The sequence below is a fragment of the Lytechinus pictus genome, unplaced genomic scaffold (genome assembly GCF_037042905.1).
Source record: "Lytechinus pictus isolate F3 Inbred unplaced genomic scaffold, Lp3.0 scaffold_26, whole genome shotgun sequence".
Lineage (NCBI taxonomy): Eukaryota > Metazoa > Echinodermata > Echinoidea > Temnopleuroida > Toxopneustidae > Lytechinus > Lytechinus pictus.
The window spans coordinates 658432-730520 of record NW_026974146.1 but is presented as its reverse complement, the minus strand read 5'-3'; the positions used below and the strand labels follow the sequence as shown (position 1 = coordinate 730520).

The 72089-nt window shown below is 35.9% G+C and overlaps 1 protein-coding gene and 1 long non-coding RNA gene across 4 annotated transcripts; both read left to right on the top strand.

The window, feature by feature from the left end:
* The first annotated feature begins 15712 nt into the window (after positions 1 to 15712).
* Positions 15713 to 22968, top strand: LOC135158037 (uncharacterized). Its single transcript, XR_010296865.1, has 4 exons — positions 15713 to 15830; positions 16939 to 17057; positions 19189 to 19352; positions 20363 to 22968. It is a non-coding gene; the product is annotated as an uncharacterized LOC135158037 (long non-coding RNA).
* Positions 22969 to 31360: 8392 nt separating this feature from the next.
* LOC135158051 (uncharacterized) lies at positions 31361 to 63395 on the top strand. 3 transcript variants are annotated; one of them, XM_064115319.1, is made up of 7 exons: positions 31361 to 32256; positions 40313 to 40614; positions 43750 to 43825; positions 44464 to 44741; positions 50169 to 51916; positions 56212 to 56379; positions 61418 to 63395. In XM_064115319.1, the coding sequence occupies exons 2-7, from the start codon at positions 40332 to 40334 to the stop codon at positions 61427 to 61429; spliced, it is 2565 nt and encodes an 854-aa protein (XP_063971389.1). In that variant the 5' UTR covers positions 31361 to 32256; positions 40313 to 40331; the 3' UTR covers positions 61430 to 63395. The 3 variants fall into 3 exon arrangements, with proteins under 3 accessions (XP_063971389.1, XP_063971390.1, XP_063971388.1); XM_064115320.1 differs by lacking the exon at positions 61418 to 63395 and adding an exon at positions 59003 to 59058; XM_064115318.1 differs by lacking the exon at positions 61418 to 63395 and having other exon boundaries at positions 56212 to 58141.
* Positions 63396 to 72089: the final 8694 nt, after the last annotated feature.

Below are 72089 nucleotides of genomic sequence, written 5' to 3'. Positions count from 1 at the left end.
CATAAAGAAGAAAGGAACTCCTTCAATTCTAGTATGTTTATCACAAAGGAGAAAGTCACTCCTTTAATTCTTTAATGTTTAACATAAAGGAAAAAGTCGCTCTTTGAAATTGAGGGAATGATATTTAGTCTTCTTATCTAGTTTTAACAAATCTTGCCCATTCTTTCAAAATTAAAAGTGAAGCCTTCCTTTATGTTATTTTCATGAAATTGTATATGTTGTAATGATCATACATGTATATTTTCATGTTGAAACTGAATGAGGAATATTTGGGTTATGATTAATCACGGTTTTCAAACCACTTTTTTTTTGTTTCATGTTATCAATTTTAGAGACATGAAATCAATTTAATATGAACTTTGAAACCAAGTTGCACTCTTTCAGAATGAAAGGAAATTCTTTTCACACAAACATGTGACCTACCAATATATTATTTGATTCTCTTCATGATAATATGCACATTCAATGACAACATACAATAGATTACTTGTTTTCTGATGCGCACATACACTGAGTTACTCATCCATTCTCAATTCAATGTTTATATCTAACTTGTAATAATGATAAAGCAAAATGAAAAGATACCATTTGATTATGATAAAGGTAATAATTCTTCACCTTTTAGAAGTGATCCAAATCAAACTGCTTTTTTTTTTTTCAATTTTAGAAGAACAGAGGGGCGGGGCAATTTCAAAATCATACAAAATTGATTATACAATATAGATACACAAGCTCACAATAGATTACATTGAGTATGATTACCCCTTGGATGAAAATAATCTTGTTGATTTTCATCTGTAGCCATGGTATCAGAATGATTTATCTTTAAAAAAGAGACCAATAATCAGCTTCAAGTGTTTCATTATATTTCATCTTGTTCTTTCCATTGTAAGAAAAAGCAATGTGGAATTATTTTAAGCTACAAGTACATGTCCACAGTGTATGTGAAGTCTTTCAATTTTAACAATGTATAGAGTCATAAATAATACATGTTTATATATAATGTAAATTAGTAGTGTAAAGTTTAGAAGACAGTTTTGTCTATAATAAACCAATGGCAGCTGAAATTTGGTTAACTTCAGGAATTTTCATGGGTACATTGTTAACTGTTTATATCTAACTATTTTTCCATTCCTGTATGTCATTTGCTTTAAAAGTTAAATGCCTTTTAATGTTCATTTATTATCACATCTCCCATGAATTACTCATCCTTCAGATGTAAGATGTTTGATAATTTATTGTATCCATCCATCCTGTATAGGCCAATTTGGTTTAGGTGGATTTTAATGGTAATTTGAAATGTTGTGTATCAAAATGACTAGGTATTGACTTTTATCAAATTTGTGAATCAGAAAATTCCCAATATGTTACATCTTGAATATGAATCAAAATTTAAACTGTTTTGTCTTAGGATAATTGAGTAAAAGGATGGCTCCTGTCAGAATATTGTGAAGTGGTACACCTGTATTTTGGACACAGTGGTATTACTAATTATGTGTTGTTAATACATGTAGTAGAATTTGTGTATCAAATTAGTAGTAGTGTCAAATTGGTGTATCAAAAATGCCCAAATCCCATTTAATTGAGAAGTTGATTAATGAGTAGAAAGGATTGCTTCTGTCAGATTATTGTGAAGTGGTACACCTGTATTTTGGACACAGTGGTATTACTAATTATGTGTTGTTAATACATAAAGTAGAATTTGTGTATCACATTAGTAGTTATTGACTTTTGTCAAAGTGGTGTATCAAAAATGCCAAAATCGCATTTAATTGAGAAGTTGATTAATGAGTAGAAAGGATTACTTCTGTCAGATTATTGTGAAGTGGTACGTAATGGCGCTCTATGAAGGTATTTGGGCAAGGAAACAAGCTAAAAATGTAAAAGATATCTCCAAATCAATCTTCCTAGCTAAAGTCTGTGTGTTTTTCAAGATTGAAGTCTACGTTTTATTCATATAACTATTTCCAAATCTGTGCAAATCATTTTTCACCAATTTTTCAAAAGTGAGTGGTGCTCACTCAAGCAGAACAATTGTTTGACAGTTATATCGTCATTGGCTTAAAGAGATCTGTACCAATGTTTAAATGTGGAAAAAGCCTCAGAATATTACAAATTTTACAGCATTATTTCTAAGTGTAAACTTGTTTTGATTTGCACTGTAGAAGTTGATTAATAGTAAAAAGGATTATTGTGAAGTTGTGCACCATAGGTGGTATTCTGAGATCCATTTTATCTCAGATAAAATAAAATATTTTATCTCCGTTAAAATCAGTGAGATAAAATACCCTTAAAATCTCTCCGAATTGGTATTCTGAGAACAATTTTATCTTCATTTTATCTCTGTAAGACACACCTATTTTTTAATCATTATTCAATTAGAAACGCCCTTTTATAGCTCTCTCATGTCACTCAACCAATTGAAATCCTTTTCGCCAGCTGAGGAGGTGTGGCAAAGGGGTGAGATTGCGTCAATTTTTTCACTTCAAATACGCTTGCACTATGCGCTTGCACGTCTTTCAGAGATTTATTTTTAACAAAAATGGCAATACTCATCTTTTTTTCGAGGTCTATTTCGCATCTTTTCAAGCATCATTTCAAAGACAATATTAGTCAAAAAAAGTCTTATGAAATACTTCCTAATTGTACAGGAATAACTTTAAGGTGTTGTTCTCAATGAATATATCATTTTTCTTAATTTTCATGTCAACATTTGGAGTTAATTCACCTATAAATATTGACAAAATCAATGTCGCGGAGATAAAATAGCCCCTACCCTCTTTTAAGTTTATTTTATTTTTTCTTCAAAGTACCTTGGCGCAAGCACATCACCCGCATTGCAATGTCCAGATACGCGATGGGTATGTCTACGCAGGTACTGTTGCGTATCATCATAGGTACGCAAGATAAAATTTATACGCAAGATAGAATTTTTAATTTTATCTGAGAGATAAAATGTCATCTCAGAATACCAATTTCATTTTAAGAGATAAAATAAAATATTTTAACGATAAAATGACCTCTGCAAACCGCCCCTGTACTTTTGACACGATGGTGTTACTTATAGTGCATTCTAATTGCAAATAGAAGAGTTAATGGTTTTAATTGCATGAATCATTAAAATGTTAAAACATGTAATACATGTATGTCATTCATATTGCTAAAGATATTATACAGATATTGCCTACCTATAGTTTGAATATAACATTTCCTCTCCCCGACGGAGTTATATTTTTTCCCCAAGGGATTATATTTTGCCCGCAGCGCTGAGGGAAAATATTCTCCCGAGGGAAAAATATAGCTTCGGAGGGGAGTTGAAATGTTATTCAATAAAACGATAGACCAGGCAATATCTGTTATATTACATCAGAGATTGCCTTCATTATCTGGCTCCAACACGAAATTCTTGCTGCAGCCCTGATCCGTCTACACCATAAGAGAAAAAAAATTGGAAAATACATCAAGCGCTCTATACATAAAATCGAGGCGTTAACACTAGCGCGTACATCAAATAAACTGCCCGATTACGCTATTGACAATACAAAGTAGTTATATTCACTGAGGTGACGTCAAAACATAGAATGTCACAATGCGATCCTCGCAGCTATGATCACGTGATGGCGTATTGACCTATCACTGATTCAAATCTACATAAGATTTGTAATATTATAAATCAATATTATACACACTATCGTGGTACAGTAAAACCTGTATGAGAAGCAGTCTTTGTAATAGGATAGTCTTTATGAGCATGGTCTGGTAATGCATGTTTCAATGATATACAAGGATACACACTTATTATCAGGGATGGTGCCTCAAAGGGTAGATCCACCATATTTTTTCAAGCACTAGTTAACCAAGATAGAGAAAAGGATGGAGTAAAGAGAATAAAAGAAACAAGTGTATCACCAGCAGAGGTTTCAGCGGTGTAGCTCAATAATAAACCCTAAAATACAAATGATTAAAATATGCCATCTTTCAGTTTTTATGTCCATATTGTTACTTTTGGTGTAAATTTTTTACACGTATTGATTTGATATTTATTATGGATTCAGTTTATAAAAGCAATTGTGCTCAATTTGACCCCTCCACAAGTATAATCCCTATTTAATGTAAATTATTTTGTATATTTATATATTTTTAAATTGTAGTAATGAAGTTGAATTTGAATTTCAATCATCTTCTTCTAGAGTCAATAAGATGTAGACAGATGGTCTCTAAAGCAGCTTTGACTGTAAATACAAATGTTCCAATAATAATGACTTGTGAATACTGAATGCAATTGTTGTGGAACTTTTATACACATGGGAATGAATTTTAGAATAAATATTACTCTATTTTTTCATGTATATTGTGTCTGCTCTGAGTTTGTCATGGGATAAGTTTGTGTGGGCACGTCATGGTTTAGTGGTTCTGACTCGCCTTTCAAACAGAGGGTCGTGGGTTCGAATCCTAGCCATGGCATGTTTTCCTTCAGCAAGAAATTTCTCCACACTGTGCTGCACTCAACCCAGGTGAGATAAATGGGTACCGGCAGGAAGTAATTCCTCAAAAAGCTGTGCACACCAGAATCGGTAGACTTGCTTAGCCGGGGTAATATAGGAGTACCTTGAGCACCTAGCAAGGTGTATACGTGCGCTATACAAATCCTATATTATTATTATAACATTGAATACATCTGATTAACAGTCTTGACTACCTTGTTTTGACAAATTGCAAGAATCATAGTGTGGTAAGAAATAAAAAGATATGAAGATGTGGAATGAAGGAGAGGTATGAGGGTGGGGTATGTAATAAGATAGAGATGAAGATGTGGAATGAAGGTGAGGGTGGGGTATGTAATAAGATAGAGATGAAGATGTGGAATGAAGGTGAGGGTGGGGTATGTAATAAGATAGATATGAAGATGTGGAATGGAGAGAGAGGTATGAGGGTGGGGTATGTAGTAAGATAGAGATGAAGATGTGGAATGAAGGGAGAGGTGTGAGGGTGGGGTATGTAATAAGATAGAGATGAAGATGTGGAATGGAGGAGAGGTATGAGGGTGGGGTATGTAATAAGATAGAGATGAAGATGTGGAATGAAGGGAGAGGTATGAGGGTGGTATGTAATAAGATAGAGATGAAGATGTGGAATGGAGGAGAGGTATGAGGGTGGGGTATGTAATAAGATAGAGATGAAGATGTGGAATGAAGGAGAGGTATGAGGGTGGGGTATGTAATAAGATAGAGATGAAGATGTGGAATGAAGGAGAGGTATGAGGGTGGGGTATGTAATAAGATAGAGATGAAGATGTGGAATGAAGGAGAGGTATGAGGGTGGGGTATGTAATAAGATAGAGATGAAGATGTGGAATGAAGGAGAGGTATGAGGGTGGGGGTATGTAGTAAGATAGAGATGAAGATGTGGAATGGAGGAGAGGTATGAGGGTGGGGTATGTAGTAAGATAGAGATGAAGATGTGGAATGGAGGAGAGGTATGAGGGTGGGGTATGTAATAAGATAGAGATGAAGATGTGGAATGGAGGGAGAGGTATGAGGGTGGGGTATGTAATAAGATAGAGATGAAGATGTGATATGAAGGAGAGGTGTGAGGGTGGGGTATGTAATAAGATAGAGATGAAGATGTGGAATGAAGGGAGAGGTATGAGGGTGGGGTATGTAATAAGATAGAGATGAAGATGTGGAATGAAGGAGAGGTATGAGGGTGGGGTATGTAATAAGATAGAGATGAAGATGTGGAAAGAAGGAGAGGTATGAGGGTGGGGTATGTAATAAGATAGAGATGAAGATGTGGAATGAAGGAGAGGTATGAGGGTGGGGTATGTAATAAGATAGAGATGAAAATGTGGAATGAAGGGAGAGGTATGAGGGTGGGGTATGTAATAAGATAGAGATGAAGATGTGGAATGAAGGAGAGGTATGAGGGTGGGGTATGTAATAAGATAGAGATGAAGATGTGAAATGAAGGAGAGGTATGAGGGTGGGGTATGTAATAAGATAGAGATGAAGATGTGGAATGAAGGGAGAGGTATGAGGGTGGGGTATGTAATAAGATAGAGATGAAAATGTGGAATGAAGGGAGAGGTATGAGGGTGGGGTATGTAATAAGATAGAGATGAAGATGTGGAATGAAGGAGAGGTATGAGGGTGGGGTATGGAATAAGATAGAGATGAAGATGTGGAATGGAGGAGAGGTATGAGGGTGGGGTATGTAATAAGATAGAGATGAAGATGTGGAATGAAGGGAGAGGTATGAGGGTGGTATGTAATAAGATAGAGATGAAGATGTGGAATGGAGGAGAGGTATGAGGGTGGGGTATGTAATAAGATAGAGATGAAGATGTGGAATGAAGGAGAGGTATGAGGGTGGGGTATGTAATAAGATAGAGATGAAGATGTGGAATGAAGGGAGAGGTATGAGGGTGGGGTATGTAGTAAGATAGAGATGAAGATGTGGAATGAAGGAGAGGTATGAGGGTGGGGTATGTAATAAGATAGAGATGAAGATGTGGAATGAAGGAGAGGTATGAGGGTGGGGTATGGAATAAGATAGAGATGAAGATGTGGAATGGAGGAGAGGTATGAGGGTGGGGTATGTAATAAGATAGAGATGAAGATGTGGAATGAAGGGAGAGGTATGAGGGTGGTATGTAATAAGATAGAGATGAAGATGTGGAATGGAGGAGAGGTATGAGGGTGGGGTATGTAATAAGATAGAGATGAAGATGTGGAATGAAGGGAGAGGTATGAGGGTGGTATGTAATAAGATAGAGATGAAGATGTGGAATGAAGGAGAGGTATGAGGGTGGGGTATGTAATAAGATAGAGATGAAGATGTGGAATGAAGGAGAGGTATGAGGGTGGGGTATGTAATAAGATAGAGATGAAGATGTGAAATGAAGGAGAGGTATGAGGGTGGGGTATGTAATAAGATAGAGATGAAGATGTGGAATGAAGGGAGAGGTATGAGGGTGGGGTATGTAATAAGATAGAGATGAAAATGTGGAATGAAGGGAGAGGTATGAGGGTGGGGTATGTAATAAGATAGAGATGAAGATGTGGAATGAAGGGAGAGGTATGAGGGTGGGGTATGTAATAAGATAGAGATGAAAATGTGGAATGAAGGGAGAGGTATGAGGGTGGGGTATGTAATAAGATAGAGATGAAGATGTGGAATGAAGGAGAGGTATGAGGGTGGGGTATGGAATAAGATAGAGATGAAGATGTGGAATGGAGGAGAGGTATGAGGGTGGGGTATGTAATAAGATAGAGATGAAGATGTGGAATGAAGGGAGAGGTATGAGGGTGGGGTATGTAATAAGATAGAGATGAAGATGTGGAATGAAGGAGAGGTATGAGGGTGGGGTATGTAATAAGATAGAGATGAAGATGTGGAATGAAGGGAGAGGTATGAGGGTGGGGTATGTAGTAAGATAGAGATGAAGATGTGGAATGGAGGAGAGGTATGAGGGTGGGGTATGTAATAAGATAGAGATGAAGATGTGGAATGGAGGGAGAGGTATGAGGGTGGGGTATGTAATAAGATAGAGATGAAGATGTGGAATGAAGGGAGAGGTATGAGGGTGGGGTATGTAGTAAGATAGAGATGAAGATGTGGAATGGAGGAGAGGTATGAGGGTGGGGTATGTAATAAGATAGAGATGAAGATGTGGAATGGAGGAGAGGTATGAGGGTGGGGTATGTAATAAGATAGAGATGAAGATGTGGAATGAAGGAGAGGTATGAGGGTGGGGTATGTAATAAGATAGAGATGAAGATGTGGAATGGAGGGAGAGGTGTGAGGGTTGGGTATGTAATAAGATAGAGATTTTTTTTCAATGATGTGGAATGGTTAGGGTAAGGGTCAGGGTAGGATTAGTGCCGGGTTAGTGTTAGGGCTAGGGTTAGGTTAGAGTTAGGGGGTAGTAGTCCAGGATAGAAGAGGCATAACCTTGTTTTTTATATATACAATATTTTTTTATGGTTTCCTGTCAATTCGAGGGTGCTGATTACGAATCTGGATGATGCCACTCGTGTAACCTTGAGCATTTTCCGCAAATTTGCAAAATCCAATATCCAATATTCAAATTACTCATGAAAGTCATAAAATTGTCCGTACATTGGCTATGAAATGCATGAAATTGTGTGGCAGGAGTGAAATACTCTCTGAAAAAGTAATTTTTGACAAAATATTTATTTTCCTGATATTCAAAATGGCCGCAATAGGCCCTTGTATATACTCTAATATGTACAATATGAATAGGGAAAACTAATTTTCACAAAAATGAGCACTAAACTGTAAAAAATCGCGATGTATGAATGAAGAAATATTTGCAAATCATCATTACTAACGAGATATATCGTTTATTATGTCATATATGGGAACATTTCTGTATTTTGATATCTAAAATAGCCGCCACTGGCCCAAACAGTATTGCGTACAATAGCAATGGGGGCCAAAAAAAATCCCAAGAGTGATCACTGAAATGCATATTATTAAGATTAAACGAGTGGACTACTGACTAAAAACATAATTGTTAACGAAATATATTAGTAATATGCCATGTGTGTGATGAATGTTGTATTTTGATATTCAAAATGGCTGCCAAAGGCACTATAAGAATTATGCACAATGAGAAAGAGGAGGAAAGAAATCACAAGAGTGAGCACTAAAATGCATATATATATGTGATAAATTAATGGGATACTGTCTAAAAACCTATTTTCTAACGAAATATATCATGCAGGTTTCAAGTTTGTGTTAAATACTGTATTTTTTGACTTTCAAAATGGCCGCCATAGACATTAACAGTATTGTGTACAATGCAAAGTGGGAAACCAATATTCACAGAAGTGAGCACCATAAATGCACGTAATAGTGATCTATGAGTAAAATATTGTCTGAAAGCATAATTTCTATTAAGATCTATCATTTATTCTGCCAGTTAGGTGATAAACACTGTTATTGAAAAGTCAAAATGGCCGCTACAGGCCCTTACGGTATTAATTATGCACAATGTGAATGGGAACAAATAATTTCATCAGAATTTGGCTATGCTTGGCCAAATGGTGATGTATGAGTGAAATATTGTTTGAAAACATGATCTATAACAAAATATATCATATCTTATGTAATTTAGATGATAAATACTGTATTTCAACATTAAAAAATGCTGTCATATGCCCTTTTTGTGAACATTATTTGTCTCCTCTCAAATTGTATATTATACGATAAGGGCCTATGGTGGCCATTTTCAATTAAAAAATACAGCATTTATCAGCTTAATTACACAACATTATGATAAATCTAGTTAGAATCCAAGGTTTAGACAATATTTCACCCTTACATCACAATTCACAATTATATGCAATATTTAGAGTCAAGCAAAGCCAAATTCTGTCAAAATTATATGTCCCATGTTACAATGTACACAATACTTTTAGGACATATGGCAGCCATTTTGAATTTCAAAGTACAGCAATTATTACCTCCACGACCAATATGTGATGCATTTAGTTAGAAATCATGTTTAAGACAATATTTTTACTCGTACATCACAGTTATATGCATTTTATGATTCTCACTCTTGTGAAAATTAGTTTCTCTATTCGCATGTTACATAATTTAGTTAGGGCTTGTCGAGGTTATTTTGAATGTCAAAATACAGTATTTATCACCTATATGGCAGAAGAAATGCTAAAATTTATATTTAAAAAAAATGTTTTCATATAACATTTTACTCATACAACAGGATTATATGGATGTCATAGTCGAGCAAATCCAAATTCTTACAAAATTATATGTCTCCATTCACATTGTAGATAATATTGTTAGGACCTATAGGGACCATTTTGAATTTCATAATACAGCATTTATCTCATGCCTGACAAAAGAAATGATATGTCTTGCTATAAAACATGGTGTCAGACAATATTTTACTCGTATATCACAATGACATGCATTTTATTTTTCTTACTCGTGTGAAAATTAGTTTCTCCATTCGCATTGTACATGATAAAATATAGGGCATATGGCGGCCATTTTGAATTTCAAAATACAGCATTTATTACATAAATGGCCTATTAACAATGATGTTTTTAGTCAGTATTCCACTCGTTTATCTTAATAATATGCATTTTAGTGCTCACTCTTGTCATTTTTGCCCCCGGCCATTGCCATTGTACATAATACTCTTTGGGCCAGTGGCGGCTATTTAGATCCCATATATGACATAATAAATGATATATCTCGTTAGTAATGATGATTTGCATATACTACTTCTTTCATACATCGCGATTTTAGCGGTTTAGTGCTCATTTTTGTGAAAATTAGTTTTCCCTATTCATATTGTACATAACAGAGTATACAATGGCATATGGCGGCCATTTTGAATATCAGGAAAATAAATATTTTGTCAAAAATTGTTTTTTTAGAGAGTATTTCACTCCCGCCGCACGATTTCATGCATTTCATAGCCAATGTGCGGACAATTTTATGATTTTCATGGGTAATTTGGGGTAATTTGCATATTTTGGCGGCCATATTGGATTTTGCCAATTTGCGGAAAATGCTCAATGTTACACGAGTGGCATCATCCAGATTCTGAATCAGCACCCTCGAATTGACAAGAAACCATCAAAAAATATTGTATATATATAAAAAAAAAAAAAAAAAACAAGGTTTGGTCAAGTTTCTATGGGGCCTATCCTGGACTAAAAGCGAAGCAGTGGAATCAAATGAAACTGAATGTCAAAGAAACAGAAACATCCTGTTACTTTAATACTAGTGTATATGTATTTAATACCAGTGTAAATGTATTTATTATTGAAAGGAAATTTCCCATGCAGAGGGATTAATCACCTCCTGATTCGGGGGTTAAAACAAAAATGGTCAGGAAGAGGAATTAGCGGAGGGGGGTGTTGATTGGTAGGCTCCCTATATAATTCTTATTCCTCTGGGGAGTCCCTATACAGTGCGTATCAAAAAAAAGTATACACTTTGAAAAAGCCCTGGGAATTAAAAATATACAACATGTGGGTAATTTTTTTTTCAAATATAATCTTGGGTTTGGGTCTAATCTATCTAATGGAAGTAAAAGTTTTGACAGAATGTTACACTTGAGTGAGCACTGTCCATTTTTGTAAAGCTCGCAGAAATCTGTTTGCGCAGAAATGCTCGTTTTCACGCTATGTAAAGGAAAACGGGCGAAATCAAACTTACCCTGCGAAACATTTCTCATCCATTTCCCTTGCACTTTTAGTTAATTGAAAAAAAACCCGGATACATTCAAGCATTTTGTAACAATTTTGCCACCCAAATTAAAATTTCAATGTGCCAGCTGGATCTAAGGACATAACATTTAAAGTGGGTTTACATTTCATTTTTCATTTAATACTTGTTTCTCCACACTTTTCGCAAGCTTGACGATGATTAACAAAATGAAAATGAAGCCTAAGCCATTTCATGTAAATCACAGCTCAGTGTAAAGCAAATATTGTCACGATGACATCGGTGTGTGGGGGAGAGTGGTGGGGCGCAATGCACTCTTCGAAGTGGGTTGGGCAAGGAAACAACTTAAAACAGGTACAAGATATCATCAAATCATTTTTACTAGCTAAATTCCACGTGTTCTTCATGATTAAGGTCTACTTTTATTCGCATAACTCTTTCAAAGTCCTGCGGAAATCATTTTTCACTAACTTTTCAAAAGTAAGTGGTGCTCACTCAAGCGGAAATGTTTTTTCGACAGTTATATCGTCATTTGCTTAAATGGATCTGTACAAATGTTAAAATGTGGAAAAATCTTCAGGATATTACAAATATATAATTTTACAGGATTTTTTCTAAGTGTACACTTTTTTTTGATACGCACTGTATAATTCAAATTCAAAAGTTTATCGACAATTCTGACAATGAAGGTTCATCATCAAAACAAAGAAACATAAGGAAACAAGTGGAATGCCTCTGGCCGTCTCACCTGCATCACGCGATTCAATATAGCAGCAGTGCTGATTTTGAAAACTACTATAACTCGCACAAGATGTTCAGTGATACTTGGTTACTCTTATTTCCACGTTTTATGAACTAGACCAATACACTCATAGAGATATGATGGCAATTCAACAAATACCCCCAACGTGGCCAAAGTTCTTTGACCTTACATGACCTTTGACCTTGATCATGTGACCTGAAACTCGCACAGGATGTTCAGTGATACTTGATTACTATTATGTCCAAGTTTTATGAACTAGACCAACACACTTTCAAATTTATGGCTGTAATTCAACAAATACCCCAATTTGGCCAAAGTTCATTGACCCTAAATGACCTTTGACCTTGATCATGTGACCTGAAACTTGCACAGGATGTTCAGTAATACTTGATTACTATTATGTCCAAGTTTCATGAATCAGATCCATAAACTTTCAAAGTTATGATGGTAATTCAACAGATACCCCCAATTCGGCCAAAGTTCATTGACCCTAAATGACCTTTGACCTTGGTCATGTGACGTGAAACTCGTGCTGGATGTTCAGTGATACTTGATTAACCTTATGTATAAGTTTCATGAACTAGGTCCATATATTTTCTAAGTTATGATGACATTTCAAAAACTTGACCTTAGGTTAAGATTTTGATGTTGATTCCCCCAACATGGTCTAAGTTCATTGACCCTAAATGACCTTTGACCTTGGTCATGTGACATGAAACTCAGGCAGGATGTTCAGTAATACTTGATTAACCTTATGGCCAAGTTTCATGAACTAGGTCCATATACTTTCTAGGTTATGCTGTCATTTCAAAAACTTAACCTAAGGTTAAGATTTGGTGTTGACGCCGCCGCCGCCGTCGCACAGTGGGCCAGGAGAGAGCAAAAGTGCGCCAAAACTAATTTTTGGTCATGGAACAAATTTTGTTTTTTTCATGTTCTAAGCAAAGATAAGAACCTGTAGAATGCCTCCATACAATATTTCTCCATTAAATTGATTTTTAGTTGCCCATTTTTATTCAATATTACCGGGAAATGACTCTTTACGGCTACCGCATGTGTAAATTACACGTTTTAGATATTTCACTGTTTTAACAAAACGGATTGCTTAATTTATTTCTAATTCACGGTGCTCTTTGATGAATGATTGTTTTAAGTGCATGATCAAAGATTTTCAAGATAAAATGATAATCCCTTCAGAGGCAATTTTGGACGAAACCATTTCACAATGGGGGGTTTTAGCAACTTTTTTTTCATGAGCATTTCTTTTACAAATTGCTGCCGATTTTGCTGCGCTGTAAATACCATGACGGTCTCTGTTATAGTTTATGCTTTACACTGATACCAAATTTAGCTGCATATACGTGCATTTTCTGGAGATATAACAAATTTTTCAACCACATGTTCGCCGTATTTATCACAAAAATCGTTCCAAGTTAGTGTCCCCTTATGCGCGTGCCGAACGTTGCGGGTGACTAAACAAACTCCCCGTCGCGTGCTGGGAGAGAGAGATAGGGGGGGGGGGGTGCCTGGCTCAAGTGTCTGGCTCTTGTGACTGGTGTCTGCCTTTGAAATATTTTCGTTAAACATCCGTAAAGGCAAGCTTTCATTTCCAATTCCACTAACTGTATGATAATACATGTAACACAACTTCATTTTTATGCCAAACTGTTCCATCCCGTGTTCCATATCTGATATGCTGTCATCCTGAGAAGATTAATTCTTAAGGTAAGATTCCCGGGTAGATTATATATATTTGTTTTGTTGTTCATCAACCAAGTAGGGGCTACTCTATATCGCTATAACACACATGACTAGGGATGTGATAGGTCTCACGCAGTTTTCTGACAAAATATGAAATGTGTATAGGACAGAGAAGGGATATACGTGGGCTCTATTACATGTATAAGTTGCATTATCATTATTAGTATTTATCCCCCCAAAAAGGGTTTGTAACTTCACATACACGTATGAATTCGTTTATCTCTTGGCTCATTCTAAATTTGCTATAATCGTTAGTATCGATCAGGAAGGAAGTGTATATTATCATTTCAAGGATTGTTTGGTTTATGACTCTCATTGACTTTATATGTTTTCCACAGACTAATGGTAACAGGTGACATTGTGATTAGTAGCAAGTTTTTAAGAGTACAACAATCACAGCCTCTTCACCCTGATGTTCAAAGTATGCTAAAAGATCCTCTCACCAAATACATAATAGTTGGTGAGATAGAGAGAGAGATTCTGATTCGGAATAACTTTGTATACGCCGTTCTTGGTGAAATAGGTAGGCCTTGTAGGGCCTTGTACTAATTAACCTGCAGAGGACCCGGCCTCTATCATTTATCACTGGAATCATTATTTTAAAGATTTCACTGTCCACTTCTGGTATCAATCCATTTTAATTTATGTAGGTGTGGTTAATCACTGTACCCAGGGAATGAAAATACTCCTTTTCATTTTTTTTACAATTTCACTTTGAATTTTACAATTCCGGATTCATGGTAGGGCGCCCTCTTTAAGCGATACTCAAGTCACCAATTGAATTATTAATTTTGTACCCCGAGCACAGACTTTTCTTGTTTGTTTGCCTGTTTGTGTGTTTGCTGTTTGCTAATATTTTTAATTATTGCTGAAATTTTTCTAAAACTAGTTTCTGAAAATTTGAAACCTATTGTAGAATTAAAAACATGTAATTTCTTCTCAAATGTTAACAGCCAATCAGAAAACAGTATTTTAACGACGTCATCAATATTTGAAAGTACTTTTATTGAATTCTACGGGTGAAATTACCCCTATACGTACCAAATTTAATCGTACAAATTTGTGAATAATGGGTTTTGGCGCACTTTGGGTTCATTCTGGCCCACTGTGCGTCGCCGCCGCCGTCGCCGTCGGAAAAGCGGCGCCTATAGTCTCACTCTGCTATGCAGGTGAGACAAAAATTAATATAACATAAGCATAACATAGTACCAACGAAGGGAAAAATACCGATCTTGGATAAAGTGTTAGATGCGAGATACATATCAATGCACAAATATACACACACATACATAATATACCTATACATAATACACACATACCTATACAAATACATAAACATATATATTATATTTTTATATATATTATCTATATAATGCTAATTCCTCTTGGGGGTCATGGGCTCATATATATCATTCAAATTCCTCGGGGGAGGGGGGTGGGCTCTTATAATTCTAATTCTCGGGGGGGGGGGGCTCCCTACATAATTATAATTTCTTTGGGGAGGGGGCTCCCTGTACAATTCGAATTCCTCGGGGGGGGGTGGGCTCTTATAATTCTTATTCTCGGGGAGGGGGGCTATATAATTCTAATTTCTCGGGGGGGGGGCTCCCTATATAATTCTAATTCCTCTCGGGGGTGGTGGGCTCCCTATATAATTCTAATTTCTTGGGCGAGGGGGCTCCCTATACAATTCGAATTCCTCGGGGGGTGGGCCTTTATAATTCTAATTCTCGGGGGGGGGGGGCTATATAATTCTAATTTCTCGGGGGGGGGGGGGGCTCCCTATATAATTCTAATTCCTCTCGGGGGTGGTGGGCTGCCTATATAATTCAATTTCTCGGGGGAGGGGGCTCCCTATACAATTCGAATTCCTCTTGGGAGTGGTGGGCTCCTATATATAATTCTAATTCCTCTGACCGTCAGCCTTGTTGATTTTTCTCTTCCACGTTTTCGTCAGATTATGGTGGTGGACCCGTCTACGACATGGGTGTGTACATGGTCTATATGACCACACTGATCTTCAATGGAGAAGCACCGATATCATCTATAACAAGTGGGGTCCTCAATGATGACGGTAAACATATAAATCCATTGTTCTTCGAAAGATAAGGGACGTGTATGAGTGGATGAGTTCTTCCAACTTAGACTCTTATAGAGTTGTAAAGTTATACTACTTTGATATAACTTATAAAGAGAGTCTAAGTTGGAAGAGGTTATATTTTGAAGCATTTCACTTGAGGATATCAATAATTATATGCATTTACTATATTTATAAACCTGTATTAACGTTATTAAGACCCCATGAAAAAACAGCAGTATTTTGCTAATGCCGCTGAAATGGTAATGATTTGTACGATTTGTTAAATTCAAACATGTATATTTTATTCTTTTTTAGGAAGCTAGATAGAAAGAAATATATAAATGAACAAAAAGTGAACCAGAAGACTTTTTTATCTAAAATGTTGATGAAAAGATGATAAATCGGGTAGATTTTGCTTAAATTATATGGATATTTATTACTTTCTTTCGTCAACCATAAAGGATAACGAAACTCTTCAAACTAAATGAGTTATAAAATCAAGAAGAAACGGATCAATAAAGTTTGATAGAAAAAAAAAAGATTTTATATTTAGATTTATTTATTTCCGTTAAACAAAATAAACAAAATATAATCGAAGTAATAGTACATATTCAAAACAATATAGAACGTTCAATAAGAAAGGTATAATAATAAGAAAGGTATGAAAATGTTGGTGCTTATATCACCATTGCTATGTAGGTCATCCCTCTAGCAATTAGAAAATATATGTGATTGATATTACACGTTCCACATTACGTGCATATTTCAACGTTATTGCAAGATCAGGTTTTCAATTTTTATGAGAGGACGTGAAATATAGTTTTCATGACAGAAATAATTGTTCTATCGTTAGCATGAACAAAAGGTGATGTTTAGGTGTAGGGATTGTGTGACATTGCACATTTTCATTAACAATGTGAGGATCTCAATATTATTGTTTTTGTGTTCTCAGCATTCAAATGATCATTTATTTACTTATTGCTGGTCTAATTTTACTCAAACTTTCTTTGATCTCATTCTTTGATTTTGCTACTTTCACAACTTGTTCCAAATGTTTAATTCTCCTTTAATGATCGTTATTTATTTTCCCCTTTAAGGGTAGACGAGATGTACACAACTGTGATGACGTTTCGTAACAACACTATGGCAACGCTTTCATGTACAATCACAGCAGACTATCAAAATGAAGTCTTTATCAGCGGCACGAAAGGACATCTCAAGGTATTACTAACCAACGAACATAGAGGACAGCATCACACAGCAATACTGCTAAGGGCTCACATGAGTATACAGACCCCCATTCACTCACGTTTTATATCATAGCTCATAAAAAAACCCATTAAAATCAATCCCTCGATAGATTTTGCTTTAATTCACTGACATTAGTCACAATTAACAGTACATTAAGATTTGATATGTTAATCAGGTACTTGCCCAGCTCAATCAAAAGTTAAATGGTACTTGCCCAGTTCAATCAAAAGTTAAATGGCCTGAAATAAGACTAACCATAATTTCGGCCAGTTCATTGACAGAAAAACCAGAACTGCATTGTGGGTAATAATAATTAAAATGAAATACAAAAATGCAGTCTAGCCTCTCCAAACGCCTTAATTATGAAAGAGTATGAACATAGCATTATCTTTATCGTTTTTCTTTTGATACACAAACATTTGATCTATTTTCAATGAATTATTTTAATCAATACATATAGTCATGAGATCTTTACTTACGCCTGTCCGACATGCTTTGCGCGCAGATGAATTACTCTCATGTGCCCCTATATAAGTGTTGCTGCCTTCACAATCGTTAGTACTATAACTTGAAATCGTCAAATCCGATTTGACGATATGCCTATATTGTCACTCTGAAGATGTAATCATGATCGTTCCGAATTCGCGAACATGAATGATCAAAATATATAACAATGATCATCAACATTGGACATTGATTGATTGATTGATTCATTTATTTCCACACTTCATAAAAAGAACAATACAGAGTAAAGATGGTATTACAAAATACAGTACAATATATTCCAATGCATAAAGAAACATACAGTACACAAAACAATAAACCAAAATCTGAACAATGCTTAAATCAGACACGAAGAGAAACAGTATGCTTATACAATGTTGTAGATTGATTAAACCGAGTGAAAATGATTGGGAAGAAAATAATAAAGAAGTGGATTAATATTATGGAACACTTTCATAATCCAATCATACCTAAAAAATTGTTTCTCGAAATTCATCAAAATTTCATCAAACGTTCATATACAGATGCCTACAGGAAAATAGATGAAAAGTTTTGTTGAGATTAGTTGTCTTTGATGACCCCTCTTCTCACATCATAATGTTCTGCACGGCCACTTATAATATCGTATTACAGAACACGTACTCTTCTGTGGGATCAACTATTTCTACCAAACTTAGTATCTTTAGAAATTAAGAATTTAAGTTTGCTTTAATAAGGACTTTGCAAAGTTTAAGGCAGCGTATGAATTCTGAAGAACTAATTAATGCGCGCGTTCGGTGATACAAAAGGTCGGTTAACCACTAGTGATGAATAGAGGAATGCTAAAGAGAATACATTCTGCAAACATCACTTCAGCCATGACAATACGAGATTTGGAAGAGAGAAAGAGAGAGAGAGAAAAAAAAACCTCGAAGGGGGGGGGGTGTTACCCGTGAAAGATTTTTCTACCCGATTATGGTTTTCTTTAAATGATTCAAGAAAATCATTTTCAATGAAGCATTATACTTTCATTCGTCAGTTTCATGTAGGGGCGGATCCAAGATTTTCGTGGGGGGGGGGGGTACATTTTCCCGAGGAAAATTAGACAAGGAAAAAAAGTTTTCACCCATATTCAAGGTCATTTCGTGCACGAAAAAAGGTCCTCGCTATCAAACAATAGGTGGGGGCACATTACTGGGTTATATCAGTAAATATTACAAATTTGGATCGTGCCTCTCAGGCGGGGGGGGGGGGGGGAAGGGCCGTGATTTCATGGGGGGAGGTTACAGGCCGTGATTTCATGGTTTAATTTGCATGCAAAGGCATCTTGTATCGAGGAAGGAAAGATATGATGATGTTCAAAAAGAGATTTCTTTGAACTGATTAAAGGAATTAGTGAAAATAGACGAAAATAATTGTAAATAATAGAAAATTGTACTGGGTAATTAGACTCCGGCTGTCTATAGGGGAATTTTTTTCTCAAGAAAATTGAAAAAGAGGTAGAGTATTTTATAGATAATCAAAGAGATAACGAAAGATAACAATAAATAATTGAAGGATATAAAGGATTATTCGTAATAATTTGATTCAAAATCCATCATTATTTTCGTCATCATAGATGCCGGGTCATTTCTGGGCTCCCACTGAGCTGAGATCACTAGAGAACTCATCGAAACGTTTCAATATCCTACACCAGAATCTACGGCGGAATATTCTTATATGGACCTCTTTGGTCTGGCATGTTATACGAAGCAGATGCAGTGAAGCAAGCTATCGATGAAGGTATTCAATAATGAGGTGGAGGTGCCGTGGTCGAGTTGGTGGTGGTGCCGTGGCCGAGTGGTCTAAGGCGCCGGCATCGCTAGTCATAAAATGTCCGGGGTTCGATCCCCGGCACCTATGTCTGTAAGACATTTAAAGCCATTTAATATGCATGCTCTTTTGTCTTGCTTTCAAGTAAATTGAAATGCTATAGGCATTATTGGTAACTTGGTGTGGACTTGTTTAAAATAATAATAATAAAATAATTTGCCGGAAATATCACTTTGGGTATAGGTCAAAGTCACTCTCACTTTAAAAAGCTTGGTAGTAATTATTAAAATATTTTGTCTTTCCTAATGTAGAAAAATACGTATTTACCAACCATTATCTACTTCTCAATTCTTCTTATACATTTTATTTTTCACAAAACAGTATAAAATACACAAAATATGCAAAAAGTCGAAACAATCTACGATGTCACTCACTATTTCTTTTGTATTTTATCGTTTGCATTATACAAATTACTGTTTTATTGTTTGCAATATACAACAATAATATGTTTTAGCAGATATGTCATTAAGCTCACTCTTCATCAAATCTAAAAAGGTTACAAATGGGTTAATTCATGGAAAATCAAAACGTTTCATGTAATGAGGGGTGAGTTCAAATATTTCATGAAATAGTATTTTAAAAAATGGTGAGTAGGTCATGTTACCGATTCATTATTTGCAGCCAGAATGTGCAACTTCTTTAATTTGTAAAAACTTAAACTTAAATTCCATAACTTTCGTATTTTACATCCGATTCTGATTAAATTGTCAATGAATGTCAATGTTGTCTCTCCTTGATTATGTATATATGTAATTTGTATGTTTGCATGTAAACAAAAAGAATTTCCTTTAAGTTGGACAATAAAAACATTATATTATAGTTATTCTGATGCATAATGTTTTGGCATATGGCGGGATTATGCGATTTCTATTATATTAGGTGATTCCACTTAATATTTCGTCATTGATTGATTTCTCCAGGTAAAAAGGAGCACGCCCTTATGACTTGGAATGAGACTGAGTTGGTTGCTACTTTGCTGGAGAAAGCTCGTCTAGATCTGGGTATCGTCTGGGTTCATCAAGGCCAATCACATATTGTAGTTCTTGCTTGAAATTGATTAGATAATTATCCCGGGGGTGGGGGCTCTTCCATTGACGAATAGATACCATGCACGACCATGGGGTCTCGAAAAGCACCCTAAACACGTATTTTCTTTATTCTTAAAATGCACCTCTTAACAAGTATTGGCGTGTGAAACCCTACCCTTAACAAGTATTAGAAACAAAACGATACTCTTGGCAAGAATTCCCTGAATTGAACCCCCGAATTGTTATGTCCCGGACGTTGGTCGCGTCGGTTTTACCTTTACCTACATCATTGGGTTTAGTAGCACTAATAGTACGATCCCACCTTCCACACCTCGCCCAAATCGTACTCTAAACAGGCAGTGTTGACTGTTGGGGCAAAAAGTACATCCTTTATAAAACATTTTAGTCTTATTTTTTTATACCCTCCCAAATCTGACCCTAAACACGTAGCTTCCCTAGCGAAATAGATACCCTTTTTTCATTATTTTAGTGTTTTTGACACCCTTTATTACGTTACGTACGTAACGTACCCTATCTTGAATCCTTTTTACGTGTTTTTTTTTGGTCGCGCATGGTATCCACTCGTCAATGTAAGTGCTCCCCCCGGAATATGCGTATCTAAGGGTACACAGCAAAAACTGTGGTGTTAACCGGTGTACATAGAGGACCACACCAGTTATTTTACACCGGTGTTAAATTGGTGGTGCTGGTTTTACACCTATAGGTGTTATTACAACACCTATGATTGTTACATTTACACTCTTTGGTGTTATATTAAATTTCTAGGGTGTTATTTTAACACCTCAGGGTGTGGTCCTCTATTAACACCAATTGGTGTCAGTTTTAACACCACAGTTTTTACAGTGTATGGGTGGAGAGGGACAAGGGGATGCTCCCTCAGTTTTCGACTTTAGAATAAAACACAAGGATTACGTAAACTTCAAAATCAATGATAAGATATTTTCATTACATGTCATTATATATCAACAATAACAGCAAAGTAAATAATTTCAATATCTCAGAATCATTCTGTACAAATTTATACTACATAGAAATAAAACAACACAATACATTCGTGAAAGTAGTCATATAATTGGTAATGATCATATGCCTTAAAAAATGTGGATGAAAGCTTGTGAAACAGGTTCCCTATAACTAACACAATGGTATCATTGTTCATAATTGAAATTAAAATAGAACCAATGACAAAGGATACACTATACAACAGAGAACAGGACAACACTTAAAGTCCACCTCAGAAAAATGTTGATTTGAATCAATAGAGAAAAATCAGGCAAACATAATGCTGAAAATTTCATCAAAATCAGATAAGTTATAACATTTCAAAGTTTCGCTTATTTTTAACAAAATAGTTATATGAACGAGCCAGTTACATCCAAATGAGATAGTGGTGATGTCACTCACTATTTCTTTTGTTTTTTATTGTTTGAATTATACAATATTTCAATTTTTTTTAATTTGGCGATTAGGACCTCCTTGCCTGAAGCACAACATGTTAAAATAATGGAATTCCACGTGTTCAGGGAGGAATGAAACTTCATTTCACATGACAATGACGAGAAAATAAAAATATTTCATATTTCATATCACAACAAAAGAAACAGTGAGTGAGTGATGTCATCAGTTCCTCATTTGCATACCGACCGAGATGTGCATATAAATGTTTTGTGAAATGAAGCGAAACTTTAAAATGCCATAACTTTCTTATTTTACATCCGATTTTGATTAGATTTTCAGTGTTATGCTTGTTGAATTTTTCTCTTTTTATTCAAATCAAGTTTTCGTTGGGGTGAACTTGTCCTTTAAGACGGACAAGAAAAACATCATGCATTTAAATTTTTAGACTGCAATGATTAATTTGGTTAAGTTTGAGTTTGCGTTTGAATGCAAATAAGCTTGGTGAGTTCTTAATAGACTCATCCAGAAAATTGAATTAATGAGGACCAGTATACATGTAAATGATATTTTTCTGTTTAAATGGAATGATGTTCTCAACATAGGAAGATGAAATGATGATAATTGTAATGTACAATAGATCCATATCTGGGGCCCGTTGCAGAAAGAGTTGCAATCAATCGCAACTCTAAAATTCATGCGCAACTTGATTTTCAACCAATCAACAGCGCGCATTTGTTACTTGCGATTGATTTTTTGGCTTGCGTTTAAACGCAACTCTTTCTGCAACGGGCTCCTGATGATCATTTTTGTAGTAGGGTTTGCGATTCGCCGCAATTTAATTGATACATAAAACAGCCAAGACGAAGGTGACGTCATTTATTTTCAAAATTTTATTAGAGTAAACAAAGTTCGTCTGTGTGGGCTAATATTATCTTTGTGAAGTATGATATTTTAATATACGCTTTTTTTGGTAATGATGACATAAGCGTTTGTAGATAAAGATTTACACAATGTAATATGTTGTGTTCATGAATCTATGAATAAACCAAGAAATTTCGTTGATTTGACTAGATCGATTGAATTGTTATTAAGGGAGAGTTGTTCAGGTAAGGCTGAAATTGAATTACTAAAAATCATACAGTCTGTTTTTTGAACATTCAAAGAAAGTTTGTTTCAACATTCCGTTGAATCGATGTTGCATCTAATGTGGATTATTAGTGGATCACTGGCAATTGATTCCATGCGTCAGATCACCTCTCCAGCTAAACCATTTCGCATGCGCTGATATGTACACAGCATATGCAATAGGCCTATCCGTCTGAACACCATCCGAATTTGCGGGGTTTTTTTTCTTTTACCTGCTCCTCCTACACAAACGATATGCCTCTATTGCACACAATGTAATGGGCATTATGTTTTACTTTCCCCCGAAATGGGGGATTAGATTCAAATGTTCGGGGGACCACTTCCATTGACGAGTTGATACCAGGCGCGACCATGGGTTTTGAAAAGCACCCTAAACAAGGTAATCAAGTCTTTTACAGATTATGAAAATGCATCCTTTAACAAGTATTTGGCTTGTGAACCCTACAGGTATTGGAAATGTTTTTCTCTTTTTTCAGTATTTCAAACATCGTTTTTGACACCCTTATGACGTTACATTTTGGCCTATACATAACGTACTTGCCCACTTTTTCCCCTTTTTACGCATGGTCGCGCCTGGTATCCACTCGTAAATGGAAGTGGTCCCTGGCCCCCGGGCGGCCTCTCGAGTTCTGGGAGGAACCAAATGTGGCTCTGGAAAGTCGTCCTAAATCGGAAGTTACCATAGTATTTTGCACACGAACAGCAGATTGATGTTTCCGTTGCAGATGCGAAAGCTAAACAAAATCCTCATGTCACACAATTTAAATTGCAGGACAGTCTTTTACGACGGGCCCAAAAGTCTCTTCCAAAATCAACTACCGTCGTAAATATGCGTACCGTATGCGTTCTCCAGCGAAAAGTGGGGATTGAGGCGATAAAACCACGGGTGGGAACCTCTTGTCTGCTGGGCAAACCCTTCACTCGAGTAAAGGGTTTGAATTGCAGCCTACTCATGCCTTGTGTACTGAAGGCCCTCTCGCTCAATTGACACAGCAAGTTTTAAGTGCTATAGTCTTTGCATGGAGACACACTTGTTGATCAAAGATTCAATCAGGGTCTGTGCCTGCAGACTATAGGGAACCGCTGTGCTCCGTCTTAACAGGCACTCACTGAAATCGTACTCTGGTAAGGTTTCCATGGTAATGGATGCCCCCCTCCCCAACAAAAGAGAGAGACAGACAGACAGACAAGAGGAGAAGAAAAGGAAAGAAAGAAGAAGAATTAGGGGAGAGGAACTAGGAAGGAGGAAAAGAAAGAAATGGAAGAGCGGAAAGAATATGGGTCCGTTGCAGAAAGAGTTGCGTTTAATTGGTTGAAAATCAGGTTGCGCATGATTTTTAGAGTTGCAATTGATTGCAACTCTTTCTGCAACGGGTCAGGAAAAAAAGAGAACCAGGGTCCTGTCACACAAAGGTTAGCGATTGGTCGTACTCTTGATTTTTACGATTGATTGTACATTTGTAGTCATTAGAATCAATCGTAGAAAAGTGTTCTACGATCACTGCTATGCTTTGTGTTACGGGCCCCAGATAAGAAAAATAATTGAAAGAGAGAGGGGAATGAAAAAAAAAATGGAGACGATAGAAAAGAAGGACAGAGAAATGGAGAATTGAAAGAAATGGAGGGGATAGAAGGAAGAAAGTGGGAAGGGAAAGGAGAGGGAAAAGAGGGAGAAGGGTCACGGTTATAAACATGCAAGAGTCCTTGGGCCCGTTGCAGAAAGTGTTGCGGTTAAACGCAAGTCAAAAAATCAATCGCAAATCCAAAATGCGCGCTGTTGATTGGTTGAAAATCAAGTTGCGAGTGATTTTTTAGAGTTGCGATTGATTGCAACTCTTTCTGCAACGGGCCCCAGGGTGGTATTCTGAGATCCATTTTATCTCAGATGGAACAAAAAAACATTTTAAAGATAAAATGACCTCAGAATACCACCCCTGAACTATTTATGTTTTACTTATTCTAATTTCGCCAATATTGTGGGTCATTTTGCTTCGTTGAAAATTCCATTTTGATCTTCATCTATAACATGTCTAAATTTTGAATTTTTGGATAATATCCAAAAATTCATATTATGCCTATGTCCTAAAACAAATAGAATACAAATTGATTATTCTTAGATCAGTCAATGTATTTTCATTGCTATGTTAACTACAAGAATCATTATTAGCTTTTGTCTTACATTTTTTTAAATACAAAAATACTTATATAATATTATTTTACATATTTTTTGAGATTTTACCATCCATAAAAAATAGCAAAATTGAGCAAATGAAAAAAAATCAACTCTACAATCTTCCAAAAGTGTGCTCTGGGAGAAAATGGTCACAAGATCTCAGCTAAGTGGACCTTCCTAATAGGCGTCACGCGCGTAAAACATTCCCCCATAGACTTGTGTGTTAAAATGGCACTTCTGAAAAATTCTTAAAAAATAAACAAGAAATTAGAGGGTCGAGTGTTTACTATCATTAGATAGGATATATATCTGACATTCCCTAACTGACCAGAGAAGGGTATCGTAGCCAGCTCATTTTAAAAATAAATCGACATTTAAGAAGACAACTATGATGGGATCAAATTTATCAACTGAAACAGTAAAATAGCCCTAATTCTTCCGCCAGTCAAAAAGCAGTTCCAAAGTCATTTTATATCTTCCAAATTTGGGCAAAGGAAGTTCAGTAGTTACCATTTCTAGAATCAGTGTTAGATTTTCAATTATATTCATACACTTTGGTCAGTCAGCAATATCAAATTGAAAAAAGTGAAATGTGAGAAATCAGGATTGTGCAATCACAAGCGAATTTGACGAAAGTTCCTTTAGACATTCAGAATCTTAGTTCTAATCAACCTATCAATGTGTGACTCTAAAAAAACGTCAAATAAACTTGAGTAGCGGTTGATCTAATAGTGATTTTTTACAGAGTGCCCGTAATCATTTAACGGAAATTTCGCTTTTTTAATAAAATTGGAAGAAGATGACCAAAAATATACAATATTCCGAAAGTGCTTCTTACGTCAGCTCGTTGTTCGTCAGGGCATCTCGTATTTACGAATAATTTTCGTTTCATAAGAGGAAAAAGATGACACCAACATGACAATTTCTTCATGCCTGAACTCGAACACCCCGATTTATCAATATTTGCATTTCAACACGTTGTAATTAATTAATGATAGACTAGTCTTTTAATACCAAGCATAGATTATGATCTCTTTTCTTTTGATATCAATTTGGTTTTATTTTATTTTTTGACCAAATGCTTTATTCTTGTGTGTTAATTTGCCCATTATATAATACACAAATTGACAGTAATTCACGATATTGAATGCAACTAATTTTCGTTTCATTATTTTTGGTTTTCCTTCCTCAATCTTTTCTTTGTTTTCTCTTTTTCATTCTTCTATCAGTTTTCTTTCAGTTTTCTCTCTTTCATTCTTTCATTCATCTATCAACTCTACTGTATCCTTTCTTTGTGAAGCATCTCTTTTATCTCATCTTCTCACACTTTGTGTATTTCTTCCTGTTTCTTCATCCTATTAATTCATTCAAGCCATCTCACTTTCCCCACCTCTCCAATCCACGGTTCATCACATTCTCTTATCCTCTCAATCTCCCAGCCTCTGTCATTTTTCTTTTTCTTTCTTTCTTGTTCTCTTTCTTAATGCTACTCTCCCAAACCTTAATTTTTAAGTTCTACTTGTCTTAACTCGTATTAAACTGTGGTACACCTCGTAATGAGCAAGATGGTTATAGGAATCATCAATAAAAAGCCCAGAGGGGGGGGGGGGGCACTTAACATGGACGAGTCGATACCATGCGCGACCAAAAAACACTTTAAAAAGGGAATTTTATAGATTGGGCGCGTTACGTACATAACGTAATAAGGGTATCAAAAAACTAAAATACTGGAAAAGGGTATGCATTTTTTTATTCATGACGATGTGCACATAACTGTTTTCACAAAATATTGACAAAATTTAAAATTCGATAATTTTGTTATATGTTATCCGATTTTGGTGAAAGTTTTAGCATTTTGCTTTGTGAATTTCACTCTATTTATTTAGATATATAGACCTCTAAATATTTTCAGCCCGGACCACCCCCTAGGATTGCAAAACACATCAGCCCAGAGCTTGCAGCATCCGACTTCGATGTGGTTCATCGGCTGGGTTCCAAGCGCCAAGCTGATAACAGAGCCCGTCCAATCATCGTGCGATTCACCACAAGACGTGCTCGGAACATCATGTATGATGGAAGAAGAAAGCTGAAGACCCTCAGCACAAAAGATCTTGGATACAACAGCGATGGCAAGATCTACCTCAATGAAAACTTGATCGCTTCCACTAAGGAGCTAATGAAAGATCTCAACAAGGCCCGCCGAGATGCCGGATACAAGTTCTTGTGGACCCAGAATGGCCGAATCTATGTAAGGAAGGATGAGAAGTGTCAACCCATCATCATTCATTCCAGAGAGGACTTTTCCAAACTGTAGTAGGACCCATGTTATTCGATTTTCCAGTATTCTTTTCATTTATTATGAAATTCTCGTCCCAAAATTTTTCGCATTGTTCAATATCTGTGTTATTTTCCGTGGTATATTTTGCATTCCTTCACTGCCCTTTCAATAATGTTTCAATACCAGACATTTTATGGAGGTCATTTTACTTATTTTTGTGTGCAAATATTCTTCATCGCCCGTTAATAATTGTATTAGATAATCTTTATTTTGTTAACTATTACAACTGTAGTATTTTCCGAACTCTAATTTTGGGTCATGATGGTATCAAATCTAAAAAATGCTTTAGGCCTATATGCTTAGCTTACAAAGATTTTGTTTTAAAATTGCAATATATTATATTTCATAATGGTGGATAATATGCGTGATTTCCCCTTTTATCATCTGAATAATGATGATTTCTTATTACTAAATCATCAAGATAAAAGCAATGTTATCTCAAATCATCATACTCCATTTGATAGATTTTCTACTGATATTCTTACAAATAATTTTGATGAACTTCAAGTTGAATTCGATATTCATGATAAAGCATACAATCTTTCCTCTTCTCCATATTATACAGAAAATTCATTCAAAGACTATGCTAAATTGATTGGAGAAGATGATGTTTTTATTTTGCATTTGAATATAAGAAGCGCTAACCAAAACTTCGAGAAATTACGATTATTATTAAAAAATACACAGTTTGCCAATCCCCCAATTATTGCTCTTACCGAAACTTGGTTCACGGAAACCCCGAATTCCTTATGCACCCTCCCGAATTATGATATTGTTATAAACAATAGGAAAAATAAAATTGGAGGTGGACTAGCATTATATATTCCGTCTTCATTTGATTATGCAATTAGACATGAATTTGAATATATGAATGAAATCATCGAATCCTTATTTGTAGAAGTAAAAATTCAAAAAGATAAGAAAACTCTAATAGGTGTCATCTACAGACCTCCTCAAACTTCTTGTATAGAAGATTTTTTACTTGCTACTAATGAACTTTTGCAAAACGGAGAATTGATAAATAACAATCGTATCATCACTGGTGATTTCAATATTAATCTCTTGACCAGTAATCACTCTTTAACAAATGATTTCCTTGAATTAATGTTATCTTCTACTTTTTTGCCTATTATTTCTAGACCAACCCGTATTACTGATCATTCTGCTACACTTATAGATAATATATTCTGTAACTCTCATCCTCTTCCGAAAGCTGGCATTGTAACGACAGACATATCCGATCATTTTCTTATTTTTACCCATATCCAAACAATGCAATCACTCGCAAAAATGGAAAAGAAATATAGGATCTGTCGCAACTTTAGTGATAAAAATATTGAACGCCTTCAAGAAGATTTAAGCTCTGTTGATTGGTCTGACGTTTATAACTCGAATGTGAATGTCGATGACTCATTTGACATATTTTTGAAATCTTTCAATGACTGCTTAGATTCTTGTGTTCCTTTAAAGAAATATCGAAATTACGATTATAAACGTGTTCCAAAGCTCCCATGGGTTTCAAAATTGATATTAAGGTCTATAAATCGGAAAAATAATCTGTATGTTTCTTATATATCAAATCCAAATGATATTTCAAGGAATAGATACACGTCTTATAAAAATACCTTAACAACTACTCTCCGAATAGCAAAAAAGAGGTTTTATTCAGAAAAATTAAATTCATATAAAAACGACCTTAAAAATACATGGAAAACAATAAATGGGGCCCTAAACAAAATTAACAAATCTAATGCTGTTCATAAATTATGTGTAGATGGAAATATGGTTGAAGATACTCATTCTATAGCAAATGAATTTAATACATATTTCTCTCAAATTGGACCAAAGTTAGCTGGAAATATTATGCCTGTAGAAAATTCGTTTAAGGACTTTTTGGATAAACAAAATGAAAGTTCAATATTTCTTACTCCAGTTCATAGAGAAGAATTACTTGAGATTGTATTTAATTTGAAAGCAGAAAAGACTCCCGGTTATGATGGCATTACAAATAGAGTTGTGAAAAACATTATACATTCTCTTGCTGATCCTCTGCTTCATATATTTAATTTATCGTTGCAGCTTGGCCAGGTCCCAAAGAAGATGAAAATAGCTAAAGTTATACCCATTTTCAAGAAGGGAGACCAATTAATTACTAGTAATTACCGCCCAATATCTTTGTTAACTTCGTTCTCAAAAATTCTTGAAAGGATAATTTATAAAAGGACAGTTGCTTTCCTTAAGAAATATAGTATTATATGTGATAATTCGGTTTTAGAGAAAAACATAATACAACTCATGCTATATTGACATTAATAAATAAAATATCTACTTCTTTTGACGATTCTGATCACACCGTACACTCTTAAAAATGTTGGGCAACATACGGTCCACACAACAATTGGTTAAAACTTTATCCAATTCTGGGTAGTTTTACACCAATAATGTGTGCTTTGGGTGAAAACTACACATTATTGGTGTAAAACTACCCAGAATTGGATAAAGTTTTAACCAATTGTTGTGTGGACCGTATGTTGCCCAACATTTTTAAGAGTGTAGGGTTATTCCTCGACTTCTCAAAAGCGTTTGATACAATAGATCATGAAATACTATTATGTAAGCTATCAAATTACGGTATCAGAGGGACAGCTTTACAATGGTTTAGGAGTTATCTTACTGATAGAATTCAGTTTGTTACAGTAAATGAATCAGAATCTCCAACAAGGCCAGTTTCCTGTGGAATTCCACAAGGTAGTATTCTTGGCCCTTTGCTATTTGTACTTTATGTTAATGATATGAAAAATTCATCTCATGTTCTCTCATTTATTCTCTTTGCTGATGATTCCAATATTTTCTTTACACATCATGATCCACATGTACTTGTGAGCACTATGAATGCAGAATTTAAAAAAGTAACAAACTGGATTAAAGCCAACAAACTGTCATTGAATCTGCAAAAAACTAATTATATGCTTTTTAGTCATTCATTGAAACATCTACCGCATCAAATACTTTTAGATAATACTGAAATCAAAGAAGTGCAAACAACAAAATTCTTAGGTCTTACTATTGATCACAAGCTTACGTGGAATGCTCATATCAACAATATTTGCAAAACTGTGGCAAGAAATATTGGAGTCATCAATAAGCTTAAAAACGCTCTTCCAGCACAGGCGCTATCCATGTTGTATTGTGCATTAATTCTACCATATCTTAATTATGGAATTCTGGCATGGGGTAATGCCTCTCAAACGAGACTCAATAAAGTCTTGCTACTTCAGAAAAAAGTACTGAGAATAATATGCAATATGTCCTTTAGAGCTCATACAGATGAATTGTTTCGTCATAAACGTATCCTTAAAGTCAATGACCTGTACCGCTTGCAACTATTCCAATTCATGAATCAGCTAGATAGAAATAGTGTACCTAATGTCCTACAAAAGAAATTTATGAAAAACAATACTTTACATTCATATAATACGAGACATTCAAATGACTATCACTTACCCAAAAGTAGAACAGTATTTTCTAGCAAAACTGTATTTTTCACAGGACCAAAACTCTGGAATTCTCTGGACAGAGTAATAAAAGAGGCAGCTAATCTAAACCGATTTAAATTACTCATCAAAAAATTTATTCTGAATTCTTATTGATTCAATCAAATATTTTGTGAACCTCATACTTACCCACGGTAGTATTGATTATTTTAAAGTCAATATTTAATTTTGTATATAGTGTAAATACATTTGTGTTACAGTGTTTATATATAATTTTATAGAATTTTGCTGATTATTTTACTCTACTTATATCATATTACCCTTGTATAAAATTTTGATAGGGGGTCTACATTTTACAAGCTTTGCTTTTTAGTAGGCCCCTCCACTTTTTTTCATTTCATTGCTACGTTTCAATCCTGTGTGTTATGCATTTTTCCAGTGTTAAAATGATTTATTATAAATGTACTTTGATGATTGTGGAATATGAATATATCAATAAATAAATAAATAAATAGGAATGCTTGTCAATGGTACCGGGTTTTTTTTATATTTGTTATAAGGGTAGGGTTTCATACGCCAATACTTGTTAAGGGGTGCATTTTCAGAACATGGAAAATATATGTTTAGGGTGCTTTTTCAAACCCAATGTTCACGCATGGTAGCCACTGGTCAATGGAAGTGCCCCCCCCCCCCCCCCGGTCCCCGGATAAAAAGTTAGCTGAATAACAACAGTAACATGCCCGGAAAAAATTGGATTTTATCTTCCACAGATTTTAAATAGCGCCATCTGTATGTCGATTAGGAAACAGTTTTTCTCGGGGATTCCCCGTGACGCGTTGCAGGAAGTGTCTGTCGACATCGGCCATTTTGGTAATTGGCCGCGTACTCTACAAACTCTTCTTCCTCATCTATTCCGAACTTTGACAGTTCATTGGTGGTCATTGTTTTCACCATCATGGAGACATCCACTATTAAAGTGCTGGGATGTTGATCAAGTGTTCAGAATCAGTCGTTAAACAACAAGATCTACTGGTACTGGCAAAATTGACTGGAATCTATCGAGTTCACAAATCACATTTGTTGGCCTACGGTCATGACGGTATATACAGTTGCATTGACCATGCTGGCTAGAAGAACCTCGTAACCGGTCGTTCGTAGACGTAGGATGAGTGCTGACTGGGAAGAATGATCAGATAATATTCTGCAGGTCATACAGGTGAGATGATCGAGATGTTCTTTTTCTATTAATTGCTATGTAGTAAGAATATATCTTCTTATAAACATGTAGAGAATGATAATGATCATGATGATGCCGAGTTATTACAGTTTCCTGGTCTGACACACTCATTTCTATTCTGCCTGTGGGGTAGACAGGAATAACCGTCGTTTCTGGGGATTTATTCAACAATTTCTGACATTTTACTGTAATCCCCATTTACCGACGGTAGGGTGTACGTGTGGGCTCGCATGTGTTCTCATTCCCTCCCTTTTGTCAATTCACAGTCCAAAGTTTGATGTAATTTTACACATCGAATTTACAATCTAAGGATGTATAATTCACTATAAACAACAAAATTTTAATTATTTATATTCCAACATTTAAATACTTTAAACGATATAGATGAAAAAGGCATGAAAAATATACTTTACCGATGTTTAATTGGGTTGAACACGATAAAAATGGTCAAAATGGCAGCCAAACTATAAAATATTTACAAACGAACGTCAACAATCACGAATGTGATATCGATATTGCTTTCGATATTATACGATCTGCTCCATATGCGAACGAAACCGAAGATAAACGATACTAGGTATACTAGTACTAGTACTAGTTATAATCGCGATATATCGATTCGAGACATTAAGTTAATAACGATAATGACGTCATTCAAGATGGCAACTTGCAAGAAAAACCGCCAGGTCAGGTGAAAATGTCTTAGATGACAGATTTCTCAATCATCCAGAGGATTTTTTTCAATAACTCCGGCCCAAGGTATGCAATTACTTAATTTATTTATATTTCCCTGATAATGGAAACCATGAAACTTTCAATTTTGCTTAAAAAACAGTTTTAAATCGCGATCTATAAAACGCTAGTTCACTATACGTTGGCTGTAGGTACGGGGCCCCATCCCCTTCAGTCTATGTATGGTGAGTGGAGCCAACGTAGTTCAGCGGAACAACCAAAATACAGAGACTGAAGCTTTTGGTCTACCTGTGGGGAATCTATAGGTAGGACTATGGTGTGCCAATGCTGTACACAACACAAACTTAGTTTAAAAAATCATTAAAATATCACTTTTGTGACCAAAAATATTCGTTTCCATACAGTTGCAATTAATTTATCATTAGTAACTTGGGGGTATTTTTTTTATTCACCAGAGCGCTCGAAAAGTTGAATTTTGGGCATATTTTTGTATACGCCCTCTATTGGTGGAAAGTAATATGGCACTACAATTTTGATTTTTCAATCTCTGTTTTTAATTAAGAAAAAATAATTTAAAGATTCAAATGTAATTAATAGCCAAGTTATATGATGAATAGCTGTACTGGAACCTGACAGTGTAAAAAAATCAAGCATTTGTCTCAAAGGAAAAGAGAAAATGAGCCAAACATTGCCAACCTTATTTCACCACACAGGGAGGAGTAACAGAGAACAAGGTTATATCATAACCTTGTTCATAGAATGAGTGGGTCTGACACACTCACACAAGCATGCGAGGTTAGTTGTACTAACCTCGCACAACGCATGTCATTTCATAATGAATTATGACGTTTTCATTCATCACATGAATGTGAGAGAATGACACACGCCAAAATCTTGACATTATACTAAATTAATTTATCTAAATCTTATCATTTTCATTAATTTTTAAAATATGCTCCAAAATATATATAAATAGGGATTTTAAACGCTTACCTTCAAATCTCAGCCAAGATACTCCGTCCGATCCTTAATACTGCGGTAGAAATTACGCAAACAACAATCGAAATGCGAATTTTTCCTATCGAACAGTCTAGATTCAAGTCAATGGCGCATAATAGGAAATTGTACCAAAAAATCAACACAGGTTGCATCTCACGTATAATCGCTGATGGCGCTACATCATAAAATAACGCTGAACAGCGAAAAAAATGCGGAGCGCCTAGAACGCAACCAGCAGTACAGCTGATCTGACGTAAACGACGTAAACAAGCAAGTTTATTAAATAATATCGCGCGTATATAGAGAAAACCATCGAATCGGCACCATGACTGCTTCGACATCAAGAAAAATCATCAATATAAGGTACCAGAAAGACAGAGAGGAATTGAAATTGGCTTCATATCGTTTTGTAAGTTTCATATCCAAAGCTTATCTTATATAAAATCTTTAGCTATCGCTAGTTTAAAACAAACGGCCCTAAAAGGCAATGCAAGTGCCGTGCCAGTGGTTATCCTGTGCACGGCGGCGGTAATGTACCCGTGGGTGAGTTTTGACCAGCACTTTCAGTCAAAGATAAATAAAGCCAATAGGCTAATGAATCTAATTAAAAGAACATTTGTATATCTTCACATGTCACAAGGAGAACTTCTTACTCCTATACAGCATTGATTAGACCTCATTTGGAGTATGCTCATGCAGTATGGAGTCCATACTTAAAGAAACATTCAAGCAATAGAAAATGTACAAAGAAAGGCCACTAAGTTGGTACCTGAAGTAAAGAACCATCCATATGAACAAAGATTGATTCAACTAAAACTTCCTACATTAGCATATCGCAGTGTGCGAGGAGATATGATCGAAACATTTAGGTATGACCAAGAGGTAGTGCCAGGTTTGGGTCAGGTGCATGGGCCTACCAGTGGTCATGATAAAAAAATTGTACATTCTGAGGTCAGTCACTGAGAAATTATTGAATTTTAAATTTTATCAATATTTTGTGAAAACATTTATATGCACACCGCCATGAATATTCTGGAACGGCTCTGTCTTTTTCTTGTTGATGTAAGTAGCATGTCATGATCTTTACCTCTGGCATTTTTACCTTTGCCATTTTTACCTCTAAGTCCGCTTGTAAAACTAAGCATCTTTGTCATCCGACGACACTCCTTTGCGGTATTCCGCTGGTTATATCAGCCCAGTCAGAGAACACACCATTCACACAAACACGGTGCTGTCGACCAACAAGAAATGATTTGACCTACTCAAATATGAGCTTAGATATGCCAAATCCCTCAATTTTGGCTAAAATTTTGATTTTGAGGTGCTGCTAGGTTTGTGCTCCTCCTGGCCATGTGCATTTGCTATGAGACCTTTAAAAATGCTTAAATGTCAAGTCCACCCCAGGAAATTGCTGACTTGAATAAATATATAGAAAAAAATCAAACTAGCATAGTGCTGAAAATTTCATCAAAATCGGATGTACAATAAGAAAGTTATGACATTTTAAAGTTTCGCTTAATTTCACAATTAATTAATCAATTAATTAATTGGGGTTTACAGAAATTTGCGAAAAATATATCTGATCAAATAAAAGAAAATGTCATTTATCCATAGGTGCTATACGGTATACAATGCACTGTACATACTCCATGAATTGACCAGCATGACATATGACAAGTCCTGTGTATACCGGTAATGTCATAGAAATGAGGATCTGAGCTTTAGAATTAGATTGTGAATTGTGAATTTGATTGCTTGTCAGCTATACATGTAAATATACATGATGAAACCAGATGCAATGTAAATTGCTCATGAATATCACTTGCATATGTATGTACATCACATTTTTAGCCATATCTTCTTCATTAACCGACCCACTGTATGTTTTAAATGGGGTCAGGTAACTACCATGGTAATGCTGATCAACGGCCAATTTTAGAATAAAGGATTCCATGCAAGTTACCATTGGATGGCAAAGTTAACGTAATGGTAAATTTTTATGCAACGGGCCGAAATAGCTACAGTGTAAATGCCATAATGCGGGGTTGACTATAATCTATTGTTTATTATATTTTCCTCTCTCTGCCCCCTGAATTAGCATATTTGACAAAACATGTCTTCAATTTCTGAGGCAAAACATATCTTCAATTTCTGAGGCATTTAGAGCTCATTTCTATGATACTTTAGTTTATATACAGGCCTTGTTATATGTCATGGTGGTCAATGCATGGACATATGTATGCAATGTAGTATGTGTAGTACTTTGTATACTGTATAACCCCAATGGATAATTGACATTTTTTTTGTTTAATAAGATATTTTGCAAATATCTGAAACCCAAAGTATAGGAATAAAAACAATATAGCTACATGTACATGAAGCTGCTTGCTATTGTTGAATTTGTATCATCATTATATCCAAGAACTCCAGGACAATGAAACCTACTTAATTTTGCCTGAAAAAAGGCTTTAAAAATTGTCAAATTTAGGTAAAATTATCTTTTAGATCTACAATGGTTTAAAAGTACTAAGTATAGGAAAAACGAATTGTCTGCCCCCCCCCAAAAAAAAAAACCCAACATATTAATAGACACCAAAACCATAGAAAAAAGACCACCAAATAAAGAAGTTGTGGCCAAAACAGTGATTTTGGGGGGTTTTCGCTGCAATTTTGGCCCGGCACACTTTTTTCTCGGACCCGAGACAAAAAATATTGTCATTTTTATGTTGAGATACATGACAAGGAATTTAAAAAAAACTGTTGCCATATTGAAATGACAAAAAAATAGTTTTGACCCATGTATAGCCCGCTCCTATTGGTATTATATTATTACCCCGGCTGAAGCTAAGCCGCCTATTTTAAACTAAACTTGACATACCAGAGGACCTTTATTTATCAAAATTTACTGTTGTCTTTCAAAGTTCTTTCTATTAAGCGTACATTCATACAAAATTATCTTCCAACTCCTTTTTAGAAAATACAAATTTTTCATTGTTAATGTCACAATCTTCATCTTATACAGATTTACTAGATGTACTAGATCTGTCTTATACTAAAATATCTTAAACCAAAATCTGAAAGAAAAACGAAATATCGTTATTATTTTCTCCATCTTTATGTTATGGGGGGGGGGTATATTTTTCAAAAATTCTATCATAATCATCATCAGATATTTTATCAAAAATGTAGCGGAAAAAAATCTGGTAGCAAAATAAATTTTATTATGTACATGTATTTTATTGTTTTTTTTTTAATTTCTAAAGTATTTCTTTTTAAAAACCTTTTTGTTACAATTTCTGGAAAAATCATTGGGTACATTATTTCTCTTATAAATAGCGTCAAATTAAATGACTGTTGTCAATGAAAATGAGAATAACTGAAGATACATCTTGAGCAATTTGGTCTGACAAGAAGTTAATGTTGCATAATTTATTTTGTTACCGCATGCCCGCGCATCACAAATTTGGTCTACATGTATAAAGCTGTGCGAGACTTAAAATTAAATAGTCGGTCAGCGGCATGGTAAAAATTTGTGCAGCTGATATAGCTCGAACAATTTTGAGGGTGCCTGAAAGCCCCCCCCCCCTGCAGATAAGTTAGGGTTAAAAGGAGCACCAAACCTCATTCCTGCAGTGACATCATCAACTAAATGTTATAGAGTTAACAAAGGGACAGGGGTATTTAGATTTCTTAGAGCTGACCTGTATTATTAACAAAATATCAATGATGAACTAAGGAAATGTAAAGGAATTGAATGAAAGCAGATAATTTTATTGTCTGCAACCGCTTGGTTACATACCATTGTTGTCTCGCCTGCGTAGCGGAGCGAGACATACTGTAGGTATCACTCTTTCCGGCGTCGTCGTCGTCAACAATTGTGTTGTACACCCAATAACTTTCTATAGCTTCGAGGTGGGATCACGAAATTCATACCAGAGGTCCATCTCGGGAAGGCACAGGTCAAGTTCGAATATGAGTCGAAATGTGAATAAGGTCAAAGGTCAATGAACTTTCCATGACTGGCACTGTGCTACGTTGTACACCCAATAACTTTCTATAGCTTTGAGATGGGATCACCAAATTCATACCAGAGGTCCATCTCGGGAAGGCACAGGTCAAGTTCGAATATGATTTGAAACGTGAATAAGGTCAAAGGTCAATGAACTTTCCATGACTGGCACTGTGCTACGTTGTACACCCAATAACTTTCTATAGCTTCCAGGTGGGATCACCAAATTCATACCAGAGGTCCATCTCCTGAAGGCACAGGTCAAGTTCGAATATGAGTCGAAATGTGAATAAGGTCAAAGGTCAATGAACTTTCCATGACTGGCACTGTGCTATGTTGTCCACATAATAACTTTCTATATCTTCGAGGTGGGATCGCCAAATTCATACCAGAGGTCCATCTCCTGAAGGCACAGGTCAAGTTCGAATATTAGTCGAATGTGAATAAGGTCAAAGGTCAATGAACTTTCCATGACTGGCACTGTGCTGTGTTGTACACACAATAACTTTCTATAGCTTCCAGGTGAGATTGCCAAATTCATAACAGAGGTCCATCTCTTGAAGGTGCAGGTCAAGTTCAAATGTGAGCCGAATTTGAATAAGGTCAAAGGTCAATGAACTTTCCATGACTGGCACTGTGCTGTGCTGTACACACAATAACTTTCTATATCTTCGAGGTAGGATTGCCAAATTCATACAATAGGTCCATCTTTTGAAGGTGCAGGTCAAGTTCTAATGTGAGTTGAATTTGATTAAGGTCAAAGGTCAATGAACTTTCCATGACTGGCACTGTGCTGTGTTGTACACATAATAACTTTTTATATCTTCGAGGTAGGATTGCCAAATTCATACAAGAGGTCCATCTCTCGAAGGTGCAGATCAAGTTCGAATATGAGTCGAAATGTGAATAAGGTCAAAGGTCAATGAACTTTCCATGACTGGCACTGTGCTATTTTGTACACACAGTAACTTTCTATAGCTTCGAGGTGGGATCGCCAAACTCGTAACAGAGGTCCATCTCTTGAAGGTGCAGGTCAGGTTCGAATGTGAGTTAAATTTGATTAAGGTCAAAGGTCAATGAACTTTCACACTACTTTGTTCCTCTAGTGACATGAACTTTATGATTTTATACTTTTTAACACTAACATTTTACTTCAGAACTCAGTACTCTCTGTACCTGAACCAGATTTTGTATTTTACTTGTTTATTCTTTAAAAACTGTTGTTATTTATTTAATGAGCTATAGTTCTTGGCACCATTTATAATATTCACACAAATTTGCCAATGGTACAATAGAAAAGCTGTCAAAGTTTCTTAAATGTTACCCTTCAGATTTGACATGCAGTCTCTTCATGACTGCAAGATGCAGGCGAGACAACGCTTGGCGTTTGCCTTGTCTATTTTAAAATATAGTACAAGTGACGCCGACTCAATTGATGATGTTACATCCAGCATGTGATCTCGAGCCTATTGGAGGGAATTGGGTCAAGTTTATTTGGCTGTCTGATACTATACTTTAAAAGTTATGATTATTTTTTTAAACAAAACATTTTGATATGTTTAGATACTATTATATTGAACTTGTATTGCAGGGGTCCACTAATAAGACGAGGGATCTGACCCCCCACCTACATTTTTTGTGATAATTCTGTAACGCAAAAATTCGGTGCTGCACCGTGTCATGCCTATTTTTTAAGCCTTGCTAAACTTTTGAGAATATTTGCGTCTCTTTCTGCACCCGCCTTAATCTATTACTGTGGTCTGGCATGATATTCCCCTATCCAATCATTAATACAAAGCTTGTCACAGCCTGATAAGCATAGTAGAGAGGCAGTTACCACCCCCCCCCCCCAAAAAAAAGAGAAATTAAATAAAATATTTATACTGAAAAATATTCACAAAATTAACCATAAGTGTGCACAAAATCCTTCAATTTCACTTTAGAAAATGCAAAAGCGCTCCAATGGCAAACTTGGTTAATTTGCTCCCTCGCTTTTGAGTTTCATCAGAAATGTTTACGCCCCCCCCCCCCTCCAGAAAAATTCTGTTTACGATCTTGTTCATCCCCTCCACATAAATCGACACCCATGGTAGTAGAAGTAGCAGATGAAGAATGTTATCTGTATGTCACCTGGAAATGATGTTGGGCACTCAAACTACTGGAAAACAGAACAAGTCCCCCAACAGAGCCTTGGGGTACTCCACATTCAAGTGGCCTTCTCAAAATGGTTTTGCAGGAGTGACCGGAGAAGAATTGGAAATTTTCATTTAGTTTTCTCACCCACATTCTCATGCCTTTTTCTCATTTAATCTGCTTTTAATTGAAAAAAATCAGGCAAAAATCACCAAGTACCATGACGGAGACCTTAACAGAGGAAAAACTCATCGACCTAGCAGAGGCTGTGGGTGACCATAAGAACGTATTTAAGTTCGGGTTGAAACTGGGATTCCAGAAGTCCGAAGTCAGTACATACATCAGTACAAATAGACGAAATGACAGTTTCGAAGGAACCACCTCCATGCTCTTCGACTGGAAAAGAAAGACACGGAGAGCAAACCAAATACCTGATATCACCAAGGCACTTGAAGACGCTGGATTTGCGGAATTAGTAGATGATTTCTTCCCATCTGGAGAGGGTAAGGTGGCTTACATATTCCTTTTTAAAAATACATAAAAGCGAGATCCCCTTTAAAATGATGTAATTTAATGAATTTTATTATAATAGTTTATTCCTTGAACTGCTCTTTGCGAGTGGGGATGTCTCTTCGGGAGAGGGAAGGGTGATGTTCTCCTTTGTAAATATATATTTTTTATGGCCCCTTCTCATTTAATTCTAATTTTAACTTCAAATATTTACGTACAACGTAATACTGGTACATGTAGTGTTCGATAATAAAAGATATTTAAAAATTAAAGATAACTTAGAAATTATCCTTTTTTTTAGTATAACGAAAATAGACCACAAGGGATCCCAAAATTTCAAAACCATGCTAAGAGGTTATATTAATTTTGTAAAAAATAGTTATTACACCAGTTTTTCATGTTACTTGATACACTCTTTACTTCTTGATGAATCCTTTGAAGTCTTTGGGTAGACCTTTATGAGCTTACAAATCATTTTGCACTATTTCATATTTTTCATTAATGTTTGCTTTAGTTTCATTTTAAAATTAACTGTGCTATACATGTACTCTCCAAATGCGTTAGATTAAATATCAGTGTAAGTACATAATGTTATATGGACCAAACCAAGGTTAGATTAATAATTTGCAAACAATAACTTTGATTTCCCTTCTGTAAAATTTTTAACACACACACATATTTTGGTTTTGTCCCTTTAATTGCTCTCAAATTATTTGAGAGTATAGGTATATATTTTGACAGATTTCCTGCATTTCCTAAGCAAATGAAGTCAAATAAAAGTGAATAATCAATAAATCGTTAAAGGGATACTCCGGGCTGAAGATATTCATATTTGGATAAATGTAGTAGAATGCACACAGCAAAATTTTCAAAATTTCATCAAAATCTGAAGTTATTGAATTTTAAAGTTAAGCAATATTTTTTTTGTAAAGAGTTATATGTGTGGTAATATATTTGTTCATGTCTTTGGTTAAAGTGATCATTTCACTTTGTTCTGATTTAAAAAATTCTCCTTTTGGTTCCTGAAAATGGGCTAAACATTAGGCTTATAGTGTAAAAATACGTTCCCAAAAGTTTCAAAGTATTATATTAACAGGATCAATTTTAAAACATTGGAGATGTAAACCAAAGTTTGAAATAATTGAGAGTTGGTTTCAATGACTATGTGTATACAGGGAATCTGTGCACCACAACACATTAATCCTAGATGAACACAGCATGACCTACATACAGTGTGTACAAGGTATACACTGAATGTACAGTGCAGCTAATAGTGTGTGTATAGGAGATACACACAACAGAAGGCAGTCAAAATAGCCAACGGACTTTTTGAATTGGAGAAAACTGGTCATAAGCTGAACCCGTCTACTAGACGGTTCTCAAAATCAGGCTAATAAATTGCTACTTGTATCTAAATTAGAGTTTTCATCCTATAATTGCGGTCTGTTTCAGGGTTTTTGAGGACAAATACAGGCACTCATACGCACGTTTCAACTCAGTTTGAGAATTTTTTAAATCAGCTGCTTACAAAGTTAAACGATCCCTTTAAATGAAATTTATTAAACCTGTTTGAGATTAGTTTGTTAATGGCTTTGCTTGCAGAATGCCTTCCTGAGTGTTGTACATTAGGAATTCTCAGTGGTAGTACAGTATATAATTAATAAAGGTCAAGTCCTCCATAAGAACAAATTAATTTGAATAAAAAGATTCCAACAAGCATAATGCTGAAATGTTCTCAAAATTTAACACGATGAGAAAGTTGTGATGCTTTTTTCAGTTATTCACATTTCAGTGTTATGTAATGAGAGAGTTCATGACTGATGTAGCTCTTTAACTATTCTTTTTTTTTCCATTTTATCAATTTTTAATGACAATACGGATTAATCCACCAAAGGGTTAATTAAATGGCAATGCCATATGTTTAATAGGAAAGAGTAAAACTTTCACATTACAATGAGGAAACAATTTTGATAAATTATATTTTGTAAAATAACATACAAAAGAAATCATGAGTGAGTGATACCGATGGTTCCCTCCTTACTTGCATACCAACCAGGAGGCCCATTGCATAAAAGTAAACCAATAATAACTTGCATGGAATCCTTGATTATGATTGGCTGTTGAGCAGTGTTACCATGGTAGTTATCATTAGATAGAAAAGTTTAAAACCACAATAGTATACGATGGGGTCCAGGATGTGAAATGATTCAACAGTTTTGCATTAATCCTCATTTGACCCCCTCAACAAATTTTTGTCACTATGCCGTCGCGCATTTTTGTTTAACTGCGCCGCTTGCTTACTTTTTACTTTCAAGTCTTGCGCATTATTTGAGACCAAATTTTCGACGCCCGGATACGTGGTTTGGAAATTATGCAACATTTTATTTTGTAAGCGCATGTCAGGCCCCAAATAGCTCAAAAATGTGGTCCTTTGTACAAAAGTCAATGTAAGTTGTGTTTTTAAACCAAAAATTATATTTATAAATGTATGATTATTTTTACTTTTGTTGGTTCATGATATTCATGACTTTTGGCAGCTTTTGTCTGTTAGAAATGTAAAAATTAATACTCTCTAAAAAAATAAGCATTCTACTAGCTATATTGAAAAGGCAAAAACCTACAATAAACAAATTTCGGGGAAATTTCATATAGATGCTTATTTGCATAATTAGATGATAAGAAATATAGACAATCAATATTTGGAAAATTTTACTAGATAGTCTTATAGTTTACATCCGGCTTTATGCACGAGCAAAATTACACGGTGATCGCGCAATCAGCGGCCAAGATCTGAACAGGGGTCAAATTGATCCCCCTCCCACCCCCACCCCCGTCTGAAATAACTCAGTTAAAATAGGGTTAATTGAAATTTAATGATGTGATGCATTTACAATGTATTTTCCATTAAATATTTTCCTCTTTAAATTCAAATATTTTTCCAGGGGAGGGGGAGGCAACTTCCAATTTCACATTGGTCATTGAACTGAGACTAAGAGCTTAACATACAAGTATTTTGTTGTCATTATTTGATATCTAATGAAATAATAATAATGATAATATGGTGAAATTATATAGCACTTTTATTACCATATTTTTTTCAATTTTTTTCTTTCTTTAAAATGATAAAGATGTCTCACAAGAAACTGCAACAACTTCAAGAGCATCGACTTCAACAGGAGCAGCAGACATGTCAGCATTACCACAGTATGTAAACAATCAATACTTGACTTGGTGTACACATGGGGGATGTGACCAGAGCGTTAAAAATCTGTGTTTCTTCGTATGCTAGAAAATTTTGACAAACATCAAAATAAGAAATCTAGATCATGATATATCATACTCTTACATTTTTATAAACATTTTAATAAAGACTCTAGAGTACCGAAGTGATGAGGTCAGTTGCCATGGTATCATGGCGGCCTGGTTCTAAACAAATGAACCCGCCAAATGAAAGCGTGTGTTTCTCATATGAGAAAATGGCTGCTATCGGAATGATCACTTGCAACCTATTTTTCAGATGAGCCAAAGTCATTTACAAATACAGATGATTGCTAGGTGTGACTTTGTTCAGAACCAGCCCGCCATGACACCATGGCAACTGATGTCACACTTGACATTATTTTATTTTAGTTTAGGTAGAAAATAATACATGTACATGTGTATTCTACTGGGTTTGTACATTACATTTAAGATTTGTAAATAAGACGAGGCTTTGCATGATGTACAGTAATTGCGTACTCCAAATGTATAGTATAGGGAAGATGAGATTTGATTTTGATAATTGGTGCTCAATAATGCATCACAATAATATTAGCACTTGATATTTCTCATTTCTTCTACAGTACCATCAGTGAGGGAGAACTTTCGATGTTGTCAACAGAGATCAGACCAAGTTACTACAAGAAAGTTGGCATTAACCTAAATATCTCCATTGTAACCCTTGATAAAATAAAGAAAGACACACAAGATACTACTGATGCTTTGATGACAGTATTCACAAGATGGAGGGATAAACAGCTTCCAGACACAAACATCAGGGCTCATCTTGCACAGGCTTTACAAAAGAGTGGTCTAGTGTCTCTGTCTCAGAAACTGATTACTGGAAATCTATTAGGGACAGGTGAGAATGAAAAAAAAAAAAACTTATTTTAACTTCCTGCAAGGAATCACTCCACCCTGTCATTGTTTTTCTTGGGAATAATTATAGAAAAATTCTTGTTCAGATAGTTTGTTGTTGGTAGAGCTACTAATCTAACAAGAAGGGTCTTATGTGAGCTGTTGTTTATGTGAATTTGTATGTAATGGCATCTATGGTGATCATCTTGGTGTAACCTATTAGATAATAGTGTTCAGCATTTCAAACAGGTTTTTTGTCTCACCTGCATAGCAGAGTGAGGCTACAGTGTGTATGCCATATCAAAACAAGTTTACACTTATAAATAATCCTGTAAAATTATATATTTTGTAATATCCTGAAGCTTTTTCCACATTTAAACATTGGTACAGATTTCTTCAAGCAAGTGATGATATAACTAAAAAAAATATTATGCTTGAGTGAGCACCACTTACTTGTGAAAAGTTGGTGAAAAATGATCTGCGCAGGACTTGGAGATAGTTACATGAATAAAAGTAGACAATAATCATGAAGAACACAAACTTTAGCGAGGAAGATTGATTTGAAGATATCTTTTGCCTTTTTAACTTGTTTTCTTGCCCAAAACATTTCACAGTGCACCATTGCGCCCCCCCCCCTCCCCTCCCCACACATTGAGGCCGTCGTGATGATATCTGTTTTACACGGAGCTGTGATTCTCATGAAATGGCTAAGGCTTGCTTTTCTTTTTGGTAATCATTGTCAAGCTTGGGAAAAATGTGGAGAAACAAGAACTAAATGAAATTTGAAATTTAAATCCACTGAAATTGATAAAAACTTTAGTGAAAAAATGTTGGAGATGGTCTGAAATAAACTACATCAAATCTTAACTAAAGGTTAATTTTTTTAAATGACAGCATAACTTGGAAAGTATATAGACCTTAATGTAGTTCATGAACCTTGGACATAAGAGTAATCAGTAGCACTGAACATCCTGTATGAGTTTCAAGTCACATGACCAAGATCAGAGGTCATTTAACCCTAAATCTCCTGGGGTATTTTGATTCTTGTCATTCGGGGGGGGTTGGAATTATGGCCCCCCTTAAGATCTCAGCCGCGGATTGCGCGATCACAACGAAAACTTGCATGATGGTAGAGAATGGCGTAATCTAAGCAGTTGCATTGGTAAATTTCACTGAATTCATATATTTTTATTTTATATGAATTAATTATGCTAATTTATTCATGAAATCACACTTTTTGCTCTGATTCACTAAATAAATCTAGAATGCTATTTTTTGTGAAAATATTCTTTATAGCATTCCTAACAATTGTGAATGGTATGAAGAAAATTCTGGTACCAAGACCGATTTCTTATGTATTTTATCGTTTTTTAAATATTTTATGTATTTCTTTGTTTTATACTTTTTGTTTTTTTATTAAGTTTAATCAGTAAAAGTAGAAATAATGATACATTTACAAATTTTGGTTAATACACAATCTGCATTGGATTTGTACATGAAATCACGTTTATGAGCAATTTGGGGTCTGACATGCACTTTAATACATAATGTTGTGTAATGTCGTAACCTCGTACCCGGGTGTCACAAATTTGGTCTAAAAATTTGCGCAACTTGAAAGTAAAAAGTCGGTGAGCGGCGAGGTCAAAAAAATTTGCGCAGCTGATATATCGCGAAAAATTGTCGAGGGGGGCCATTACGGCCCCCCTGGAAATTTAGGGTTAAGGTCAATGACCTTTGGCCATGTTAGGGTTACATGTACTTGTTGAATTACCATCATAACTCTGAAAGTGTGTGGATCTAGTTTGTAATACTTGGACATAAGAGTAATCAAGTATCACTGGGGACAAGACTAATTTACAGTTCAAACTTTATAAATAGCCAATTAGCGCTTGCTATTTCGCGCCAGTCTGCCTACTCGCCCTTTGTTATATTCTTTTGTTGTATTCACTTCCATTCATTTGGGCGTCATACTCTGAAGAGTGCAAAATGAAAATCTTAAGTATAATGGCTCATTTAACTTTGTACCAGATGACTAATTTAAGCATAATGATTTTAAAATTCAAAATAAATGACTGTTGTCAATAAAAACAAACATAGTCACTCATTAACAAGAATCCATTTTCGTTCAAAACATATCAAAGCAACTTTGAGTCGGACATCCGCTGGGGCAATATTAGGCAATTTCATAACCGTATACCCGGGTGTCAAAACTTCCCATCAAAAGTAGTTCAGATTTGACAGGAGATAGTCATGAAATGATGCACCATCACCCTCAAACGTTTCATATTTATAAAAAAAAATATTGTGGCCGCTATGCCCCCCCCCTGGACTATTGTGGAATTGTCATGGTGCAGAGGTTCTGACACTCGCCTTGTAATCAGAGGGTCCTTTGTTCAAATTCCAACATGGCCTAGCATCCTTTGTCAAGGCCTCAATCCATACTTTGCCACTCTCTCCCAGCTAGGAATAGGGTAGCAATAGACAACAGCCATCATTGTGGTTAGTTTTATATCCTGTGACCCCCTTGTTCAATTTATGTATGGAAGAGCAACAATATATATCTCGCCGAAGGGCAATGTGAGTCAAATTGAACTAATATTTCAGACTAATATTTTGTATGCTTGATTATTTTTGCAATTTGTTCTATCCGGAAACCAAAGTATTCCCCTTATTTGAACTCCAATACATTAAACACTAGAAGAAATGTTTCTTTAATAAACAGGATGTACCTAATTAGTGTCACTAATTTGGATCTATATTTGATGACCCCTTGTAGAATGATTTAATTTGAGTTTTTATCCGCTTTTTAGGTGGTTTCAGACCGTCTCGAAGTTCGTCAGTTCCAGCTATTCTCTGATCGGGAAATTTACCCCGATCAGAAAATACCAGGTATTTGGGTAATGTGAAAGCAAACTACGCGTAATTTCCCCGAAAGAAAATACCCGCTAAATAGTAGGTACTTTTTAGGTACTAATTACGAGAACTTTCACGGGGATTTTTCCAAGGTCGCAGGTATTTTGGCGATGTGAAAGCAAATTACGGGAACTTTTAGCCCAGCGTGTCGTTGGGTGCGGCGGCGTGGGTGGCTGCTGGGCTAGTGGTTTTGAATCTCGCACCTTGCCTGCTTATTAGACCATACTGCGCATGCTCCTAACTTCAGGAATTTATCCCGAAGTGTATGTTTCGGGGCGGTCTGAATGCAGGAATAATTAATGGGTATTTTTTAGCCTAAAAATGTTCTCGTAATTTAACGGGGATTCTTGTGATCGAGGCGGTTTGAAACCACTTCTTGTCACCTTTCACAATTGTGTGAGAGGAAGTATGTTTCAATACAATTGTCAACTTTAATCCTTGTTTTCTCTAAAGTAATATTTTATGATAGTGAATGTTCTTCACTTTGTAATGAGGGTTAGGTTCACCCAGGGACGTGAGATGGTTCATCCAAATAAAGCTGAACTCGTATCTCCTCTCTCAGTAGGGATAAGTACCTGAGGGCAATTCCATAGGTTGGTGGACATGAGCTCAAAAATTCAAATTCATTATTTTCTTGATTTTTTAAATAAATTAAGTCCTTCATACATGATAGTTTCAGGAACAAAAAATAAAAAGTTTATTTTCATATGTATACTTTGGAAAAAAAAATGTTCAAAAGTTGTGTCTTCCATTCTGTACCAAAATACAAGATAAATAGTGAAAATTGAAATATGCCTTATTACCATTTTGTTATTGCAACATCATACCACTTTATACATTTCTGAAGTTTAGAAGAGTCAAATTACTTAATATACACAACAGCTTTTCAAGTAAATTTGTAGTACTCATTCAAAAATAAATATTGCAACCTGCTAAGGTGATGTAACGTGAGTAACCCAAAAAACTGACTTTGTTTTCTGAGCGAAAAATTCTTCGCAGTTAATTGGTGGGATTTCAAATTCTCTTCAAACAATCTTTAACATGGTGATGACTATCAAAATCATTAAAAAATACAATTTTTTATAAAAATGATGAAGAAAAACTGTAACGTGAGTAACTGTGTAACATGAGTAATCATCATGTAATGTGAGTAACTAGTGAAAATTATGCAGTTAGGTAACATTTTTTGTGGGATATCAAGTTTGAAGTCTCATGGTGAGTTGTGAAGTTATTTTTGATTAATTAAAAGCAAACAGAGGGTACACCTCTTTGATATTCATCAAAATATCAGTGGTCATACATGTACAATCACACAAAAAATTGAATACTAGTAGAAGTATTCACAATGCGAGAGTGCAATAGTTAGACTTAAAGTTTCGATTAGCCAAACTTTACATAGTGTTCGAACAATACATTGAATGCCCTTACCTGTAACCCTATCTAGGCCGGGGTATTTTGGGAGTTGATATGGCCGGGGGGGGGTGGCCTCCCAGGCCCCCCTTGAGATCTCGGCCATTGGTCGCGCGATCGCACCAAAAATTTGCACACAGGTTGTCTTCGACATAATCTACAAAACTGTACAGTAATTTATTTCATGCAAATTGGTATTAAGCGATTATGCTAATTTATGCAAAATTAGTAAGCGAAATCATACTTTTCCCTCTTACTCCCTAAATAAAGCTCCAATTGTTCCAATTTTTGGTATAAAAACTCTTTTTGGTGTTCCTAGCAATGAATTTTACACACATTATTGAATTTTTAGTGACATTTTTGTTAACCATACATGGACAAAATGTAACATAAGTAACTGTAACGTGAGTAACCACTTTATCTGCACCCCTAGTAAAAACCATACATGTGTTCTTTTTATTTTTTTATTATATACAAAGTTTGTCTCTCTAATATACTTCTTTGAAATGGATATAATCAACTTTCATAAAAGCCTTGTATGAGGACACTTTTCACTTATGTCGATTTTTCATTTTATGAATGTCCAAATCATGTAACGTGAGTAACCGACACATTTCAAAGATTTGCCAGGAGCATAATAACAATTAATTTCTGGCAATATACATGTATATGGGTAGGTTTTGTCATGCCTGGTAACATATATGGGGCAATTCCATAAAATAATAAACCTTATTGTACATCCGACCCACATTTTTCTAAAGTTTTACTTCACTTCAGAGACTGACCAAGTCATGGTTATTTGAGAACATTACAGACTGTCAAAAGAACAAGAAATCAGAGACAGAAAATTTCATGAAGGTTAAAGGGGGTGGACGTACATATTTTATGGAATTGCCCACATGTAATATGTATAGAATGTAATATGTATAGAATATCAAATGCAGAAATGGTCTACCGGTACTCACTGAAAAATTCCTGATAATTTCAGTCATTTTGGTATAGAACAAATGAAATTTAAAAGCAATCGATTGGGAATGATCAACAGTAGCAAAGACATTGTGTTCATGTAAATATACGCTTCTTATAACCCTCCTTAATTCATTCATAGGTGCATCAATGCCAGCATCACAGACCCAACCACTCACTCCTGACCTGGTTGAAAGATGTAGAAAGGAGCTTCAATCCCATTACAGAAGATATTTCTGTAAGATTAGAGCTGATAGTCTGAATCCACGTTCCCTTGCACCGTGTAAAGACATATATACACACCTTGTTTTGGAAGAAGAAGATTATCGCAATGAGAAGCGATCACTCAAATATAAGGACCTCTTCAAACTTGAAATAAATGGAGAGTTTCCAAATCGGATCATCATTCAGGGAGAAGCAGGGGCTGGAAAGACGACACTCTGCGCAAAGATTGCCTGGGACTGGATAAACGGTAGTCCTGATGTTCCTAAGTTTGTATGGGTACTTGTAATCCCTCTTCGTGAAGTCAAGCAATACACAATTGGTCAGATAGTCAAGTCTTATCTCTCAAAGGATAACCCAACAACAGCCTGTCAGATCACAGAGTACATTCGTTCAAATCCAGAAAAGGTATTCATTGCCTGTGATGGATTAGATGAGTTTAGTGGCAAGGTTGTACAGCACTCTGAAACCAAACAAGAATTAGAAGGTGCTCAGCCAGAGTCTAACGATCAACCAGATTCAAGCCCAAAATCAAAGCGACGAAAGTTAACGGGGCATATGTCCTCAGGTACACCAATTGCCCCATTGATGCCAAGAGACAGCATCTCAGATGCAAGTGAAAGCACTACTGAAGAAGATGATATCTCACTAGTACATATCCTTCGTTCAAATGAACTTAGCAATTGCCCAGTGATAGTGACCAGTCGTCCATGGAAGGCCAATGAGATAAAGTGGGATCTCAATCTAATGAAACTGTATGCTTTCATTCATGTGGAAGGCTTTAGTAAGAAGAATGTGGAGGTTTACATTCACAAGTACTTTAAAGACAATAAAGTCACAGCAGATCAGCTTATTCAAATGATCAAAGAGAATGATATCATATCAGAGTATATGGCACCCTATCCTATATATATATCTATGCTCTGTCTTATGTGGAGAGGACTTGATGACAATAAGAAAGAATGGTTTAAAACCATTCGAACATTCTCTGAATTATTTCATGAGATGTTTGAATTCTTAAACGTGCATTATGTCCAAAAAGAGATCCAAGATCTAAGGAGTCCATCATTTAAAGACCATCGCTCTAAAATTGAAAAACTCATGGAACCCGTTGCCAAATTGGCATTTACTGGACTGCAATCGAACAACCTTATTTTCAATGAAGAAGATCTTGAACAGTACTCAGACTCTGTGAAAACAGCATGCAATGTAGGGGTGTTGTCACAGGAGAATAAGCTCTCATCCATTCATGATAAGAGCAGTCCGTACCTGCAGTCAACATTCTTCTTTCCTCATAAACTATTCCAGGAGTACATGGCTGCAGTTTATCTTGCTTCTCTCTATGATTCAGATTGCACTGAATTTAAGAGGCTGATTGAGGAAGTATTGATCCCTAGGAAGGAAGAGTTTAGGTATCTCCTGTACTTCACTGTGTCGCAGAACCAAACAATTGCCAAGTATATCACAAAATGTCTGTTCCAACAGTACACCCAAAGCGAAGGTGATGATGCACAAAGGAAGCTGAATTTCTTGGTTGACGTAACCTTTGAGAGTCAGGATGAAGATACCAACGCCATGCTTCAGAATTCAGTATCATCTCTGTCCATCCGTGTTGGAGACGCACACACTATAGCTGGTTATGCATCAATTGGGATATATTCAAAGGCGGTAAGTTGGATACAACGGAAAAGTTCCCTGAGTTCATGCATGTTTCTATTTTTTCAATACAGTAGCACTCCTTCAGGAGTGTAGCTGAAAGTCATCAGAAAGATCTTACTAGTCTTGAAATTGACTTATACATAAAAACAAAAAAACCTGTAACCATTTAAACACCCATCTTTCAGTTTGTTTCTCATTTATTGAGTAAAATATCAGTAGTACATACATGTATGAATATATTGGAATCTTGAATTGGACTGAAATATTGTCCATCTTATGCATGCATATTATGATAATTATTATACCGGGTGAGTTCAATAAAAAATCTTAACATCTCAAATCCCCAATTTATGGAAAAATGTATCCTGAACACAATTATTAAAAATGGCATGAAAGAGTATGTTCTTCCAAATAATTTGATACAATATCTATGGGGTATGTGTTAACGCTTGGATGATCAGTGCAGTAGGTATTCTTTGCACTGATATAATTTTTGTTTTTTGCGCCAAAATAAAGCATTACTGCAATGAATGAATCCAGATGTCAGTGATGTCATAATCCTACAAGGGCTGCATTAAAATAAATTTAAAAACATTTTTTCAATAATTTACATTATAATTGTTTAATAAACACTGTTTGATCGCTGAAGTGGTTTACGGTACACCATGTGGAGTGTTATAGAAACAGTGGAGACTCGACATTTCGGACAGGTTGACTGTCCGTCTTTACTCCTGAAGACGGACGGTCAACCTGTCCGAAACGTCGAGTCTCTCTACTACTCATCATCTCTACTCGCCGACTCAAGCCAGCATCTCCTCATTAGCTCTACTACTCAAGCTGTTCTCAACTCATCAATCTTTCCTGGTTTACAGTCCTTTTCAGGACTACTTTTAAGAAAAAATACTCTACTCTCAAATCTCCACTTTCTCGCCTATCCATTTCTTCTCTTCTTCTATCCACTGTTTCTATAACACTCCACATGGTGTACCGTAAACCACTTCAGCGATTGTACATGCCACCATGCAAACCTTCAAACAACATCAAACACTGGTTAGTATCCATTTTCAAGTTAATTCGTTATGTCAAACCCCCGTTTGGAGAAAGACCGCAGTTCAGATTGCAAACTGCGGTTCTATACCCCATTTTGCGTTTGTAAATCCCAAAATCATTTCCATGCCTAGGGGGCCGTTTCATAAAGCTGTTCGTAAGTTAAGAGCGACTTTAAAAATGACTGGTGATCCTTTCTCGCGCGCTAAATCATCGCCAATGGTGTGTACCATTTGCCGCAAGACAGGATCACCAGTCGTTCTTTATTTACGAAGAGCTTTATGAAACACCCGCCTGATCGACCCCGCTTGGCCAGGTAATCCCCGCTGTCTCAATTTTACCTCCACAGGCCAGATTATGAGCTTTGAGCCAACAACGAAATGAAAAACAACAGCTGTGCTATTACGTAAGACTTCTCTGCCTGTAGTAGGACCTTCGGAATGAAATTATTGTATTCGATATTTAATCATGTTTTCAAAGGCATATTGTATTTAGAAATCCAATGTTGGTCCATTTTCAATTTCGAACGAAGAAAATCTACCTCGAAATAAGGAAAGTAAGCAAATAAAAATGACGGCATGCTTTGCAGGGACCGTGCTCAGCGCTGCGCATGCATCCCATCGTGTGTGGCCCCCTGCTGTGACTGTATATGCCAGGATGTTGTGTTATCTTCGGACCGAGGTCAAGAAACAGTGTTTTGATACTTGTATTGTTTGCTTGGGGCAGTTATGGTTTGTCGTAATTGGAGAAGAGAATTGATTGAGGGAAACTGGGGTATAGTGTTCTCAAACGGAGGATTTCGTTATGTTTTATTGACAAGGGATTCGCAAATATGTTTTACTAACTCATGTAGAATTATGGCATCATAAAAATCTGGATTCATTCATTGCAGTCATGCCTTACTTTGGTGCAAATCAAAATTTACATCACTGCAAAGAATTATCCAAGTGCGACGACATACCACATAAATATGGTATCAAATTATTTGTGAGAAGATACTTTTTCCAGCTGTATTTCATGATTATGCGTTCATGCATGGCCGTATGCAGCTTTTGGATACCTAGGCATTGATAGTTTGTAAACATTATTGTGTAAGGGTGGTCCTTTTCAACACATTCCAAGTTTGCATTCATGCAGCACTGCTACCACTTTTTATATTCTGCACTGCCTAGCATATCAACCCCTTTGATCATTCAGATTCTGATCAGGGAATTTCCTGAGCTGACCAGAAAATCTCCAAGATCTAACCAACTCATCAAATTGTAACATCGCGCATGTTTGGAAGGGCAAAAACAGTACTTTACAGTAACAATTCATTTTAAGTTTGATAAGGGGATATGCACAATGATAGAGACAACAAGTCAGGTCTGTTTCATGCTCAATTCTAACTACATGTATATTGCATTCTCGACGTCATTCCTTTTTATTAACTTAATGAGCTAAAGTTAATTCACCGGACCTTTGTGAATTAAAAAAGAAGAATATTTCCACAAGTAATGCAAAGTATGATACACTCGTGGTTTGCCCTTCACTGTTCAGCTTATTGTACTTAAATGTATCCATCATTCATATTTTCTATCAAGTCGATGCACTGATCCCCTATCAAAAATGAAAAAAACTTCATTTTTGGTTGTTTTATACCCTTCTGATCATGATCATGTTAAATAATGAGTCCTGATAGATCACAGAAATATCCCTGCTCAGATCCTTGATGGTAAAATGATGGTCATCATGCTAATGCAGAAATACAGCAGTCTTGAAAACTTGGAATGGGTGAAATGCACCACTGTTTACAGGGTGTGTAACAAACTGCTGAAGTGAGACCAATGAAATTTTCATAGAAGTTAGGTTATGAAATAAACTTTCTACTCCTCTACAATTGATGGAGAATACTACCACATTTTAAAATTATTTTAGCCCTTTGTCAGAGTGACATTTCTGGGGAGATGTGCTGTATAGTTATATTTTTCCTATTTTTGTCTCGCTGCATAGCAGAGGGAGACTATAGCCATAGTACATGTAGGCGCCGCTTTTCCGACGGCGGCTTCATCAACATTGAAATATTAACCAAGGTTAAGTATTTGAAATATCATCATAACTTAGAAAGTGTATGGACCTAGTTCATGAAACTTCCACATAAGGGTAATCAAGTATTTATAAATATATTGCCTGAGTTTCTGGTCACATGACCAAGGTCAAAGGTCATTTAGGGAATCAACATCAAAATCTTATCCAAGGTTAAGTTTTTGATATGTTGTCATAACTTTGAAAGTATATGGACCTAGTTCATAAAACTTAGACATAAGGGTAATACATGTAGTATAAAACCTGAAGATCTTGTCTGAGTTTCAGGTCACATGATTAAGGTCAAAAGTCACATAGGATCAACATACTTTGGCCATTTTTTTTTTTAGGAATTGTCATCATAATGTTAAGGTTTTTGGATCTAGTTCATGAAACTTGGACATAAGAGCAGCAATGTATCCCTGAATACCCTGTGGGCATTTCAGGAACATGGCCAAAATTAAACGTCATTTAAAGGTTAATGACCTCTTGCCGTGTTTGGATTATGTGTTGAATTGGCATCATAACTTTAAAAATTTATGGATTTAGCTCGTGAAACATCTGGTAATCAAGTATAAATGATCGTTTTGCACATGTCTTTGGTCACATGATCATGGTCAAAGGTCATTTTGAGTCAATGGACATAATAGTTTATCATATTAGTGTTTTCTTCTGGGAATTATTATTCATTTGCTGTTTTCAAAGTCAGCACTGCTGCTATATCGAATGGCGTAATGCAGGCAAGACTGCCAGAGGCGTTACGCTTGTTTAAAACTTAAAATTGATATTTTAAATGAAATATAATTTTTCATTTTGAATGAAAACAATAATTCTGACACCAATGACAATCAATTCATTAAAACAAGAGAGAGACATGAGAGCATTGTCTGCTGAGTTTACCATCTCTAATAGGCCTATCAACTTGATTCTAACAATGTGTTAATTTGTCATTCATATATAACAGATCATGTTTATATTTGAGTACAGGTCTTTAAAATTAATTTTTCAATTGAGGTGAATACAGGTTAGACACACTGAAATAGGCTTCTATAACTACATGTTGTAGATACCACTATACTATTTACATTTATACTCTTGCAGAATACAAAATTTTAAATTATTCAATGGGGCAATCCAAATATCAAATAATGCAATCAAATTAATGCAATTGTAATGTATGACTCTACTTCCAGATCTATATGTATGTTGGACATCTACATGTACCTTCCTACGGACCAGGAATATCAAAAGAGGTGGCAGTGATGATATGCTCAGCACCATCACTAAGGGATGTTGAACTGCAGGCAAGCTTTCACCCTACCTTCTATGAAACTCTTGCCAGAGGAGGAAGGACAGCCAGAGTAAGTAGAAATTCATCTTAAAGAATAAGATGGTCATGTTGATGTTATAATAAGGAGGAAGAAGATGATGAGTAATAATGAGAATGACAGTACTAAAAACAATACTGATAGTTATCTATAATTTTAGTTTATGTAACAATGTAATCGTAATCCTGATATAATGCTGATGACTTTATATGATTGCAATTTAAAGGTCAAGTCTACCTCAGAAATATGTTGATTTGAATCAATAGAGAAAAATCAGACAAACACAATGCTGAAAATTTCATCAAAATCGGATGTAAAATAAGAAAGTTATGACATTTCAAAGTTTCACTTATTTTTAACATAATAGTTATATGAACGAGCCAGTTACATCCAAATGAGAGAGTCGATGATGTCACTCACTATTTCTTTTGTTTTTTTATTGTTTGAATTATACAATATTTCCATTTTTTACGAATTTGACGGTAAGGACCTCCTTGCCTGAAGCACAAAATATTAAAATAATGAAATTCCACATGTTCAGGGAGGAATGAAACTTCATTTCTCATGACAATGATGAGAAAATAAAAATACCGGTACGTCATGTTTCATATAATTAAATGCAAAAGAAATAGTGAGTGAGTGATGTCATCAGTTCCTCATTTGCATACCGACTGAGATGTGCATAAAACTGTTTTGTGAAATGAAGCGAAACTTTAAAATGCCATAACTTTCTTATTTTACATCCGATTTTGATGAAATTTTCAATGTTATGCTTGTTGAATTTTTCTCTTTTTATTCAAATCAAGTTTTTGTTGGGGTGGACTTGTCCTTTAAAATGCCTATATTATAAATTTATAGTGATTTATTATGCCAGTCTTGTACAGTGACATTCCTAGATACATGTGAGGCAAATTAATGATTAAACAACCAGTTTGGAAAAAAAAAAAACATGACAATTTTTTAAAAATAAATCACCTTTTATTGATAAAAATGGAAGCAATTACAATAAGCCCAGGTTATCTGTTGTAGACGAACAGTATACACGGCAACATAAAATGAATATAAATGTACATAAACAAACATAAAGCAAGCGATAATGCACATTGATTATTCAATTCAGTTCATAACGAAATTCATAGTAAAGTAATGAAAAGGGGGAGGAGGAGATGCTAACATGTGCTTTAACGTATTTTGTTCTGATTTTTTTTACATGAATTCATAATTGTACTAACATATTGGTATGCCAAAAATATATAAATTATGCAAATACAAGTATATGAAAAAAGCAAGAATGGTTGGAATTGAGTATTCATATCTTAAAGAAGAAACTAGGGGGCAAACGTGAGAGTCAGAACCGCTACCTACACCACAGCGTTTCCACAAGAATACTGCAGTTTATATTATATCATGCCAACAGTACATACCCAAGATAATCGATTTTGAAAATTACCTGTAAATAAAATTCTTTCAATATTGAGAGGTTTGATATAATACATGCACTTAAACAGAAAAGCTATATAACAAAATTATGCTATACAATAAATCAATATTTATAAGATATACAAGGATATTCTAGATAGATTTGCAAGTCAATTTTTACACAAGTCATGAAGAGCTTAGGCCCCTTTTGACACTCTAAGTCATGAAGTGTCCCGAATTTGATGTTCAGATACTGTGATTAGTTTTCAGTTACCTGTATTGGCTTCGATAAAAGAAACCCTTTAGTGAAGAAAATAATTTTTCACTATTTTTAGATTATTGGATTGATAGCTAGATCACAGATTCCCCCCCCCCCAAAAAAAAAAAAAAAAAAAAAATGTTGCTTTTAGTCTAAAAAAATATTTCAGAAAACATGAATATATCAAAAGACAGATAAAAGGTCATATTATGTTGAATTCTTCTGATTAGAGAAGATAAATTCGCAATAACTTGGTAATATTCAGTGTTCTTATTCAATGTTTTGAGCATTGCTTGTTTCAATGTTGTGCAATTCATTTGAAACTTACATTGCTCATTTGAGATTTTTATTTCCATTCTCTTTATTGCTTTATTTTTAATAGGGAAATTGAGTGTTTGCCATTCTTATTTTCCTATAACATGGTGTGATATGGATTGATGATGAATCTATATGTAAAAATGATAAAAGGAATGCAAGAGTTCACAAACTATAGGAGAAAACATTTTTCTCTTTTTCTGCAAGCTGGTACTCAGTGTGACTCATGGTATATTTTTCATGTTGATTTCTACAGACAAAATATCTTGATTTCCATGTTCAGAAACTGATTAGCTTCCATTTATCTGTATTGGCTGAGGTGTAGGAAACTGCGTACTAAAAATAAATATTTCTCTGTAATTTTGGATAAAAGGTCTACAGGATATGCAAAAATTCTACAAATAAGTCTTTTTGAAAACTGATTAAACCAAAATAGAAATCAAAGGACAGTTTACACTGAATTCTCCTGATTAGAGTAGATAAATTTGCAATAAATTGGTAATAGCCAATGTTTTGATTAACTGTTTTGAGCATGGCTTTTAAGAGATTGTGCAAGTCTTTTGAAACTTGCATTCTTTATTTTTAATTTCTTGCATTCTCCTTACATGTATGGGAATTGAAAGTTTGCCATTCTCATTTCTCTATTTATATCTATGTATTTAGAAATGATACAAGGAATTTGAGATTACGAACTAGAAGAAAATGGTTTTCCTTTTTTGTCTCGCCCACCAGAGGTGAAGGCGAGACTTAGGGATCCAAATGTCGTCCGTCCGTCACAAATCTAATGACACATAACTCCACACCTGTAAGTCACTTTTCAACCAAACTTGGATGGTAGATGGACTTGAGGAACCTGCATGTTATGCTGCAGTCAGAGGTCACATGGTAAGGTCAAAGGTCATTTTCAGGTCAACGTTATAGTTTACATGCAAGACTCTTATGACACCTAATTCCGCAACTGTAAGTCACTATTCAACCAAACTTCGATGGTAGATGGACATGGGTGACCCCCATGTTATTATTATTATTATTATTATTATTATTATTATTATTATTTTATTTGGCAGAATATCAAACAAGTCAAATACAATGATAAAAAATAATTGTTACAATAATACAGTAACACAAAAATAATTAAACACTGGATTCACCTGGATGAGCTGCCAGGCATTGGGCAAAGTTAACCAAATAACTATAGTCCACGGACCGCCCTAACCCATACCCCATCCAGGTGAATCCACTGTAGTATTTTCATGCGAAAAAAAACATAGCATAAAATTTCATTCAAAGTTACATAATATAACAAAATGATCAATTACTCAGAATCAAAACACAAAATCATACAAACAAATATCAATAAATACACTGTGTTAAAATGTAAGAAATTGAATAACAGAAAGGGAATATGCTGACCAATTATCTAAATTAACTTTGGTTGGCTTTGTCGTGCGATTCGGTATGAGATTGTATAAATTGCAATAAATAATTAAAAATTGAAAGTACTAGCTGTGGTATCTTGGCAATGAATAACGCATACATTTATTCAATTTTATTAGTTATATTGCACTTAACATGTTGAATACAACCCCCTGAGATTTAAACTGCAATTAATGAAAATGCTATTGGAATATTGAAATACCATTCAATTTACATGTAGATAATGGCCAGTAGTTGATAATAAGAATGTATAGATAGAAACAGTTAAATACATAAGAATAAAAAGAGACAATTAAAAAAAAAAATGCATAAATAAGGTGTCAAATTGAATTTGGACACTTAATCAGAATCAACAAGATAGGAATTTAGGTGATTGCACTATGTTGAAAGAGATACAGTAAGAATAGAGTTTCTCAGGTCACAAGGTAAAGAGTTCCAGAGTCTGGGGAACTCATGAATTGGGCTGAAATGCAAACCATCTTTGCGTGCAAGGAGATGCTTGAATCTCAGGTCATCCGAATGGCTAACCCAGGGAGCTGCGGCCCGCTAGTGTAATTTGCCATACTCACGGGAGTACCGTGAAGTATGGTCTAAATAATTCTCCGAATAAATAGTGAAAACAGGAATTAAGCACTTACCACGATTATATGGATGAAGGTCTAACGAGTGGCAGCTTCCTGACATCGAGGCACAGACTGGAACCTAATAAAAAACGAAAAGTTCTGTCGCGGTAGGCCTAGCTCTCCTTCTTTCAGAATTCATAGCAAAATGGCCATTCGAGAGGGTGTAGGGCGCATGCGCGAATTTGACAAAGTCTATATGCGCTAGTGCTATACTAGTCTTGGTCTCGATCGGCCATTTTGTTTTGAATTCTGAAAGAGGAGACCTACCGCGACAGAACTTTTTGTTTTTTGAGGTTCCAGTCTGTGCCTCGATGTCAGGAAGTTGCCAGTCGTTAGACCTTCATCCATATAATCGTGGTAAGTGCTTAATTTCTGTTTTAACTATTTATTCGGAGAATTATTTAGACCATACTTCACGTTACTCCCGTGAGTATGGCAAATTACACTGTAAGCCCCTGGGCCGGAGCTCCCTGGGTTACCGAATGGCGTGTGTTCACCACTACAAGAGAGTTCACAACAGGGCACTGGATAAGTTTGAACAAACACTTTGCAATGAAAACCAAGGTCAAGTAAGTTCTTCTTAACTTGAGAGATTTCCAATTCAATCTTTGAAGTCGCTGCAAGTAGGGCATTTGTCCCCGCCGTTGCTTTAAAGCAAGGCGTGTTGCACGACGTTGGATAGACTCAAGTCTGTTGATAGAGCCTATTATGTGAGGTGTCCAAACGGGAAGGCCATATTCAAGGATTGGTAGGACCAAACTCTTGCATAAGGTGAACACGGCCAAGCTAGTTATCAGACCAAGTAACTGATTCGCCCTAGAGATCACATATGTAACATGACTGTCCCAGGTTAAGCGATTGTTCAAGATCACACCTAAGTATTTGATTTCAGATACTTCCTCCAGTTGAGTATCATTGAGATAGTACTGAGCTTGGCCTGGATGCCTTTTCCAAGATATTCTCATTACTTTGGTTTTAGACGTATTCAGACTCATTTTGTTTCTGTCACACCAACTAGCAAGGGCATTGACGTCATCTTGGAGAATCTGTTGATCTGCAGGGCCATAGATCGGGCGAGAGATAACAGTGTCGTCTGCGAACAATGCACTGTTTGACATAACAGCCTCAGGAAGGTCGTTGATGAATTAAGTTGAAAAGTCAAGGCCTCAGGACGCTCCCTTGCGGTATACCTGAGGTAGGCGTTGACCACTCAGAATGATGTCCTTTGTACTGAACACGTTGCAATCTGCCAGATAAAAATGAGCGAATCCAGAACAAGATATCGCCCGAGATGTTATATAAAGCTAACTTCTGCAGAAGGACGTCATGAGGCATGCGATCAAACGCCTTGGCGAAGTCAAAGAATACTGCATCGATGGAAGGAGGTCTACGTTTGTCCAGGTCCTGAAGCCAAGAGTGGGCTAAGGTCGTCAGCTGAGTAACACATGACTTTTGATTAACAAAACCATGTTGGACTGGAGTAAGGAGACAATTTGATTCCATGTGGTGAAAGATCGCTTTTGAAATCAATAAGAAGTTTTTCGATTGTCTGCGACTGCAACGTATTCCTAGTTCACCGGAAGTGGTTGTGACTTCTGTAAACAAATTAAGCCACAGGAGTTTAAAGTAGGATGGTAGAATTGGTAGTTATAAATTTGATGGTCGATATTCCGAACTCACTCGAAATAAACAATTCAGGAACACAATTCCATACAGTTATGCTTCATTTAATCACAGCAATCAACAAATCTTCAAGTATTGAAGTAGTTCACAAATCATAAGCGAAAGATGTAAACAGTTTAATAACTTGACGGAGTTGAGCGTAAACGAAGTATACAGATGAATAATTAAACGACGAACAATTGTACAGAATAGTGAACAGTGTAGTGAATGTACTGAGTGAGTGAGTGAGTGAGTGGTTCGCTGAAATATAAGAAAGAAGATAAACATATGTGTTGTGAAAGTTGATTGAAAAATATATGATTTCTCATTTGATATTGATATGAAATATTGCAGAAACATTATATGATATATTTCATATTTCCATGATGATATAACATTTATCTCTGGTTATGTTTTATAAAAACCTTTGGTCAAATGATTGTATATAGCACAGTGCATATATGTCATTAACAATATTGCTTGTGCAAGGCATTTATTGACATAGCGCCAGCTAGTGTTCTCTATAGGACAGTGTTTTCCATTGCATCAATCACTGTATATAAACATGGAAGAACTGACAGGTTTGAGGTGACACAATCATCCAAGTTCCAGTGAATCCTGGAAACCTGGTTATTAATTGTGATACAATAAGGAGGCAAAGAGGTTAGTGTCTCATAGGAAGTCTTTATTTTATGAAATGATAAATGCTAAAGATGAAAATTAGTTGAATTATTTTAGGTTCTAAATCCAGCTACTGTGCATGTAGATTACATATCATTCACACATGTGTTATAAGATTGTGTAAGCAAGAAATAAGGTCAAGTCTATAGCTTATACATTGGATCCTCACATTTGAAGATGAAATTAAATGATATTGTGATGAATAGGAACTTCATGTATTTACACTGAATTTGATATAGTTTACTGAAATAAGATAATTCAGGTTTTGTTTTGTGGAATTAATGACCAGAAAGGTTACAAGGTCAACTGAAAGTCAAGATATGGTACTTGGTAGCTTTATATTTAAAACAGATACACTTGAAGTTATTGATAGTAAAGTGGCAACTCTAATTGTTGTGTAAATCAACGTGTCAATATACATATATTTTATTTATCAGATTATAAGCACATTTCACAATAATTGTTTAGTTTGTTGCTTGAAGAAAGAGTGAATTATCAGATGATCACACATAAGCGTATACAATGTATTTATGATGCTTTTTGTATGTTTCATTGATACAGTTTTCACGGAGCTTTTGGAGCTATATCAAAGTTCGAAGATGATTAATGGAAATGAGATAAATCAAGAATAAAGTCTCGAAGCTCCCGTAGAAGCCTTTGTCTGTCTTTCATTCATGTGCCTCGAATGCTGTCACAATATGATAAATACATGATTAACAATCATTATCAACAACTAACGACAACAGAATATCTTCTTGATAACTAGTAAAACATAAACAAGACTATAACAAGCTAATACATATCGCTCAGGTATATATACAATGATGATACAACATAATAACTAAAATATGAACTTAAACTCATCATATACCAAAGATAAATCGATACTAACTTTAATCCTAATACTACTAAACACAAGCAGTTGTGTAAACAAACCCCAGTCATGGTCAGAACTTCATACCCATGGCAACCGTCAAACTGACAGCCTAGCCACAACTTTTGCCCATTGACAAATCTGTACACTCCAGAATAGTAGGTGCACTTGTGTGTGTGCACGTATATGGTCAAACTTTCTCTTTCTCTCTCTCGCCGTCTCTCTCACTCTAGCAATCCTCTTAGGAAACCTCATTTAGAATTACTAATACATGTATATCAAAGACTAATAATCAGAGTAATGTTATGTCTATTAACTTAATTACAGATAAGAGAGATGCATTAATTCATATACATTATTACAATCAGAACTAGAATTTCTCCTTTCTTAACTTAAAGAAACTTATATAACATTAAGCGGAGTAGTATATATACTCGACTGAGATGCAGTCATCACAACTTCATGACAAACAACAATATTTATGGTTTAAATACAGAAGAAAGTCCCTCTAACTAGTACAAGATAATCAGTACAAATATGTATAACTATACAAATAATATAATTTCAACTCACCAATTGTTTGGCCTCCAAATCTATGCAATTTTCTTCAAGTTTATAACAAATGGTGAACACGTCTTGACTGTGGAACTTTCCTTTGTCTTCTGATGCCAAGTGGGATAACTTTAGGTGGTTTCAGACCGCCTCGAAGTTCGCCAGTTCCAGGTATTCTCTGATCGGGAAATTTACCCCGATCAGAAAATACCAGGTATTTTGGCGATGTGAAAGCAAACTACGCGTAATATCCCCGAAAGAAAATACCCGATAAATAGTAGGTACTTGGCGAAATTACGAGAACTTTCGCGGGGATTTTTCCAAGGTCGTGGGTATTTTGGCGGTCTGAAAGCAAATTACGGGAACTTTTAGCCCAGCGTGTCGTTGGGTTCGGCGTCGTGGGTGGCTGCTGGGCTAGTGATTTTGAATCTCGCGCCTTGTTTGCTTATCAGACCATACTGCGCATGCTCGTAACTTCAGGAACTACTTCAGGAACTTATCCCGAAGGGTATGTTTCAGGGCGGTGTGAATGCAGGAATAATTAATGGGTATTTTTTAGCCTAAAAATGTTCTCGTAATTTAACGGGGATTCTTGTGATCGAGGCGGTTTGAAACCACCTTTTGTGGTATCTCCTATTTCTTGGTATCTCTGAGTCATGTTTAATTTGCATGCTTGGCCAATGTGTTTACCAATTGGATTACTGTTGCTAACTGATTATACACTGGGCTTGGTATACTTGACCAACCAGAATTAGTACATTTAGAAACATTTTGTCACCAGGAGAGGAAAATGAGATCCTAACCAATAGACACAAAATAACTTTGCATACAGGTAACTTTGTTCATTAATAGACTTGGGTTTCAGACCCTATTTATATTTCATGCCGCAACAGTGGTGACACCGCTCGTTCAGTATCACGTTCGTACATTGATGAAAACAGTTTCGACTTCATCGACGTACCCGTACTGGGCCCGTACCAGACCACAGCATATACCAGCGTGATAGCGAGCGGGCTGTGGGCCGATACTCGGCCGGAGAGTCAGGCGCAGCATCACCCTACGAACCAGTGGGGCGACTGAGGGTGCAACACTTGCACTCTTGCGCAAAAAGCCGCAAAAACACAGTTGTTTGGAAATAGAACATCAATTTCCTATCGGATATGTAGTGTCTGAAAACAGGACACACTAAATGTAATAGAAAAGCTGGTAACAAGCAGTAATTTGCAGTTTACCAGCCCTGCTGAATCAACGAAACTCAAGTGTTTATGCGGCTTCGTTCATTTTTGCTAAGCTTGGATGACGTCATCATGCACGAACAAGCGCTCATTCGAGCACTTTGACACCGAACGTCAAAACCCTCAAATACGAGTCACAGATTTGGGCAGTGAATGAGAAGGCTCGTCACAGAATACTTCGGGCATGCGCAGTGCTCCCAAAATCCCTTAATCTTGTACGTGCACATGGCTCGTCTCAGAAAACGAAAGGTCTCAAATGACTCCATCAGCTTGATAACAATAGATGTTAGTGCGATTGGGCGATAATTTGATACAACTGATTTATCGCCAGCTTTAAACACAGGAACAATATGTGCAGATTTCCATCCTTCTGCTGGCAGAGAATGTTGACTAAGTGATATATCAAACAGACGCTGTAAGACTGGAGATATAACACCCGCTGATTTCTTGAGAAGGATGGGAGTAATTGAATCAGGGCCAGGGCTTTTCTTGTCCTCCAACTGCATGATGCCCCTGTGAACTTTATCAGCTGAAATTGATATGGAGCAAAGTTGAGGTAATGGATGATTACACACACTTGGACCATCTGGTAGCACACATGGAGGAGGGTAGATTGACTGGAAGAATTTTCCAAAGCTCTCTGCTATGTCACAAGTCTTATTGGAGGAGATGTACTCTTCTTCCTTGATCTGACGTATGCAAAAAAAATCGCTTCCTGTTGTCAGGCCAGGAAAGCGAACAGGGTATTAACCAATGAACGTAGAGGGCAGCAACACACATCAGTGTTGCTTTTAGGAAGGTCCACTCGATACGCGCATACAATTAAATTGCACGCACAATTTGGTAGGCATGCCAACGAAACCATGAACCGACGCAATACATTGAGATTAATAGCAAAATAGAGGTAAACTAACAGATTATGACAAAACTAAATTTCAATAATAGAAATACAAAAATATCACTAGATTTTAATTCGTCATGCGGACGAATTAGGTGGTCTGTCGTATAGATAGATAAACAGGAAAAAAATATTTAAACAGATATTAGATTGAAAAATAGATAGACAAACAGATTTACATAATCAAACAGATACAAATAAGAAAGATAATTATATATATACATGTAGATAGATGGAGTGATGGATGGAGAGATAAATTATAGGTGGTTATATTAATAAAACATAGACATATAGATAGAGAGACAGACATATAGATAGATAGATAGAGAGACAGACTTATAGATAGATAGATAGATATATAGATAGATAGATAGAGAGATGATAGTTGGTTATATTAATAAAACATAGATAAACATATAGATAGAGAGACAGACAGATAGATAGATAGACAGACATATATATAGGTAGAGAGACAGACATATATAGAGAGATATAGAGACAGACATATAGATAGATAGACATACATATATATTGTAACGACGACCCGGTTTGTCCTACGAGTCTCGCTATAAGAGTCTAAGATAAATGTCGAGGATGGCCAGAGCTTAAATAATACAGTCGAAGCGAATAACAGTCATTACACAGGAAATTAAAGTTCAGTAGTTTATTACTGTTCAAAACTTAATGAAGGTGCAACAGAGTATGTGATGATGACAATTAAACAAACTCCAGCGATACATGGAATATGATAACTGAGATAACGTCGAGCGATGCTGAAACAACTATAAGAACTTAACTTGTGATAATTCTGAACTGAACTTGGGCTCAGACGACTTAGCTGGAATACATGTAAGACTATGCTCGGAAAAGACTCTCGAAATAAAACTCGAATATACGTGTAAGACTGGGATCATAAGGAAAACTCTAAAAACTAAACTCTAAAACTCTGAACTAAACTTGACTGAGATGCTGCTCACTTATATACACTTTCTGGACATAGCATGAAGGTCATCCCCAGCACACAGCGAAAACCCAGATTCAGAGAAGAGAGAGAGAGAGAGAGAGAGAGAGAGGATAAATCATTCCAACAAGTAATAGAATAAGCACATAACGACCAATACACTGACCACAAGGTTAAACTAGGAGTTCGGACATTAGGAGTTGAGGGAGAGAAGTCTGAAGGGCAGGGCAAAGTCGAAGTGAGGAGAGAGAAAGCGGAGGGAGTTACTGAACATAAATGTGCAGCCAAGGTAATAAACAAGAACAAGTTTCTGAAAGTAGTCGCAAGGTTAAAGAGAACTACACATGTTTGAAAGTCACTGGAAAGGGAAAAGAGAGGAGGGATGAAAGTTACTGGAAGGAGAAGTGAGGAGGGTTGAAAGTCACTGGAAAGAGAAAGTGAGGAGGGTTGAAAGTCACTGGAAAGAGAAAGTGAGGAGGGTTGAAAGTCACTAGAAAGAGAAAGTGAGGAGAGTAAAACTTCTGAAAGTAGATGCAAGGTCGCAAAGAAGGGAGATGCATTGTTAGCAATTTCTGGAAGACGAAGGAAAGCCAAAGAGAATACAGAGTGGACAGACCAGAAGAGTTTGACCATGAGCAATTTACAGTATAAGAGAGGGCTTGGCTGTGTGCAGGTTACTGGGCAAGTTGAAAGTGACATTCACAATTTATCTTAGCAAGACATTCATTGCATAAATGAGTCGAATACAATTTAATATAATAAACACTAATTAAAGCATAAGAATGGAATTATATACATAAACATAACAAGAGAATATCGGAACATCAACCAAAATGCGTGACACTATTCTCCCCCCCAACGGAAGATATCGCTGTCCCCAGCGATGAAATGGGAATATAATAGAAAAATGAAAGAGCGAAAGGGAGATAGAGAGAGAAGGACGAATTTAGATGGACAAAAGGGAAAGGAGGAAGGAAAACAGCAATAATAAAAATATATTGTGGGCATACATAGATCATACATAGAAGTAACTGAACATGATAACATTATAAAAACAACTCTACATATACAAACAGGCGGAAGCAACTCTGACAATTATGTAGTATTGACAAAAATGTAGCAAGTGACAAAGAAATTGTTTTTAAAAAAGAGAACCAGACCCAAGAACAGGATTGGAGATGAGAAATTGGAAAGTTGCTTGAGTGTTAGAGAAAGGAGATAGAAATAGTGAAGAGAGAAAGGAAGAAAAGGAGGAAAGGGTCTCGGGAGAGCACGCAGTGATCTCCAATGAAGGCTAAACGCATAAAATGACCAACATAAAAGTGATAAAACTGTTCCCTACACGAAACTAGCCACTAAAAGTATGGGAATAATATGACATGTGTGGCACTACTCAATTTCCTTCTAATCAGAAAAAAAAATAAATAAAGCAGAAAACATCCATAAGCAAAACTGTGATAGGAAATCATCAAATAATCTCAAAAGTACACAAAAAGCCATTAAAAAAAAATCATAACAACTCAAAACTGGATTATGACATAGAAATACAAAAATATATGACATTGAGCAGGCAATATGCCTTTAATTAAATTGAGCAATATATAAGAATGAAATTACTACAAAAGCAATACAAAGTTATGAACAAAATAATGGAAAGTACACATGAAACCTCAAATATAAAACTGGAAAATATGCAAAGTAATCATCAGAAAATGTATAACTGAAATGTGTAAAAATGCTCCTGATACAGGAACCCTATAGTATTTTCTAAGCCTAGTATTCTCTTTCCTTTTGTTTTCTTCCTACTATTTACAAGCATAACAACATTCCATATTCAAAGGGGAGAAAAGTATAGTGCGAAGATGACAGAATAGGGTGAAAAGGAAAAGGTAGACAAAGGCATGAATATTAGCAAGAGAATTGATGAAATGATATGAGAAAGAAAACCAAAAAATGGATACTGGAGAGAGAGAGAGAGAGGAGAGAGTAAAGAAAAGCAGAATTTGTCCAACAACAATTGCTTTTGCAGACCTATCAGTAACATAATAATAGCATAATGAAGTAGAAAAAAAAAATACCAAATTTTACACAGTGGCAAAAAAACACAAACCATATTGACACACACAACTGACATAATTGGAAGGAATATACAAATTATCAAGGTATGCGAGCTGTGGTTGTGATTCAAAAACCAAAAATGATGGTCTCTAATATTCCGATCGCATGAATAGCGAACAGATAAACATATTGATGTGATCCACATAAACAAAATTAGCAAAACTATACTGATAGCAGAATAGAAATTCATTAGCACGATTACAAAGTAACACAAAATTAAGATAACATCCAGTGTCAATTCATTCAGAACCATTATTTGTGAATGACAACTTTACACATTGAAGAAGAATGAAGCAGCGGTGAGTAATGAAAGAACAAGAAAAGAGGATGAAAGTCGTGAGTGGAGTAGATTGTGAAAAAGGAAGCAAGTGTAGATAGGGGAGAGAATAAGAGAGAGGGAGAGAGACAGAAAAAGAACAGAAAACTTTATACAATGACACTTCCAAATCTACATAACCTATGGTACACATTTTCATGTTCTAGTGTCCAAACTTGTCAATAACTGCTCGTCTTCTATTCGATCGACGAGGGATAAAAGCGTCTTTTACTCTAGTCTGCGTGCCAGTAGAAGCAGTGTTTGAAAGAGTTATATTATTCCTAACCTTATCCGCGTGTTCTTTTACCCATTTTGGGATGTCGGTGCTTCGAAAGGGTTTGAGACGATCATGGTGAAGGATTTTAAGTTTACCCTTCTGTTGAGATTTGATTTCGAACACCAAATCACTCAGTTTTCTGGTTACAATACATGGTCCAATCCAAAAAGCAGACTTTAACTTAGGGGAAAGTCCTTTCTGTTTTGTGGTGTCTAGATAGTAGACTAAGTCCCCTGGCTGGTAGGTGTTCACTGATAGTCTAGAATCATAGTCCTTCTTCTGTCTCTGGGTTTGTGAGGACAGATGCTCACGGGTTATATTGTATGCATCCTTCATAGTAGAAACGATATTGGAGGCAAACTCGTCATAGTCATAGTTATTGATGTCGGGCTGGTCCACACCGAGGGAAATTTCAATTGGGGTTCTAACCTCACGCCCCAACATAAGAAAATTTGGCGAAAATCCAGTTGTCTCATGAACGGTGCTACGGTAGGCGGCCGTCAAGAGCGACAGGTTCATGTCCCATTCCTCTTGTTTCTTATCGACAAAAGCAGATATCATATTGACAAGTGTTTGATTGAATCTTTCAATCATTCCATTAGATGATGGATGGTATGGAGTCGTCCTTGTTTTTGTTATTTCCAGCAATTTACAAACATGTTGGAAAAGTTGAGATTCAAAAGTCTTTCCTTGGTCCGAATGTATTTCCAAAGGTATGCCCCATCTAGCAATGAATTCATTGACAACGATGTTGGCGACAGTACGGGCAGTTTGATCAGGGATTCCATAGGCCTCGATCCATTTAGTAAAGGTATCTCCCACTACCAAAACATAACGGTTGCCTTGGTTACTGACAGGAAACGGTCCCATGATATCGAGAGCGATGCGATCCATAGGAAATCCAGAGTTATATTCGCCCAGAGGGGCCTTCGGTTTGGAAGTCGGACGCTTTCGGGCACCACATTTCACACAATTTCCGATGTACAGTTTTACAGAGTCCCTCATCCCCATCCAGTAAAATTTTTGCTGAATCCTACTGAATGTTTTCTTCACTCCGAGATGCCCCGATAGAACAGACTTATGGTTTGATTCTAAGATGCGATCGCGGAGTGCGAATGGGACGACGACTTGTTTGGTTGTTGTTAGTTTATTATTAGTCATATGCCGTTTGTATAAGACACCGTCAGTTAATTCAAGCTGTGCCCATGAGAGCCATAGGTTCCTTACAATTGGGCTCTTATCATGAACTAATGCTCGATTTGGTCTTTCTTGAGATTCTGAAATCCAATTATAGACGATACCGACGTCGGGATCATCTCGTTGCATTGTCATTAACGTCTCTCGGTCAAAGTCATTACGTATAACATCCTGCTGCCCAGAGTTCTCTCCAGCTAAGGCACCTGTTTCCGAGGCGCAGGGCAGGCTATCATTTGTTCTGACATTTACCGAAGAATGTTTATTTCTCGACTTCCTTCTCGATTTCATATTCCTTACTACTGAAACTCTAATTGGGGATGGCCAATTCCCTCTCCACATACTACTAAATACATCTCTCATGTAGCGTAATCCTCTAAACTCTAAAACAGCAACATACACGATAAACTCTAAAATCATCTTCGGAAGTCTACAAAATATCCTTGCAACGAGCTCGACTACGACCAGCATCATGACGACGATATCATACAGTCGATTCGAACGACTGGGTATCTCTTCTGGTTTCGATGACGGTGTTTGGGTGCTAATGTCATTAATTGGTTTCACGCATGTCCTCTGTACTTTCATGGCACTAATAGGAACGACATCGTCATCCTCGTCGAAGAATTTCGACCAGGCCTTGTGCCGCTTGACACATGTTGTACACCCGCCACATGGTAATTGTTCGATGATAGAATTCTTGTCATAACAGTCACACGATTCAGGATCGCATGGAATTCTGGACATCGCATCAGCATTGCCATGATTCCTGCCAACGCGATGCTCGATGTCGAAGTCGAATTGGCTAAGGATCTCGATCCATCGGGCAAGTTGATCTGTGGGTTCTCTAAATGACATGATCCATCTGAGGGAAGAATGATCAGTTCGAATTAAGAATTTCTTCCCCAGTAGGTAGTGTCGA

Excerpts from the sequence above, each read along its gene's own strand:
- LOC135158051 (XM_064115318.1), top strand. The coding sequence starts at position 40,332 with ATGACGGAGACCTTAACAGAGGAAAAACTCATCGACCTAGCAGAGGCT. Across the intron at positions 44,742-50,168 it reads TGGAAATCTATTAGGGACAG|GTGCATCAATGCCAGCATCA; the intron begins GTGAGAATGAAA and ends ATTCATTCATAG. Across the intron at positions 51,917-56,211 it reads TTGGGATATATTCAAAGGCG|ATCTATATGTATGTTGGACA; the intron begins GTAAGTTGGATA and ends CTCTACTTCCAG.